The sequence below is a fragment of the Tyto alba genome, unplaced genomic scaffold (assembly GCF_018691265.1).
Source record: "Tyto alba isolate M040663 unplaced genomic scaffold, T.alba_DEE_v4.0 Super-Scaffold_18, whole genome shotgun sequence".
NCBI classification, from domain to species: Eukaryota; Metazoa; Chordata; class Aves; order Strigiformes; family Tytonidae; genus Tyto; species Tyto alba.
Window position 1 is genome coordinate 27,208,346 of NW_024881280.1, and position 72,089 is coordinate 27,280,434.

The 72,089-nt window shown below is 36.1% G+C and overlaps 1 long non-coding RNA gene across 2 annotated transcripts; it reads right to left on the reverse strand.

Annotated features, from left to right (window-relative positions):
* Window positions 1-21,649: 21,649 nt before the first annotated feature.
* LOC116965778 lies at window positions 21,650-58,112 on the reverse strand. Of its 2 annotated transcripts, XR_004409644.1 has the most exons (5): window positions 58,026-58,112; window positions 57,622-57,755; window positions 35,265-35,332; window positions 30,382-30,439; window positions 21,650-21,816 (listed from the first exon to the last, which is right to left on the reverse strand). It is a non-coding gene; the product is annotated as an uncharacterized LOC116965778 (long non-coding RNA). The 2 variants fall into 2 exon arrangements; XR_004409645.1 differs by lacking the exon at window positions 35,265-35,332.
* Window positions 58,113-72,089: the final 13,977 nt, after the last annotated feature.

A 72,089-nucleotide genomic window follows, 5' to 3' on the forward strand; every position in this document is an offset into this window, starting at 1 on the left:
ACAGTCCTTGAAGAAGATTATGATTTTTCTAGTCTCATAGGAGACAAGTTTCCATGAGAGTAAAAAAAGAAGTGAACGGGATGAAAAACTAAGTTTCATAGATTATCTCTGAGGTATGAAAATAGAAGCATTCATATAAATGCTTAAAGTATCTTCCAAGGTCTTGAATGCACATGTGCACATGTATGCATATATAAATCGGCATATATTGTATATACAAAGACTAAGAAAGAGATCTAGAAAAAGTTACTAAAGTATACCTATACCCCTAACAAAGGAATTCTGTCTGTGTCCTTCACTTTCAAGCATTTTATAGAACTCAGCTTCACCAGAGCAGAATCTCCAGAAGGAGAATGAATTTAGGGGCATTGTAAGAACAAATTTGTCTGCAATTAGGCTCTATTCATCCCAGAACCATAGGTGCAGACTGTCTTACCAGTAGAGAAGAGAAACATTGCATTTACCTCCTGCGCTATAACTGACAGCTCTTTTCCCTCCTGGTGTTGCAATCTGTCCTCCTGTCTCTGAGTGGAGTCATTCTCATTAAATGAAGCGCCTTCTTGCTTGATCCTGGGATGAATCAAAAGCATTTGACAATGTAACTTCCCTAGTTTTGTTTTGTTATATCACCAGTTGATATTCATTAAATGAATGAACAAAGAACATTTTTAAAATAAACAAATTATAAAAATAATATAAATTAAGCAAATAAAGACTTAAATAATGAAAAATCACATAGGAAAGTCAACAGATATGTTCAGAGCTATGGTCAAAGTGATATGTGAATCTTCAATGGATTAACTTTATTTATATAATTTAAAGTGATACTTTACAATTACCAAGGGCATATTGCTTGTCTGTATATTAACTATCTATTCATATGTTATCAAGAGGGAAGAGCAAATTCTAGATAAACTTGTCCCAGAGAAGAGCACAGATTATTTACAAAGGTAATGACTACTGCATAGGAACCCTAAAGTGAATGACTACACTGCATCATATACCTTTGGCACCAGAAAAGCCAGTAGAGCTCTTCTGAGAAACAGAGCTGAAAATACCTTGAGGAGTGTCATATGCATATCAGAAAACCTGAAATCTCTGATGGGCAATCCTCCCTCTAGAAGGGATTAACTGGTCCCCAGTGTGATCTCAGTGTTTAACTATGGAGCTGTGTTTTTCCTGTTTCTTCTTTGTTTTGACCATATGAATATGACATTTTAGAACTGTGACACATTCATTAAATTGCCCTTGCTACATCCTTGTGCTAATATCCAATCTAATTCCACAGTATTACAGCATTCTCAATGGATTAGTCACACAGTTACTTTTTAGGAACCAATATTTAAATATAATAGAGAGTTGCACACAAACAAGAAATTTCTCAATATTCTGGAAAGATAAAGAATGTCATATAAATAAGCAAAAAAACCCTGACAGTAACACAACAGGCAGGGTGTTTTAGATAGCAGAGCACTGACTGACTGGACTTGATTCTTTTCTACCTCCACTCAGATCAATATAGTTACACTGCTGTAAATTTTTTTTGGCACAAACTGAGTTCAGTCTTCTGTTTTCATTTTAGATTTGGTTGTTGTTGTTTTGTTTTGTTTTAGGTTTTTTTTGACAAAAGAGATTTTTGAAAAAAGTTCCCAAATAAGACTAGTAACAAGAAAAGAGAGGAAAAAGCCCAATGGCACAGTGAACTGTTGATGAGAAGGTACAGTTTTCCCAAGACTTGTAAACACATATGTCCACGTGATATAACATTACCTCAGTAGACAGTACTTACAGACTATGAAACCATTTATGGAACTCACTTCTTCAGGAGGTGTAGTATTTTGCTCAAGAGCATTACAATTTCTTCCAGATAACAGTACTTTTGTGTCTTGTTTGTGGATCAAAGAGTCTCCTGTAGAAAACCAAGTACCTTGGCTTTCAGAGTGTTTGTAATTAGAATCCAAATGGCCTCAAGTCCTATAGTGGAATTCTTAGTAAGCAAAGAAGGGCCAGTGATCAGACTAAAGCCCTCACACACAGCCGTGCATACTGCCTAATCACTGCCTACACAGATTCCCTAGGATGGTTTTGGCTTGTGTCAACTATTATCCTCATGGTCCGCGACCAGGTTCACTTCATGGGATAGTGTGTGTCAATCACTACTCCTACTGTGCAGTTTGAATATGGCCACCCAGTTCTGGGAGTGGAAAATGTAGATAAGTGGTTGGGACCCTAGCCATGTCACATGGCCTCAGGATTTGGGAACAGTCCTTGGGTTGTTTTATTTCATTGGGTAAATGAAGCCACTGAAAGCTCTCAGAGGCTTTGGAAATAAAATTCAGAAGTATAAAAATCGACTTTGAGTGTTCTCATAGGACACAACACTCTAATACTCATTTGTCTGCTCTTTTAACTTATAGTTTACATGAAGACATTCAGAGGGCTATGTGAATAAATATTTTCATGTCTTATCCCGTATGTCAGGATGCAATACTGAGTCATGAGGGTCTCACAGCTGTGAGGAGATGGTAAGTCAAAGAACTGTGATGTGATGATGGTGGAGCAGCAGGTCTAAATGAGTCTTGGGCATATGAGATAAAACCTGAGAAGCTCTGTAGGCAAGCCTGCAAATAAGCAAACTCTCAGATCTGAATTACTGCTCAGTCCAACTTTGTACATACTGGCATGTTGATCTCTTTTTCTATGGAGCATGTTTCCAGTTTTGTTTATCTAAACTGATGATTATTGCTGTCAAATCAAAATCTGATGCCAATTCTGCTGTGCAAAACAATGGTATATGCTTTTAGAAAAGAGCATTTATGTATTCATCAACTAGCATATTATGCAAATAAGTATTTAACAATAAAACTCTTCTTGTTTCCATTTAGATGTTGATGTAAGCATACTAGGGTATCCCTACCACCCTACCACATAACTGGTCATCTATGAACCCCAGTGTGGAATTCTGAGACTTGAATGAAAAATATCTCTTGTAACTAATAACTCTGGATAATTCCATTCTTCCTGTTTCACACAAGAAAAAAAAAATATAAATATATACATTTCTGAGTCCTTGTGATACTAGGAGTATTCTTTCTTTGTTAAAAGAGGACAAAGAAGACTTTTAAGGTCCTGGGTCTGCTTATCTCCTGCTGTTTCACTTTGACTTTCCTGGCTTCTCCCTGGAGACATTTGGTGGCTCAGTGAGTCCTACAAGCACAGCTGAATATACTGTTGAGATATTAAACAACCCATCTGAGTTGCAAATGATTTCCAAAGCCACACAAAAGAACAGAACTCGGGGATAAAAACCTGGTCATTCTGTGTGCAACTCTGAATGCTGTTAAAATAGAACAGTCACAACACACAAAAATAAAAGAAGACAAGAAGATATAGTAATGGATTTCAGGCCACTAGAAAAGAATCATTCATGTCAGGCTTCCTCTGATGAGCATTAGATCCCTATGAGGGTGTGAGCAATAGAAGGATGCTGGGCTGCCCATGACGGACTGGGAAAGATGAAGACATCCTTCAGTCTTCAGTAATGTGGTGGAGTAACATGGAAAAGAGGAGAATTAACTCAGAATGTCAGCATTTATCAATAGGGACTGAAGTACAGCAGGAACTCTTTCTCCAATTTCAGATGAATGAGATTTACTTTAATTCAGTTGGCTTGTGTGGGCATGTAAAGTCTTGGAGTGTTACTTTTCAGAGTTGTGTTAAATATTATTTCAGCAATAGACACTGCTGGGGGACAATATGGATATTTGTGAATAATGCTGGATATCAAAAAAGTAATTTGATATTTTTGTGAATATTGGATACGGCTTGAATTTAACATTATTATTTTTTTCTGGCCTCTTAAATATAACTGTGGTGGGTTGACCCCTGCAAGCAGCTAAGCGCTACACAGATGCTTGCTTACTTCCCACCAAGTGGTATGTGTGGGTGAATAGGAAAAGCAAAAGTGAGAAATCTCATGGATCAAGGTAAGTGAAGGAAAGAAGAGGGGGAAAAAAAAGTGATGCAAAGAAAATCACTTGCTACCTCTCACAAGGAAACTGATGCCCAACAAGTCTCTGAGCAGTGGAGACCTGCCAAACAACTGCCCCTTATCCCCACACCATTTTTTATTGCTGAGCATTACATTACATGGCATAGAATATCCCTTTGGTCAGTTTGGGTCAGCTGCCAGAGCTGTGTTCTCTCCCAGCTTTTTCCCACCCCTTGCCTGCTTGCTTCAAGGGTAGCAGGGTGAGAAAAAGAGGACTCCTGAGAGCAAGCACTGCTCTGCAATAGTCAAAACACTGGTGTGTGTTATCACCATTGTTTTAGTCAAATCCAAAACACAGCACCATACAGGCTGCTATGAATCAAATTAACTCCATCCCAGCCAGACCCAGCAATTTTAGCCAAGCTCCTCTGGTTGTTGTTGTATCCCCAGTTACAGAAAACTCTAAATCATTGAGACTCTTTAGTGGGGTCCTGAGCAGTGAATGAATCGAAGTGTGTGTATGCAGTACTAACTAATTCAACTCATACTTATTTCCTCAGATTTTCTGGGAAGAGTCTTTTTAATAGCTGTTAATAAGTTCTGTGCTGGGATCTGGGCTTTCCTAGGAACTTTATAGCCACACCTGCAATTTAGACAGATGAGGACAATCAACATCAACAACAACAGAAGCAGAAGGTAATCAGTGTAATAGCACCGAATACCTGAAAACAAGGTCTTTTGGCTTCAAACTATGGAGCAGATTGTATTGTGTACCTGAGGTACAATTGATTTTTTCACACTAAAAAAATGTAAGTACATTATCTCCTCATGAACATATGATTTTTAATGATCATAGTCATGTGACGGGAGGAGAGGGATTTTTACTGCCAGAAGGACACATATAATTGATAATATATAGAAAGAAAATGTTTTTGAAAAAAGAACAGAAAACTCATTCTATGAATAGAAGAATAAAATATTTAATGGTAGCACGGGGAGAGAAGATGAGGGTGTAATCAGGGTTAGAATAGACCCCGAGTGTTGCAGAGCTGTAGAAGGCATAATTGGAGAGGCCTGAAAAGCAATGTTTTGCCTTTTTGTGAAGTTCTGAGCTGCTGCCAACCAATATGAGCTCTGGTGGGCCTTGCATAACAATGCCAACCTTTAAATGTTCCAAGTTTTTGAATCTATCCATTACAAACCAAAGACTCTTGCTCTAGACCTTGGTTTCCTCCGGTCATACTGGTTGCATATATGTTTGGTTTTTTTCTAAGTGCATTTTGCTTTTTTATTTTCAAGGTGTTTTTTCTTTGTTGTTTTTTTTTTTTTTTTTGTCTGCAGAAGTGAAGACTGGATATATTTTTTGAAGGTAGGGAGATGAAGACAGAAATCTATTTCACTAAAATGCAAGTAGCGAAAGCTTTCAGAACACTGAATAGCATGAGATTTACAATTAACTCATGGTAATTTGTGACATTATGAATGGTTTAATGTGGGGGAAAATTAGATCAATTATTAGAATATGATTTGACATTTGAATCAGTAGGACTTGGTTCCTGTTTTAGAGTCTATAAAATGGATTTGAGACATCTTAGGCAAATTTTATAAAAATGGATTCACCAAAAAAATTAGACCATAGTTCAGTATGACAAAGTATTCATCAGCAATGATGTCTGTTCATTCTTTGCTTCCGACTTATATCAAAACAACTCTTTGAAGGGCAATGTAATGAAAAAGAATGGGGAATTCATCTGCTTTACGGAAAAGTATAGCTTGTTTGATTTTTTTTTTTTTTTTTTTTTTTTAATGAGAGAGCCATATAAGCTTCTCTCCCCGATTCACAGTGAAGTCTCTTAAAAAACTGTGTCAGCTCAGCTGACAAGATGGTGAACTTTAACATGAGAGCAGTAGAGCCTTAAGCCTGTACTGTCACAAACCACTTCGTATTATGAAAACATCACTTTACTTAACTAATTTAAGTTTTTGGAACCCTTTTCAACTTTTTCTTTATTTCACTTCATTAATGAACTATAAAGTCTTGACAATAACTTGACCGTTTATCATATAAGCACTCAAAATATTAATGAATTGTACATTCCTAATCTAGGAGACATTATATAAGCATATGCAGAGTAAAAACAAAGTAATAAAAAAAAAGCACCTCTGAACCTGCATTTAGACCGAGGTTCAACTACGTTCTTTTGTAAAAGATTTCTGGATACTCAATACTATCGTTCCACAGAAGAGCAGGATAATTCTAAAATGGGCTTAATTGGTCTCCCCTGATGAAGCTGCTCCTACTTGTAAAGATTAATTACACTTGTATTTTCCTGGATAACAGAGAAAGTTGGAATGATTCAATAATCCAGTGGGTTGGCCTTGTAGCAAGAAGAGGTAATAGTTGTGGCCTAATGTATCCATCACAGAACGCAGAAGAATTTTATAAGAAGAAATAACATCAATCATCTCTGCTTGCTGTTCCTGAGGTGGGAGGAGCAGGAAATTCTGTATGTGACAAAGCATTGTCTTGATTTAAGTTCTTAATGCCAGGAAAACTCAATAACCTAATAAAAACCTAATAACCTAAGGCCCAGGCTGTCATCTCCTTTAAGCTCAAAGTAGACTCTATAGAGTGATATGAGGATTACCTAGGAAATACAAAAGATTAAAAAATACTTCACCAGTAACATTCAAAATATATTTCAGCATGAAAAGACTCCCAAAGGAACTCTGTCCAAAACACTCAAACACTCCTAGTGAGACTGACTCAATTACCAGCTGTAATAGCATCAGGTGACAGACTTTGGCAAGCAAAGTGTTGCACAGCGAGAAAATTCTATTAGCAAACACCAATTTACACATCTGAATTGCTGTGAATATTTGTTAACATCTCCTGTATGCTTTGTAGCCATTAACTGATTAATGAAATCCTAAAGAGAAGCAAATACACAGTATGTGGTGAGCAGGTATTACCTCTCCCTTTTTGCAGGTGATGGGGAAACTGAGGATAGACTTGCTGATGACTTGAGACCAGGCTGCTCAGCTGGTGGAAATGTTCCTACAGGATACTGCATGTTGTGACAGCTGGAAATCCTGCAATAGCTGGTGAGGTGCCTGTCCTACCCCAAGATACCAGTCCTTGTCCCATAGTTCTGCTTGCATAATTCATTCATGTATGAAGTCCCCTTAAAGTAGTCAAAAACGTCTTGACTATGTTAAATATTTTAGGAAGAAGGGGGTTTTCTAAGTCTTTTCTAACTATAAAACTTTTCTAACAGTAATTCAGTTTAGTAGGCACTGTTCACAAACACTTTAAGTTGCCTTGGGCCTGTGTTACCAAAAGAAGCTGTCCCACACTCTCTTTCCCTATTAGTTTCTCACTTCTTTCCAAAGAGATAGTGTTTCTTTCAGTGGCAGAGTGTGTTTGAAGACTCATTACTATATGCAAGTTAATATGATTTTGCTCAGAAAAAAGAGAAAGTGAGAATGATTCCCATAATACAGCAGGTAGATGACACTGCATTTGAAAATCTACTTAAAATACCAGAGAAATAGTACATTGTGATACATAGAATTAAACTGAGAAACATCTACATTTTTCCATGTGTATCATCATCACACAGCTAAGGTTTTCCAATTGTTCTTTTTTTCCTCATTTCCTCCTTTAAAACTTTGGAAATTGCTGTTTCTGTGAATCAGTCTTGTAAATCTGACAGACTCTTGCAGAAATTCCCTTAAGTCTCTTACTACCTCTATGCCTAGATCCTCACTAAGATGCTTGTGGGTGGTAGACTGACCCATTACTTTGCCTGAGTTACTCTTAACAAAGAGGAATAATGAGATGGATTGGATGTGCTTTTGCTGTTATTGCAGACATTACAAGTTGTCCTTTCCCAAGGGTTTTGTATACAGTAAAAGTTAATACATTGACATTAATACAGATTTCTGCATAGCAAATAGCTCTGTGCAGTAGCACAGGGTTTGCTCTCATCTGCTTACTGCCATAAAATCAACCAAAGATAGATGATCAATTCAAAATGTTGCAAACAAATGAACAATACTTTCCAAAGACAGCTGCCCTGGGATTAGATGTTATCCTGCATAGCTCACGTATATACAGTGGTTTGCTTCTCTTATTTATGGTTGTCTCTATCACATTGTTCCCACTCTTTTTGCTGAGTGTCTGTTTGGGATCTTTGTCTCAGATCAAACTTTGTGATTTTTATCTTCATCAATTAAAGCAGTTATGTGTTCTTAATCCTATTTTGTTAAGTTGTAAAATTCCATAGTGTACTGGTGAAATTATTAATTGTGAAGGAAGTTGTTGATACTGAAGCTTAAAATGTAAGAACTAGGTTACAGGTTCTTCTGATCCTTTGCACGTGCTTTCTGTCTTTTGGCAAGACACTGTAGTACTTTGTGCTTTGGTTTGTCCAACTGCATAATGAAAAGATATATATAAATATATATCAGAAATTGAAGGAGTCTTGTGAGGCTATTTGTTGAGAACCCATCAAATGTTCTTTTCTAGGCAGTATGGGAGTTATCAACTTGGTATCCAATACTTTTGAAAAGCTTTAAGAAAAATGTTATTGAATGTATAATTGCTTTATGTACTTCTGTCAGGTGAAGAAGATAGGTGACAAGTGGGTAAAAAAGGGAAAATTCCTGTCTTGAATAACAGTGATGTCTCTCATCTGAAGGGAGGTTCAGTTGCCCTAAGCTCAGAATCAAAAATATTTCGAAATGGATTTAGCCGGGATTCTTCCTCTTAGAAGCAAAACCCCAAATAAAATACACCTCTTTCTAGAGGACAAGAATGTACATATTATTAGGCCAGCATTATACCAAATATAAAACTATCTAGAAACCTTGCAATAGCCAATTTGCTGGATGCCACAGTCATCCATATGTGGGAGAGCAGCAGCAGATCTGTGATCCTGAAAGTTTCTTCCTTCAAAAGCCTCGGCTGTATATACTAAGGTAGAAAGTTTGACTGCATAATCTATATCCGTTTGAATTTAGTTTTCTCTGACATGGCACACTGACATTTTTCCTGTTCTAAACTCCATATGTTTCTAGATGTAGATATAGCCTGTATTGTTAGTGCTGTGGGTGGGTGTACATTTAGTTTCCAGATCAGAATTGTTGTGATCAGGCAGCTCCCTATGCAGGCAGAGGACCCCAGTTCCGTCTGTATCCAGGTCTGTAAACTTACCTAACAGACCCTGTCACTTTATGGTTCAGTAGGGGGATTTGTGGAAATGGGGCCTAATTGTGATGACAACTTGTGGGATCCAGTGTCATATAATACTAAGCAACTATGCCTTGTTCTGTCTTTGTTGAAGAGTGGAAAGGAATTTGGCAGCTGAAGAAGAGCTCTGGGAAACCTATGACACTGAAATAATAGATGGCCACTTACTGCACACACAAGGTTGCAATTCTCTCACCAGGACTTGTTTGATGACAGTCCTCAGTTCAGAAATGGCTGTGATCAGCCCTGAGAGTGAATTACAATTGTGTACGGACTCTGTGAGTGAGTACTACCAGGTGTTATCCTGACTAAAAAGGCTATTTTTCTTCTGTAAGTTGCATCAGTGGAACATTTCTGTACTTGAAGGGATTTTGTATTGGCATCATGGGCTTTTAACTCATGCCAGCAGACCTAGCTAGGCTAGACGAAATGGTTACCAACTTTGCTGTCTGCCTCAAACCTCAACCATATCTTACCAACTCCTCTGAAGAGGCAAATCAATTTGACATAGGTGCTTCTAAATGACACAGGTCTGGATGATTTCAGATAATGCCAGTATCTGGCATCCTAAAATGTTAGTTGAATTGCTCTGTGGACCCTCCTGCAGTGCTAGTAAATGTTGGCAAAAAGTCTGGGACAGATGACAGAGGCCAGTAACCATCTCAGCCAGTCCAGTATGATCTGCTTGCATGTATGAGCCACTTCCCATGGCAGAACAAGGGGGAAAGAAGCAGAAAGTAATACCTTAAGTCTTGTTTTGGGCACAGAAATGAGGTCTTTTAAAATTACTTCCTTGTTTCATTAAATGTAAAAACACTTAACAATGTACTGAAATTAAAGGGACAGATATTTAAAAATGTCTTAACCTTCTGAAACAACTTAGGCAATCTACCATTCGCAAAGGAAAGAGAACACTCATACCATTTCTTTTACTGGTAGCACCAGTTTATGTTGCTGTAGTCCCACTCCAGCCACTTTTTCCTACCTTCATGTCATTCCTTTCATTTTGTCTAGAAACTGCATGGGTAATTGGACCACAGAACTGACTGGGACCTAAAAAACTTCCTGTTGCTAAAAGAAATGCCCTCAGTGACAGTGGTATTTAATAGCAGTAGAAGGCAAAGCAATATATCTTCCACAAATTCTTCTGAAGTCCAGCCTCCTCTTTTACAGGTCCCAAGGGTGACAAAATACTTTAAGGAAAAATGAAAACTCATGTCTTGGTTAGAATTGGCCAAAGAACAAATATTTCGCAAATACAGCAAACAACCAACAACAAAACCCAACCAACCAACCAAAAATAGCAGTGCGTGTTTGTGCCTGTGCGAGAAAGAGAATCTCTCTGGATGTGATAGAGTACTCTTCACAGAGCATGTGGTTTTTAAGTGCTCAGAGAGCCCTACGAGGAGCACCTCTAAATATCTCAATAAACAGAATTAGATACACCTCTCACTGAAATGCTCTTATGGCAGGTCTCACTATGAAAATTGAAGTCCTGCTATCTCAAACGTGCCAATGTGTGTACGTTGCTGTTGAATAATAATAGCACCACCACTAAAAAATGTAATTAATAATAATAGAATATTCTTTACAATTGCTAATGAAGGAGATTGTTAATCTCCTGCTGGTAGCAGGAGAGTTCTTTGTCTCTGCTGCCAGAAACATATTACAACTTATAATTAATTAAGAAGCATGCTGGGTGGGCTGGCAACACACATTATGAGTAACGTAATAATAAGAAATAAAGGTTTTGTCAGTGGAAAGGTGACAGAAGATACTGTAAGATACTGCCAAAAATATCTGTTAGATGATGATTACATCTACATAAACATGGCAGGTTTTCTAACCAGTGTGGAGCAGTGTGAGTAAAGAATTTTACTTGATTTTATCAGTATTGACTACAAAATATGTATGTGTCCTCTCCCCACATCCTCAAAGTTTCTTTTCTCCCAGAGGCAATTGTCTGATGGAGGAAATGGAGATTAGTGGTTAAAATAGAGGAATTGGAATTTGCTATTTTGAGATGTGCCACTAAATAATTTCCTGACCTTGGCAAAGTCAATCACAGTAGCTATGCATCATTTTCCAGCTGTAATATTGGAACAATCACAATTACCTCCTAAAAATGTGGTGTTGCTTCAGGAGTAAAGGTTTATAAAACATGTATTATTCACAAAAGGAAAACATCTTGGCAATGATGCACTTTTATGACTGAACCCTTGGAAACAGGTCTGGGTGGAAATTCAAAGATAGCACTTGTCCTAACTGTTTTTGGAAAGTATTTACAGTTGTTGTTGCCCAGTGCCTGTAAGTCAGAGGGAACTGCAAAACTTGCACCCACAAAATTAACCTGCATTTCTACTGTCTTGGAAACATGTTTCATCATCCTGATCTAGCTGTGAGGCTGGGAGCTCTGCGGTGCTGACTGTTCACATTCCCATCCAAAGTGACTGCTTCTGACCATAGAGGGAGAAATGGCAGCTAGGGAGAGACATGAAGTGTACTGGTAAACTTAGTTCAGTGCTTCGTGAGGAAACAGATTCACCATTGCGTTTTACCTAACTTCAGTTCCAGCTGCCATCTGTACTTGCAGTATTGGGTTAACTGAACAGACAGGGAGACAGGTTTCTTCTTAGCTGGAATAATAATTTCAGAAATGGATGGATCCTGGTTTAGATCACCACAAGTTTTGGTGCATTCTACTCTGCATGCAGCACTTTTTGGAAGACTGGTCTGATCTACAATTAAGAATGGGATGCTTGCTATAAATGGTACAATACTGGCTGGCTCACTGCTGTCTTCAGACATTTTGAGTTCTCTGTCTAAAGTCACTTTGACAAACACTGTGTTTCATATGTCTTTAGAAGTTCCCAATACATTGCACATTGTTGTCTCCTGGCCAAAGGCAGCCTCTCATTGGCAGCATGAGACAGATTAGCATCACAGTCCTTCTGCCTGTGAGAGATTTCACCTATTTTCATCAAGCCCTTGAGGAAGCGATGGGTTCAGCTGCTGAAGAGCAAGTTAGTTCCTAATATTGGTGTCATGCAGCACAATAAGGGTAGATGCTGAAGGTCACCTATTTACTTTTGCTTGAAATTTGGAGATGCCAGAGAAGTCTGCAGCTGCTTATGTTTTACATTAATAATTAATTTTGTATTACTATACAAATATTATTATTATTATTTTCTTGATTTATCAATATTTAGGGGTGGCTTTTTTTTCTTCCTGTGTACCAATGGAAATTTCTAAATGTTTTATGAATAAATCTGTACATATATAGGCACAGAGACTGCTTTTGTAAAGGTCAAAACCAAATTGTTAACAAATAGAGGAACAGTCCTTCTCCCCAAATACCAGAAGATTCTTCAAGTAAATAATATTGATAATACCATTGAAGTACATGTTTATTTTAACAAGAAGGTCAAAATGTACATGTACTGGAACGATGAAGCTATTAAACATTAATTTCACTCAGGATTAATCAATGATGAGGAAATAAGTGAGACTCTCTTCTTTTTAGCCAGAGAGAAACTGCTACCTTGATCTATAGCTCAGTCAATAAGCTGAAATTGTGAATAACTGTGGAACGTGTTGATAGTTAACCTTTTGATCTCAGCTTGAATGCAATAATTGTAATAAAACCCCCAGACCTAATATTATTATTGATACCACCCCTTCTAGTTGTTGATTAGGTCTGATTGCACTACCTTTATAAAGACCAAAAAGACAGTGTGCTGTATGCAAATTACAAATGATCCATTCAGAAAAATTAAATTATATAGAACATTATAATGTGTTTAGTAGAGAGGTATTACAAATGTAGCTGAATCACTCTGTAATTGTTTATTGCAAATTTTATAAAGCACTAATTACACTCTTATTTTGAAATTGCACTGTGGTTCCAAACTAACTAGTGTTATCAAAAAACTGTTTGCCTGCTGTGTTTAAGAACTGCTCTGGTCAGCTATCCAGCGAAGCCTGGACATGTTTGTGCATGTAAATGTCTCAGCATTTACTGTGGACTAAAATCATTCAAAATCAGAAGAGTGCTCTTTTATCTGTAGGTAGAGGAGGCAACTTTCAATAACAGTTACTGGAATGATGCGTGTGCATCAAGGGACTTGCATACTATATCTCTTTGTTTATTAAATTACTGTAATACATATCTTTAACATTATCATACAAATTATAGATGAGGAAGTAATTTTGTTATTTTTAATCTCCTTCTAGTTGTTGTGGAATGCCCTATAATGTATATTTAATATTTTAGGCTAAGGGTAAAGCTTTTTGAAAAGTGTAAGGGACTTAGGGAATTTTAGGCAATTTTTTAGAAAGGATATAAATGTTTAGGATTTTAATTGGCTTTGACTGGCACCATAGTTTTAGCAGTGAGAGTGGGCAAATCAGTTGTTTGTTAGTTTATGAATCCCGTGCTTTGGTCATTTTTCCACCATTAACCATGTAAATACAGTATTGAGCCCTTGGTGATTCAGCCTGTCTTGTGGATCAGTCTGATATAATGATGTCAATAAAGAGAACTAAGAAAATATACTGCAAAAGATACAGCTTCTAGATATTCACCACCAAAATTTGGAACACAATGAAGATTTCCTTACTCCAAATAAGATTTTAAGGAGTGGAATGATTATAAACATTAGAAACACTAACATACAGAGTCTCATACTGATGTGAAATGGATAGACCTCATTTAAGTCTGGAATGTAAATGCAACCTGGTATGTAATATCATGCATGTTATCTCATTCACTCCAATGACTAAGTGCACTTTCAATTAAACTACTGGATTTTTAATGCACACCCTTATCTGGCTTTTTACAGGTCTGACAGCTGTGACCAAACTAATTTTTAATCAGATTTGTAAGGATTTGCTGCATACATGCAAGGTTAAAGCAGAGCAGCTGGCTGACAGCTAGGAAAATGAGCTAGAATTAAAGCAAAGCCTTCCTGTAGCAGACATAGCATATATTTGTCCCAAAATGAAATTATTGAGTTGCTCTGCCCTTGTCAATAAATATTTCCTGAGCTAGGGAGACAGTTCTCTGGGTAAAATCTAGGAAATGCCTCTGCATGATTCTTCATAATTTGACTTTTAGCCTATGTATACCCACAATATTTTCTATATGTATCAAAGTGTTGCACTTAGAAAATTCTGACAGAGGAAATTTAAATAAGAATGTAAGGATAAAGGGGAGAATTGATTTTGTTCCTACAAAAAAATAAAAAAGTATCTATTGTTTAATGGAAATGGATCATAATATATTTAAAGGGGGGGAAGTTTGGCAAATCAGAAATTCAATTAAAAGATTGGCTTCACATTTGAGCATGCTACTGTAGCTAAGGGCTATAAAAGAATTTATAATAATAAGACTTTAGTAGATCTTAGAGTTTAACAAATCTTAAAACACCCATTCAAACTATTGGTTAATTCTGGAAATGCTTCACTGTAAAAATCTGTGAATATATATTAAGAAACACAGGTTTAGAACACCCAGCTCAAGATAGAAGGAGAGGGGAATGAATCTCCCTTTCAGGTGAAGACATTAATTCTAGCCAAGTTTATATAAAAAGAGGTATCATTGCTACTGGTTTAAAACAGAACCACCTCCAAAAACCTCCTTCATTCATGACAACCAGTTTTAAAGCAGTTCAGGCTGCTGTGAGTGCCAAGTGTCCTTGGACACGTGTCCAAACTTTTTTTTTTTTTTTTAATAGGAACTGTTCTAGGCCCTATGAAATCTAGAGGTAGGAATGTTGGACTTCCAAGCCTTAAATGGTTTAAATGTGAATTTAGTACAAAGCTTATTAGCTCCTTAGAAAGGAACATGTTAGGGTCCATAAAGATATATAAAAGTGATAAAGGAAGCATAAATTTAAACACTTCTGGTATCTCAAAGTCAGAAGCAAGGTGAGTATTGAGTTGCAGCTAGGATTTATACAGTAAACTTTCACATGTAAATATCTCAGCCCTTTTAAGGCTTCCTTAGACCCCTTAATTTATTGCATATATTGACTCACCTTTATCCATGAAACATTTAACTTAACAGGAAAACATTCAAAAATGGTTAGAAAGAAATACTCAGTGAGAAGGGTTGAAGGAGGGGAAGTGGTTTTGAATAGCTTTGTGAAAGTGTCCACTTATGGCATAAAAAACTTCAATTTGCCCTCAGAGCTAGTTCACATCAAGGTTGTTTCAAGGAACGGAAGGACACAGCATGTTAACTTAGCCATTTAAATTCTAGAAGTGTCTCTAACTAGCAGTCAACTAGGAAATACACAAGATTCCCATTGAGTAGGAAAGACAGTACAGGACTCAGTGAGAGACGCTTGTGCCTGGTGAGACTATTAATGAGAACTACTGAAATGTATTACCTCATGAGACTGAGTGATGGGTACTCTAGGATAAGTAGCAGTTCATTTTATTGAACCAAAACTTCCAGTTTCTGTAATTATTATAATTTAAAATGCATCTATTAGACGAGAAAACAAGAGTTATGCTGGAGAAAGATGAATGCTTTAAATTACTTTATTTATGATTTACAGGAATTCATAATTAGAAAAGATTCTTTGTTTTTATGTCAGATAATCAATGAGAAAATCACGAACCTGGCCTATAGCCTTTGTAGTTCATAGGGGACCTCGTAGTCCGGTGCTCTGTGAGTAGAACTGATGGCATCATCTTCTTACCAGGTTCCTAAGCCTTTCCAGATCAGAACAGTGGGCAGGCACTGTCAGCAGAGACAGCACCTTTATTTCTTCTTATGCAGTAGTCTTACTGTTGCATCACTTGTGTGGATAATCAATACCTGGATTCATTTCACTCTTTGCCTGATTCCAAACTCATGCCATCCAGACAGACTTATGCTCAATAGAAACAGAAGGATCTCAGTCTTTCCTGCTGTTGTTTCAGATTGCTTTTCAAGGGAGCTTATTGCATTATATTTGAAGAAGGGGAAAGTATAGGTTGTAGCTGCTTGACTGTTGTGTTGGTAGGCTTGTCCAGAGGGAGGGATTGAGGTATTTTGGAAATTTTAAAATTACAATGAGCCCTGGCTGAGGGCTTTGAGAATATTTGTTTTGTGTTTAAACTGCTATGTAATTTGTGGCTCTGCCTTAAGGGACTTGCAAAAGGTCAGATGGAGCTCAAATGGCAAAACATGGAACAAAAGCCAGATTTCAGCAGAGCACGCTCTCCCAGAGATATTTGGTTCCAGGACTTTTTCATACTCTGGCAGTATATGATCTAATGTGCTATATTGCATAAAACTCATAATAACCTGCAAGGAAGCAAACTACAGAGACAGTGTTCCTTGGATGCTGAGATCCTCTTGAAACTAAAATCCTGAAACATTAGCCTTATAATGTATAATTATCATAGCATTAGAAAAAAATATTTACTGTATATTGTCAGTCTTTTAAAGGGCATAACTATGCAGCATGGTTACCTGTTATTTTTTGTCATTGTGGAACAATTCTGAGGTCTTTCTTATGCTGCTTCTTATATCCTGATGGGAAGCATGTTGGCAAAAGACCAGTCAAGCCATTTCACAAAGTCATTTTCATAGCTCTGAACAAATTTTCCCAACAAATGCGGATACATCCTCATCTAGGTTATTAAATTAGTCTCCCCAAAAGGATCAATAAAAAGAAATACAAGTCCATAATCAGAATTTATGAAATTTATAATCCTTTTAACTGCAATAACAATCTTTCAGAAACCACATCTATTCAAGACTGTTGGGAGAGTAGGGCAGGCGTGGTGTATGTGTGTGTATGATGGCTTCAGTTTCTTTTCTGGGAGACTTTCCAGTACACTGAAAACAAAATACTATTAGTTTTAGGATATTGGGCAACCTGTGGAGATAAAAATTGCAAAAGCTACTTATCCTTTAATTACTTATCTAACTTATATTTTCAGTCTCCAGACAGTTGCCATTATAACATCCCTTGGAATTTAAATTATAACCATTTTACAGAGTTGCAGGGACATCACTGAAAGTAGAGAGGTTTAACTTAGATAGCTGCCTAAATTCAAAGTTTATATCCGTCAAATTTTTGCTTGTGTAACTTGAGGATGTCTAATAATAGAGGATATTTATATTTCTGAAAATACAACTTTTATGATAACAAATGTCTCTTTTCTGGTACGTACCGCAGTCTTGATGGTGTCACTGAGAACAAAACATACAGATAAATCCAACCCACTGGAGACACTTGTCTAAGGTATTTTTCAGAAACCTGGTTTCTCTTGCTGATTTTACCAGTAGCAGCTCTCAACAGAAGAGGATTGAGTGCGTGACTTGTGATCTGACGTTGCCTGAAAGAAAGATCTTACATGGGATCATTCCTTGTGAGCTGAATTATCCACCTCCCCCTTCCATTCATTCTCTTCTACTTCACATTTAGGAGCTAGCTGACTGAAAAATTCCAATACTTTGATTAAAACATAGTGAAATAACTAAGATAATAAACCCAAATAAAAATAAAGAATAATACTTTTTTTCCTTGACATACTGGATCAAAGATGTTAAATAAAAGCATGCTAATAAATCACAGCTAAGAAACAGAAATGCAGAGGAGTCAGAGGCTGAACAATTTCAGAGGCTGGACTTTGAGACAATACTGATCTTTCACAGTCCACATCACAGGACACTTTCAATACATTAACTGCTTCATTAGATTCTCATTTTCACTATAAATTTATCTGATTAGACTACTTGCTTTTATTCCTGCACACATGATTTCAGTTGAGAAATATATTTGAATAATTTTAGAATTACCTTAGATAAAAATTAAATTTCTTGAGAATCTAAGGAAAAAAACCAACAGATTGCAGCAATTTTAAAAATAATCTGATATAATGATTTTGTACTCTGCCACAAGGATTATTTTAAAAATAAGATACTTTTTAATATAGTAAAGTAAATAGCTCCTACAACTGCACAGATATAAGGATGTAAAGAGGCAACCAGGATAGGGAGTTGATTATTTGCATGTTGCACAGCAACCCCAATTTGATGTGCAACAAAACCTTCTCTAGATCCTGTGAATCCAGCTCAGTGAGCTGATATTCTACAGGAAAAAAAAAAAAAAAAGAACACACCTTACTTTGTCAGTGAACTCCAGAACCTGGACTAGCCATCACAAAGGCAAACATGGTGAACAAAATGATTGGAAAAGTTTTTAGCACTATGTATGTCTCTATTTTGTTCCTGTCATTGAGAACAGATCTGATAGGTACCAGCTCCTTTCTAAGAAGTTACGTCAGGTCAGATGACAGCTAGAATCAAATACTTTTATGACATATATAAGTCTTATAAAAGAAACAGACATCCACAAAACCAACAAAAAAGTAATTTTCACCATCTAAGCATGTGCATCTTCAGATAAATGGAGTGTATATTGTTGGTCACAAAAATGCTACCTGCTAATACTCTTTTTCAATCATATGTATTCACACAGGAAAAACTATACTTTTCTTGAAGTTTATTGTTAAAGCTAAGTATCACTTTTCCTTAGGCATGTATTCTAGATATTATTCCTTTCCTAAATATCTAGAATATATTAACAAGTATTAATAACAAATACTTCTAGGCTGAATCTCATTGTAGTCAATGCCAGTGACATAATAATGGACAATATATTTTTGTTTCTTTGTACATTCTTGAAAATTTTAGGTTCACTTACATTAAAGTTCTATGCATTACATTTTTTCAGTAATCTAAAAAGTGCTGTGTTTTGATGTGTAATTAGAATCAGTCACTTCCTGTTAATTGAACGGGAGATTTCACTTACACTGATATATTCATATATTTTCTTCTGTCCCAAATGTCATCTCTTGACATTAATTATACTGTCAGAGAATACCTCAGTGTTGTTTTAGTGACCTGTTCTGCTTTAAGTGTTTCTGCTGCTGTAACTGTACTGATGACATTTGACTTGAATTGTTGGTTTGTTCAAAGTAAAAACAAAATGACGAGTGCTAGGTTTCTGCTCGGGTGACTTCGTGCTTATTCCTTAAGGTTTATAAAAGAAGACTTCCATGGAAGTAAACATTATTATCACTACACTTTTTTTTTTTTTTGTTTGATCTTATCTGGCAGTAACTGATGCATTTGAAAAGTGAGAATTAACAATACAGTGTTGACACCTTTTCCATGAGATATATTTCAAGTGTCTTCCAGCTTGCCATAACAAAAAGAAAAAAAAATGTATGGGCGATATGTTTTTTTTTTTTCTCTGAGCTTCAGTATAAAAGCAACAGAAATAATAATTAAATTTATTCATTAATAATAGAGTAGTCATTATGTGAATTAAGTTGTACAACTGTAATTTGAGTAAAGCAACTATTAGGAGAAGGTAAAACATATTGAATAGGATTAAACATTATTTTTAATGTATCATAAGGATACATTTACAGCACTCTAAAAATTTATAACATCTGTCCATCTTGAATGTAAAGAGAATTGGACAGAGTCTCTTCATATCTGTTGACAGTGATGATGAATTCTTTACGAAAAGTAGTACAAAAGCAGCCATAAAATCTGAGATTAAATATTTTAAAATAGCTTCACCTCATTAAAAAAAAATCCTGATAATTTATCCATATAATTGATATTAATTTTATAAAAAGTTTGGAAAATTGGAGACATTGCAAAGCCTAGGAAGAAATTCAATTCTTTGTCAGAATTAAAAACATGAAAGGAGATAACTAGACTCATTATAGTTTGGTTTGCTTGAAATTTAAGCTGGGCAGCTAATGAGTAGGCTGGTACTCGCTTCAAGTCTAATAGCTGGAGTTGAGCTACAGCTATTTTCTTTTAGAAGGAATATGTAGCATTTGTTATAAAAAAGTATTCAAAGCAACAAAATTCACTATAAAACTTTCATATTGTATTGGTGATTCACTTTTCTTCTTCCTACATATTAAACTAATGTCTCATCTGCATTTGTCTGGTTATAACTTCCACCTTTTGGATATTTTTACATTTGTCTAATAGTTTGAAAAAAAAATATTTTCAACATTAATTTCCTAACTGTTAAACTTTCTTTGCAGAAATGAAATCTCAAGCATTGTCTTTCATGTTAAGGTACATTTTTTTTTTCCTCTCCTGATTTTCTTCTATGAAACATCTCTAATTTTTCCATATAGTCTCTAAGGGAAGATAGCACAGCTAATCAAAACAACTAGCTGTGGTGGGGGTGTTTTTGCATGTGTATTATGGAATCTGCCACCTTTGAATTACTTTTTGGCCTTGCCTGGTTTTCAGATATAAAAAGTGCTTATCTCATTTCATAATTTTTCAGACTCCTTGCTTGCAAGGATGGGACTTTCTGTCCTGTGTACTTAGGTCATGTTCTTCATTCCTACATCCTGACCTTACATTTCCTACATCAAAATAGTTGTTGTCTGTACAGTTTTCCATTAAATCAGAATCAATCCATCTATTTTCTTTTTCAAACACTTCTCATTTTTATTGTTATTTTTTTGAAAAAAACAAAAAAAATTCAGACCAGTGAATTACTTCAGCTGTTTCCTACCTCATGACAATCAGTGAGCTACAAATGAAACATTTCTCATGGAAAAATAACTAAATATTTTACAATTTAGATCTAGGTGTTTTCCTCCAGGGCAGACAGGTTATAACAAACCTGATTCATAGCAGGAAAAGATGCGAAAAAGCTGTGAAGATAGCCATGTTCTCACTGAATCCAATACAGGAATCAGGAGTTTGTTTTATTTTGGTATTTAATAGGGTTGTTTGCCTTTGTAAAAATGTTACAGAAAAGACTTTGCAAACATTTGTCCATAACAAAATCAATTCAGTATTTGCATACTTTCACCTTATGTGAAATTATTGAATAACTTATGATCAAGTTTTGCACTTATTTTGATGGCCAACCATACAGCGATGCAGGTATGTGTGTGCCCAAACAGTGTTTTTGTTTTAAAAAGTCTATCAGAGCACCTTGCTTAGGATCCACATAACTATTGTCTGTGCTCCAGCATTACAATTTAAATGGAGACAAAGCTGCCTATTGACAGATGTTAGCTCCTCCAGTGAGGAAAGTGGAAGGTATTCTGAATGAACAGCACTAGGAGAAACCAAATCTTACAAAACACAGTATAATTCTGGGCAGAGAAAGCTAAGTAATACCCATGGAATGGCTTGTATCCAGGCATTCATTCATCAGTTTAATGGAAAAAATGCAATATATGACCTCATGAGCTACCCATCCATCCTTTTTCCCTCATCATCTGGGGCTGAGGTTGCTGCCAACTGGATCATATGAGATGGAGTTATCATGTCTCCCTACACCATTCTGTCTTTCAGACCCAAAGGACTGGCCAGTAGAAATAATAAAAATGTCTTTGTGCAAATACAAGTGCAATAACATTTCAGTTTATTTATGTGACTGACAGCAAACAGATATTGTCAGGCTGAGTGCTCCTGCTGGTACTATGTAGTTGATGCTTGTTCATTGCCAGGTTCATGTCAGCCTGTTAATTTCTTCCACACGTTTCCATTTTCTGTTTCTCAAAACCTTTCCTGTATAACAAAGAGAGTCTTGTTATGAGGTGTCACTGAAATAAAAGACAGAAAATAAACAGGCATACTTGTGTTGAGTGGTCTTCTCAGTCACTCTTATGTGTGAGATACATATATACACAATTAATCACTTATAATATTTTTTAAAGGTCAGACTAAATTTAAAAAATCCTGACTGCTTTAAAATGGGCTGTAATGACAACTGATGATGCACATACATAGAAATATTTATAGCCAAAGAATTTTATCTGACAAACCAAGCCTATTATGATGACTGTGATCTCATCCCTCCACTAGAAATATATCTCCCATGGGTAAAAAATAAGAGTGGTTTAGTAGGACACAGCAGTATGCCACAACAATTGACTACTAAATGAATGGAAGTATTGTATACAATGATATTGAAGAGGAAATCTTAATGAAACAAATTAGAATCTGACCAGGAAAATGGAAACTAACAACTTCGCTATTAAAAAAAAAAAAAAAAAAAAAAGTTGTCAGTCATTTTAATATTTAAGAAGAAAATAAAAATAATGTCAGTTTGTTATCATAAGGTCTCAAAGGATGTGAATGAGTAGTTCTGTTACACTCAATGCATTTGAAATGAGATGTGTGCCCAGATGATTTGCACCATTAGGTCTACAGATCCATATCACTGAGTCTTAACTGTGGCAGGACAGCCGTCTCACTGCTGATGGCAGTATGTGTGTCATGTAGGAACCTCATTTGCTGTTGGACTCCAGTAGATAGACAGAAGGTAGAGTGCCTGTTTCTCTGTTGCAAAAATTTAGAGTTTTCTTTCATAATGGCTAGTGGCTGCAGGATATGTAGATTTTGCATCTGTGGTTTTTCTGATAATTGTGGCTGTTGTCAAAACACTGGTTCAGTTCAAATGGGGGAATTGTCTGCAATTCTCCCAAACATTTTAAGCAACTCTCTGTGTTAGCTATGTCCATCACCTTTTCTCAAAAACCCTGCAGGCCAATTTCTCACCTCTCTAAAAACTGTTGATATAATTCTTTCTGGAGATTCTTCTTGTAAATGCAAAATTTCTTCAATGATTTAATTGTCTCTTCTTTAGCACTTGCTCCTTTCCAGAACTTTTTAATTACAGGATTTATGTACTGTCAAAGATTGTCATCTAATTAATACTACCTTGAGCCTGCCTATAGTTTTCAATGTCTACCTTATTTTTTAATTTAGCTAAAAATTTTATTTTAAATTGAAGCTTTGTTTTGTTTTCCATTCCCTAACAATAACACATGTTGAAAATTAATTACATTTTTAAGATCTTTGCAAAATAAAAACAATTCCTCTCCTTCCTATAAGCTCTATGCCCAGTAAAACAAAATTAGCTGTGTTAATTTTGCTATGAAGAAGTGAGACATTACCTGAAATGGCACAGTTTAAATAACAGAGGACCTTCCAAACTCTATTAGAGGCCAACATACTTTTTAAAATAATAACATTATGCTGTTATTAAATTACATATGTTATTAAATTACACATTATAAGTGTCACAGTTAAAGACTACTCCTGTCCTTCTGCTGCAAACTTGGAGCCTCAATGCATGTGTAAAGATAGAAGATTGTATGTAATGAAAAGGGCAGTTCTGAAACTTCCAGTGAAATCCTGGCTCTTGTGTTGTACCACTGGTAGATCCTCCAAGCAAAATAAGGAAGATAAGTTTGAAGGAATGACAGAAGGTAAAATTAAAAAATTATTTCAATTGTCCAGAAATGCTTGTTAGGAATGGAATAATTTGTATTTCTCTTAAAAGATAAAAGTGTGTGAAGTATCCACAATTTTGAAGACTGAAAAAGGAGAGGTGGAAAACATTATTTTATCAAAATTGTTGAGCTTTTCTGATCATTGCTCCCACTTCATGGCTAGAAAGGTCTGTGTTCTCTATATGATACTCAAACCAGGACAGAGAGCAAGGAGTTTGACATCTTTATTTCTATGAAACCAGAAAATTTCTGTGTATTTTTGTTGCCTGTAGCTGATGTTTTATAACACCAACAAGCAAGTTATCAACAAACAGGGAAAGTATTTGTTCCTTCTTGGGGCTGCATCATCATTGCTAAAACCAAATGTAGCTTCTTGGAATCTAGAAGGTAGTCCTACCTCTTTAGTATAACCTCACTGGATTCCTTGGTTTCCCTAGGTTTAGTTTTCAGAACCAGAGCTGATTCTGTTGGCCTCTGAATCCAACTGGGTCTGACAACTCTTGTCCTATAGCATGACTTGCTTCAGTGTGGCTTTGCTTAAGAAACAGTACAGAGCCATCACTTGGATCCTTTGGTTCACTCACATGTGCTTGTGTGACAAAGGAACACAGCTGTTCGGGAGATGCTGTGGCACTTGCCTCAAGAGTTTCTTAGCTGTGTGCAGTTCCTGCTCACAGTAATGTCTATTTGATGTAGGATCTTCCTGCAAAGTGAATTTACCTGGAGAAATTTAATAGAGTTGTGATGACCACTCTCTGTGAAATTGACATTGGAAAGATTAACAGGATAATTCTTAGACATCATTACTGACAGGAACATGGTATTAGGCAAGTTAAAGCGAAGCCCCTGGTGTTTAAAGTTCCAGGAAGCACAGATGTACAGAGAGGATTTCTTGCACTGGGGCAGCTTAAATGTCTCAATTATGCTTGTGTTTCTATTACAGCAACTCTCTCACAAATGTAATTCCCAGACATTTGCCTACACTTATGAGGACATCTTTATCTTGGCAGCTAGAAAACATCTGAAATGTCCATTTTGATATACTGAGTAAAGATGCATTTCTAATGAGATGCAGTACTTATTTCACATGAGGAAAAAAAAATATCTCTTGAGAGGTTTGATGTGACTTTTTGTAATTAGTATTAACAGCAAGACAAAGAGAAATAGAGAGGTTCTTATTTTACATGATTCTAAATCCATTGCAAATATTTTACTTGATTTGGGAACATTTTTTGGAATGTTTCACAAAACTCCCAGTGAATAGCAAGGGCACAGTTAATCACATAAGAAAATAATGTGCTTTTCCTCACTTCTTTTCAACATGTATTTAATTGCCAATTGCTTTTCCTTTTCTCAACTGTTCAGATTTCCCAAAATATCTACTAATTTCTAGTCTTCCTGTTTCTGTCTTCTGAGTCTTCTTTTCACTTTGTTTGCTCAGGTTGAAAGAGACCAAATCCACCAGTTACAGATTTGCACCTACTTACCTCAGGTTTTAATTTGGCACCAATGGTGACCCCATATTGGCCTGTGTCACAGTTCAGGGCAGACCTGGGCTGAAATGGAACCCCGAGGTGGGAAGGAAGGAAGCTGTTGTGGTTTAGGCCTGGTTGGCAGCCAACCACAATGCAGCAGGTCTCTCTCCCATCCCCTCCGGCAATGAGAAGGGACAGAGAGCCAGGCTTGGGGTTCGAGATAGGACTGGGATGGGGAAAAATTCCCCTTTATGATCACGAGCAAAAGGCAGACTCGTTAGGGGAAGAAAAAAAGAACATACATTTATTACAGACACTAACAACACATAACAGAGTAGGACAGTGAGAAGCATTGCCACACCTTGAGAACACCTTCCCCCCACCCCTCCCTTCTTCCCGGGCTCAGCTCTGCTCCTGATATCTCTACCTCCTCCCCCAGTGGCACAGGGGCAGGGAATGGGGGGTACAGTCAGTGCTGCCACTTCCTTCATCTTCGGTGAGGGGAGTGTCTGAAACTTGTTCCTCCTGCTCCATCGTGGTCCCCCTCTCACAGCAGACAGTCCTCCACAAACTTTCTCTGACATGAGTTCCTCCCATGGGCCGCAGCGTTCCTCACACTGCTCTGTCATGGGTCACTAACTTTCTCCGACTGGATTCCCTCCCACAGCTGCAGCCCTTCCCGAGCTACTCTGGCATGGGACTTCCCCGCATGCTGCAATCCTCCCAGCACTGAATTACAGCAGCGGGGATACCTTTTCCCATGAGACCCCGGCCTTCTTCGGGCACAGAACCTTGATCATGCAAGCAGAAGCCACAGGCCATAAATCAATGTCTGCTCCACCGTAGATCTTCACGGGTGGCAGGGGGGGGCCGCCCTGCCGTCTCACCACAGGATACAGGGGGGTCTCTTCTCCGGCACACCTCCCCCCTCCTTTCTTCCTCTGTTCCTCCACTGACCTTGGTGTTCATGCAGCTGCAGCAACTCCTCCTCACAAGTCCTACTGCCCGTCACCACGTCCCTTCTTAAATACATGATCGCAGAGGCGCAGCTGTTGGGCTCAATTTCCCAAACAGAAGTGGAGCTGACTTGGAGCTGGGGGAGCTTTGAGAAGCTTCTCACAGGGGGCCGCCCCGATAGCCCCCTCCCCTGCCACCAAAAAAACCTCCAATATTCTCAACCCAGGACAGGTGGGCAGGACCAAGATGGGGTGGCTGAGACATCACTGTGGGGTCCTGACATGCACTGTGAGAACCCCCCACCGTGTGAGGTGAGCAAAAGTATGTGAGCTGGGAGAAGTGCAAAATACATACTACATACATAGATATAGGGAAGTGCCTGACTCTTCTTGCAGCTTCCCTTTCCCATGCATCAAACATAACACCTCCAATGTCAATGTCAATGTAAACTGTGGAACTACCATTACATTCAATAAGAATTAAGAGGACATCACTTTTTGAATTTTGCTTAATACTGTATTACATGCAACTTTTCAGCTAGAATGCCTTGCTGACAACTTTAGCCATTGAAGAGCTAGATATCAGTTTAACTTAGCTTTTAAGATTACTCTAAGACCTTGATACTGACATTTGTTTTAGGATAGGAAAAATTTTCCTCTGGGCCTACAGGAATCTGCCTTCTCAGGGCCAGTAGCCTAGAGAGCTGTACAAGTGAAAACATCTAACATTTAAATACTTCCTTCTAGTCATTCCTTTAGTGAGAAAAAGAAATAAATATTTCCTCCAAGACTAAGTTTCCTTCTTCAGGACGTGTTTGAGGTGAAGTCAGTGGGAGTTTCATCATGAACTCAATGGATAATGACTCAGACCCTGAATGAGTGTTTAATCCTCATTTTGCTTCTAAATGGAGATTAAGGAAGTTGATAGAACTATCCTGAAAGATTATAATGGTATTTAGAAATATTGCCTGATGGGTTGGGTTGACCTCAGGTAGCAGCTAAGCACTGCACAGCTGCTCACTTACCTCTCTCCCCATCCCCCCACCCCCCCCCCAGCGGGATGGTGGAAAGAATAGGAAGAGTGTCGTGGTTTAACCCCAGGTGGCAATTAAGCACCACACAGCCACTCACACACTACCTCCCCAGTGGGGTGTGGGAGAGAATCAAGAAAAAAAGAATTGGTTACCACACACTGACTGATGCTCAGCCAATACCTGAGCTGCAGTGCCCCACAGCCAACTCCCCCCAGTTTATATACTGGGCATGATATCATATGGTATGGAATACCTCTTTGGACAGCTTGAGTCAGCTGTCCTGGCTGTGTGCCCTCCCAGCTTCTCGTGCCCCTCAGCCTCCACTGGCAGGGCAGTTTGAGAAGTAGAAAGGTCCTTGATTTAGCATAAACACTGCTTAGCAACAACTAAAACATCAGTGTGTTATCAACATTATTCTCATCCTATATGTGGAACACAACATTATACCAGCTAATAGGAAAAAACATATAATACAAACCAGTGGCCTGATTCTGCACCATGTGAATTCAGTTGAAACTGTTCTTCTGTATGCAGCCTTAATGAAAGTGAATTTCCCTGATATATAAGGAATGTATTGCTCTGAGATTTATAAAGCAAACTTAATTTACTATTATACAAAAATAAATAATATATTTCAAATAGATACAATTTCTATTAAAATATGATTAATCAGTCTTTTATACAGAGTTCTCACTGCAAAAAAAAATAGAGGTATGCTCACATTTTTTTTTTTCTGAAATCTTTCACATGCAAACAATGAACAGAAGTCATTTATAACATTGTTTTACTACACTTTCCTTTAAAGAATAAGTTGTTTCCATTTAATTTTAATGAATATTTCAATGATGGAATTTTAATGTAGATTCCTGTTATGACACTCAACACAAAGCCTGGAGTCACAGAATATTTTTTGGAAAACTAAAAGTTTCCGTATCAGCACATAAAACTTAGGTTGCAAAGATAACATTGTTCCTCTATGCAAAGGATAATGGCCATTACATTTACCAAAGATATATCATCTTGTCACTAATTTTTAATCATCCCTAAGCACCTGTGCTATGGTTTGAGCCTGGTTGGCAGCCAAACACCATGCAGCCACTCACTCATCCCTTCTCTTCGAGCAATGAGAAGGGACAAATGAACCAGGCTTGGGATTTGAGATAGGACTGTGAGGGACAGATCACCCATTATGGTCACAGGCAAAAGGCAGATGCGTTAGGGGGAGAAAGAAAGAACATACATTTATTACAGACACTAAGAGCACCACTTAACAGAGTAAGACAGTGAGAAGCATTGCCACATCTTGAGAACAGCTTCCCCCACCCCTCCCTTCATCCCAGGCTCAATAAAAAAATCTGCAGAAGGATTACAAGGATCTAGTTTAAAAATCATATATGCAGAAGATTCTTCATTTTGCAGCTATCAGAATCCCTATATGTGAATATTTAGACTTTACAAGTGATGGCTATCTATTATCACACTGCACTAAATCGTAGCGCGCTAAAGTTCTTTTAATTTTATGTGTCTTCCTCAAGACACATGATTGTCACAAACTTTTATTGTCTTAATTTCTTAATGGCAAAGTTGATATTATCTTTAATGGTCACTATGATGGGAATATTTGCTAGGAAGTGAATTTTTAGGTGAGTGAATTCTCTGGCACTGCATATGAATCAGCTGCAGGAGCCATGGCAGAACCCAAACATTCAGTGAATTTCAACTATCAATCATAAAAGAACAATTTTTTGTTTTCCTCTAGCTAACTTCTTCATTGATACCTCTCTTCTGAAGTTAGAACAAAAGAGGCAATAGTCCAAAAGACAGCAGCCTCATTAAGCAGTCAAGATAATTAGAATAAGAACATTATGGACCTGCAGAGAAGTGGGGGTTTTATCAAGACATACAATAATGGCTTCTACATAACCTTAAGCATCACACTGCTGGGTCATGAACTGGGTTAAGTGGGTGGTAGATTGACAGAACCAGAGGTTAAAATATGGCAACTGAAAACAGTCATTCTAGCCTCTAATTCCAAGTATAAAACCTGTTGGCTGGCATATAGTGCCAGTTTTTAAAGTAACCTCTAATCATTCTTAAATGAATTAATGCATGCACCTTAATTAAAATTATCTTAAAAATCAGAGTTAATGCCATGTACGAATTTTGACGTATCCATCTATATTACCACTTGAGACTTGTATTTTAATATGATATATTAGCAACATGCTATGTTCTCCCCCAACTCCCTGAAAATTATTCAAAATTGACACACTTCTATTAGTTTTCTCTTGTGAATGACCTTTGTCATAAGCTTTTAATCTATTTCTACCTCAAAGACATTTTGTTACAGTGTTTCAGAGAGATTAAAAAACCAAATTACTTCACCCTCCCCAAAACCAAAGCCAAAGCATTTTCACCATGTAGCATTTTATTTTAGGGATCCATATGAATAGCCTGATTTGCACAAGTGCTGCACACTCAGCATTATCTATCTGTGGGAACTGGGTACTTGATGCTTTTTAGAAATCACAAGAGGATCTATTGAGAAGTAATACTTAAGAGGAAGAAAGCACAGGATATTTCTATGTGAATATCATGCCCTTGTGATAAGCTTATCTACAATTTGTCAGCTCTGATGTGCTAAATAACACTTTCTTCCATTTGCCATGCAAAAAAGATTCGATTAAAGGCACATGAATTAGTTTAAATAGTGTTAATTTGAACATCTGAATCTAAAAGAAGGAGCATTATTTCCTTTAGAAATTGTTAACTGAAATAGTGCTGTATTATGCTATTACGTTAGTTTGTTTGAAACTGAAGACTATGTCATAACTGTATAAATTTGAAATATACCCTAAAACCTCCAAAGTTTGATATTTAAAACAATCAAACTGTTTTCTTTGTGTTCTAAGAAAAAAAATCTCTTCAACATTGGAAAAAGGGATTGATATATCTTTCAGTTATTTCTTTCCTAGGGTGTCTTTTACAGTCACATGGAATAAATGCCATGAATTTTCCCTGTTTACCCTTAATGACAAATGACACCACTGCTGAAATACTGTTCAGTTCAGCGTTTTACCTATGAGCCCCTTCCCATTCTTGGATTGAAATAATTCACACTTAAAGATGTTTGGTTGAAAGCCTTTACAAAGAGGGTTATAAAGAGCCAATGATGATGCTGTGTAGAGAGCTGTGAGATGACTGAAGACAGAGATTCAAAAGTTTATTTCCAAATATTTGGTTCTTTTAGTATTGTTATGTGAAGGGCATTAAGAGTCTGTTATACAGATCTTGCTATAGTTGAAATTGTCTATCATATAGCCAGAAAAATAAACTAAGATCAGGGATTGGATTCTGACCCAATGCTCACCAGCAAGAATTCGGAGAAAGTCCGGGGCAGTCAGTGGATTTCCATTAGATTTATAGCACTGTAAGAGAAAAAAAAACGTGTTGGTCAAGGTCTTTCAGTGCACTGTGACAGAATGCAAAGTTCAGTTACTTTTTTCAAGAATTTGTTTTCTTCCAGACTGTCCCTTCATCCCATGGCATTTGCATTTCTGATTCTTACCCTGCTCCTCAGAGGACACGAAAATATGTATCTGCTCATTTCCTTGTTCAGTTTTTACAGATTACTTTGATGTTCAAAATAAATCTCATTATGCTACAGATCAAAGAGGGCAATTCCTTTCACCAAAGCAGTACAATAAGCCAATTAGCTTTTTTTTTTTTTTTTTTTTTTTTTTTTTTTTATAATTTAATGCAGAGAACATCACCCTAATGTGTCTGTTGTGACTGGATAAATATGCAGTGAAACTCTACACAGCAGAGTCAGAATTTGATTTTACAGCTTCAGCTGTAGTTCAGCTGAACAAAAAATTTAGATAGAGGCATATCAATGACAATAAAAAGCCAGAGAGAATGGAATATAGAAAATGAAAAGTTTTCTTTAACTTAGCAGAACAACATCAATGTTCAAAAGGCTCTCAAACATTTGTTCTCAAATTAAATGTTTTATTTCTATATTTATTCTCCCCTTTTTAAATTAAACTGACCTAAATTGAGTCTTAAATGCAATTTCCTAGTTAATAATTGAACCATTATGTTCTGAACACTTTGAAAGCAAACGTATTGGGTTTTGCAATTTTTCTTTGGGTAAGGGTGGCAAAATTTTAACAAATTAACCCAGATTCTGTAGTCATTCCTTAGACTGTGGTTGAACTAGGTTTTGGTTATGATTATTATTTAGTGAATAAAGTTTTTATTTTAAAATGTATCACAGATGTCAAAAGCTATTGTCTTACCTTAAAAAGTTACGATACAGAATATGTCGTGTTATTCTAGAAAACATATACCTCATTCATTGATTAGATCACCTCTTTTTACAGTTTCTCTATTATCTGCTTTTACGTTTTGTTTTCAGGTTTTATTAGCAAATCAGTTAGTTCACACTGAAGTACAGAAATACATTTTAGACCAACACCTCACTTCCCACGAGCAACCACAAGTATTGCTCAATCCCAGTTTATGTTGGAATAATGATATGAAAAGAAAAGCACCACTTTAATTAAACTGATAGCAAAGGATATAAATCAGGAAAACATTTCTCCTCACTTTCATAACATGTTAAGTATTAAACATTTTTTGAAAGCAAGCCAACTCAGGGACATAAACTGTAAAGAGAGAATATTTAACATTTATTTAACTTTTCGCTATTGAATGATTCTTGGAATTTTTCTATCCTTGCCAGATCAGAGTATGTTGGTTCATATATTAATTGCATATTTTAGGAATAAAGTGTTTTTTCAGGTATTTGTTTTTAAATGATATTTCATTTTTAAATGGGCTTGAATACAAGGATGGATATAAATCTATAGGTCTATAAAGTACCAGAAAATATACCAGACTTAATAAAATTCATGCCTGAGTTGCTATTGCAGCTGTATATCTAAAGCAAAATTAATAGTTTGACTACTTCACCCTAGAATAAAAACTGTTGGCTACCATATCAAAGAAGCCTGATGCTTGAAAGGAGATGGATGATGTAATTGACACTATTACCAGCAAAGTATGACTTGATATGTCTGATTTTTCAAAACCCAAATAACCTGGGTACTTCTCAGCTAGAGCTGAGTAATAGTCTAACAATTCTTCTGAGTTTGTTGTTATTGATAAATAAATTTTCTTTTAGATATATTCTCACAAGTTTAGTATGAGATTATTAATAATCCTATCCTGGTTTTGGCTGGGATAGAGTTAATTGTCTTCCTAGTAGCTGGTACAGTGTTGTGGTTTTGATTTAGTATGAGAATAATGTTTCTAACACATTGATATTTTAGTCGTTGTTAAGTAGTGTTTATACTAAGTCAAGGATTTTTCAGCTTCTCATGCCCTGCCAGTGGAAGGCTGGAGGGGCACAAGAAGCTGGGAGGGGACACAGCCAGGACAGCTGACCCAAACTGGCTAAAGAGGTATTCCATATCATACGACATCAAACCCAGTATATAAACTGGTGGGAGTTGGTCAGGCGGGGCAGATCCCTGCTCAGGAACTGTCTGAGCATCAGTCAACGGGTGGTGTATCACTTGTCTTTCTTGGGTTTCATTTCACTCTCTTTTTGTTATCTTCCTTTTCATCACTGTTGATTGCAATTCAAAATTTGACTATCAGATGTTTGCAGTGAACAATCTGTGTACCAATAATTACTGATAGAAGTGATGTGATGATTCATCTCTATATAAAAATTTCATTTCAGACAATAGTAACCTGTTTACAGTCAATCAGAACTGTAGGTCCTCCTCAATGGAGTTGTGTGCAGAATGGAAAATCTGGTTTAAGAACTTTTACAGATGTTAAAATTTACAAAATAAAAAAATAAATCCTGGCAAATAAAATTCCAAATTAAGTGGTTTCATATTAATCACAGGGAAAACTAAAAAAATTCCTCTGCAAATTGTAAAGAAAGACAATGTATTTTATATGAAGTTATATATTTTATTCTGGCATATATTACTGATGTATCAAGATTTTGTTGCATGGGTAGACTCCGAGGGTTGTTTTTTCTTGTCTGATAAGGGTGGCTGTTCATCTATTTCTTCCTAGTAATACAGAGTAATGATATTTCTGGAGTTACCTAGAGCATGAAATATGCAGGATCTAATCTATTTTATTTTAAAAATATGTATTTATAGGAAATACCATTTATATATTAAATTTATATAAAATAGGTAAGTTATCCTTTGGGATAACAACTGAATGGTCATAAGGGTATCTTGCCTCCTCTGAACCCACAGATTCACAGATCAAAATGACCAACACAGATTTTGAAATGTTGATATGTACTTACAATTATGGTGTGGTAACGTGCTTCCTGCCATCAAGGATTTTCAGGTTTTTATTACATGCCATGCTGAGTTCCTTTGATACATTAAGCCTACAACAGAGCCTTCCAAACCAAACGTATAGACCCTTTCTGTTAAGTGATAATCTTCAATAGCTCTTAACACTTTTGAGTTAATTATAAATAGTTTAACAATTTCTGTCAGCTCAGAGGAGAAAAGTGAGGTGCAGCCGTTAAGAGCTATTTCTCTCATCGTTACCACCTGGTCAGTGTTCTCCTCATCTATACATCTCTGAATTAATATGTAGTCCTCTTACAGTTGTGCAGGAAGAGTTTCTGTCTGTATTTTTGCCACTTTCTGAACTATGATTCATGACTATTGGTTGCTGAACTAATAATGACAAGGCATGTGAATCTTGCAAAATCTCTTCTGAAATTTATGTAAGTGAATATGCAGAGTGGGATCAAGATTCTGTTGTAGCAGTGGAAGTGTATATATGACCTCCCTGTGATGTACTACTGGACCTTCAGCTGTGAAGAGCTGACTTGACATTGCTATGGACTCAACATGAATTCATGATGTCAACAGAAGCAGAGCAGAGTTTAAGAGATGTTGTGACAAATTGAAATGACTCATGTAGAATATTTTTTTTTTTTTTTTTGCCTTAGAGGGAATAAACTTGGCATTTAGTCTGCTTTCTTCCAAGATCATGTTCTTTGGAAATGTTCAGGCCTCTCTTGTTTTTGTTCCAGTCTGGTTCCCTGCTGCAGGCACAAGGCATATTGTTTCTTATGGGACAGAAATAAGAAAGAGGGATGAAAATACAGAAATACAGTCAAATATATCAGCCCTAACTGGCATTGTTAAGTATTGATTGAGTAAGTATCTGGGTGGACTCTGGAGGCCACTTGTGCTTTTAAAGACAGTGGCAAAATTTGTACTAGAACATAACTATGTCAAGACAGGAAAAGCCAGCTACTTTTTGAAAAGCCAGCTACTAAATACAGAGTCTTCAGCTAGAAATTACTGTGGCTATTAAAACAGTTTAAAGTTGGTAGAGATTTTAATATCTACTGACATGAATATATTGCTGTGTATAGATATGTATATATGCACACACTTCCTGTGATTGTGTACATTAAGATAATGCCATGTGGAACTTCAAGTAAAAGTCAACTTTTCCATTTGAAATGGCAATATCTGCTTTAATTTTTCACTACAAACAAAAGATAATTTATTTTTTTTGACATGATTGGTACAAAGCTTCACTAATTGTGTACTTATCAGTTATCTTGTTCACTTTCTGCAGCTTTATCTACATCTTGTCATCCAAATGTAGTGGATGATGTTTGATACTATTTGCTTGGATATAAATCCATTGGGAAAAGGTCAGGATAAATTCTGGAAGCAAAATATTTTTCTTTATTACAAACAAAATCGGGCCTTTACATGAACTTGGTTTTATATACAGTACCTTCTGTTAACAGTACTGTAGTAGATAAAATACTTTTTTTTTTTTTTTCATATTTAATAAAAACAGACTCCTGTGTGAAGTTTGTCCTTTCATCTGCTCTATCAGGTTTCTAGGTTCTAGCCTTTTTCTAGCTGATTATTCTCCCAGCCAAAAATGGAGACTTTGATGGTTTAAAATGGCAGAGCCAAACCCTGTATGGGTGTTGTTCTTGCTCTGAAGAGAGATCAGACATCTCTCCTCAAGACAGATACAAGACCCTACCAATTTAGTGGGTTCATCCCAGCCTCTCATTTTAATACATTTTCTTAGAAGCTACATTTAGATGTTGAAATTTGAACAGCCCCTCTGTTGTTTTAACTGCTATTTGGACTAGCAAATGGACCATAAAATCAGAAATCTATAAACATAATCAAACCCACCTATTGCACTGTCATGACTCACCTTTCCATCCTCCTGCTTCCTCCCTCCAAAAATTTATTTGTATTGAGAAGGACCCATCTGTTTTATGGCTAGGACAGTAAACAGATTAGAATAGGCATTTTCATTAGCATCTCAATTCCCATAACCGAACAGAAATAAGAATTAAAGAAATCTCATGAGTTTACAATTGGGAGAAAGATAACCACATTTTCAAGCTGAATCCAGGTTCAGGAGTAAATCTGAGTGTAGCTGATGACACTGACTGAGAATTAAATGCCATGCAGCTATTGGCAAAAAGTGCTTCATAGCAATTTGGAAGTTTGAACCACCACTGAAGATTACAGTTTATTTCCATTCAGCTCAGACATCAGCCACACATACTTATTCTGCCAGGTTTTTTTAAGTACTTAAGTGTAAACTCAGAACCCTTTGAAAGTTTGACCACCACCATTTTCTGATGGGAAAAGCTCTCAAATATGATGCATCCTAAGTTTTCATGTGTCTTTATGCAGGAGTTCAGAAATTCTCTTTTGCATTTGTTCTCTGGTCCTATTGTTAAAAAAGTAATCTAATTGTCTCTTTTTGCCAATAACTGATAGCATATGAGCACTTCTTTTTTTTTTTTTGGTATCAAGAACTGGTTTAGATATTATCTTACTGAAATTTATTTTAGAATAGCTGTTATTAAAAAAGCTGTGATTAGACATTGAATTACTTTTAATAGGTTTCCATATTCCTTTTTATTGTTGTGCTCCTTTTAGTAATTTTGAAGATGTTCAACTATTTTACAATTCTGTGCATTTATATACAGACTTAAGAGACTATTTCAACAAAAAACAACAGATTTTGTCAGAGACCATACATATGTGGGATGGATCTGAAATGTGAGAGCATGATCCAAATTTTTATTTCTGCTCTTTTAAAGAGAGGTGGCAGAAAATTTGTTACTTGACCTGTTTTGGAGGTCATATCAACCAGATACACATTTTCTAGGTAGTTCTCTGAAATTGAAGGCCTTTGATATTACCTTTTTTTTTTTTTTTTTTTTTTTTTTTTTTAATTATTATTATTTTTTCCAGAAACCCCTCACATTAGAGAAGGGAGGGGTGAATGAAGGAAGTGTGAAGTTTGTTCAAGTTACCCCCTTCACCATGTTTTTGATGTGGCTGAGCTATCTTCCACTTGAGATTCCCAGGCCATGGGAACTCCCAGAGCTCCACAGTGGCTCCAACCCTGCTCAATGCTCTTCCAACCTTCTGTACTTCCACAGAGTCCGTAAGAATATGGTTGGACCCAAATACATGCAGATTTCCAGAAGTGTTTATTTTTTTTTTCAGAGGGCACCAAAAACACCATCAGGGGTTAAAATCCCTAAAACTATGCTTTGCTAGAATGTAAGTTAGAACAAAACACCTTCTGAAACAGAGAAATCAAAAAATTCTGGGTAAGGTAGGCTAGGGGATTTTAAATATTTTCTTCTTTTTACATTTAAAGATGTCCATTCACTGCCATTAACCTATTTTTTTTCTGTCTCAAAATGAATGGTAAAACAATTTCAATATTTTCTTAGGAATGCATAGCACTTCTCATCTGCCATTTAGGCTCCTGCCTCTATTAGAGAATACTACCTGGGTTTTGTCAAGTGAAGTTAATTTCACTCTTTCATGTTTCTATTGACTTCATATTTATTTACAGATCATAATTTACAGAGAACCAGAAATATAAAAACAAAATTTACAGCTAATCATGATTAGCTGAAAGCAGCTTCCTAAAAGTTCTGTGAGATAAGGTTTTCTATTTTTTTTTAATTTTTTTTTTTTTTAACAACAGCCCTCCCATTCCATCCACCAAAATTAACTAATTTATCTTACTGTTATAAATCTGAATTTTGGGGCAGCTGTTACTGTAGACACAGAATTGCATTAGATACTTTTCCAAAATAAATGGTAGCAACTGACGAGTAACTCTGTTAAAGGCTTATGGTTAAGTTGATAGATGTGCTGTTGCCCCTAAGAAATTCCTTGGTGATCTGAAACATTTAGCTTTATCTATATAGACAGCAACAGACTGATAACATTGGACACGGAGACACAATATTACCCCAAGCTTCCCAAACACTGATATCTTCTGCTCCTGAAAACAGGCCAAAGTATTGTAGTGTTTGTTAGGCACAGCAAGAAGAAAATCAAAATGAAAGTCTCTGAATAGCTTGTAAATTGTAGTCATAAAAGTATGACTGTTAAAATGAAATTGATAGATTAAGCAAATAGCTTCTTCTCTGTATTATACCATAGGGAAAAGAAACCAGTGTCATAATGGCAACCTGCTGATTGAGCAAGGAACCTGGCTCGTGGCCAGAACACCATAAAGTATTTACAAAGGCAGTAATTACAATTAATGAATGAAATGTTGAATAATCTTGACATAGTGAAGCAATTAGAATGGAGACTGAGATTCTTTTCATACTCACTGGTAAAATAGGATTCAAAGAAAACTCATTCCCATTAGAGCTAAGAGCAGTGATTATTGTGAAGTATATTTCAAGTTTTATTAATGTTTGTTTAATTTCATAATGTTACAGGTTTTGCCTCTAAGTTCTAAGTGAAGGTAGATGAGATATCAGCAACATCAATCCAACTATTCCTGGAAGCATTGAAAAAACTATACTGTTTAGGCTGACTTCAGAAAATAACTCAGTGGTTTTCATTGTTTTCTAATGCTTTATGAAGTTTTCTAGCACATGCAGGATTGCACATGGAGTTCTGCAGAAAAACAGTTTCTAAGATGTGTTCCAATTTCCCAGATAGCACCAAGACATTCAAGGACAAATGAGATGAACACTGAAAATAGGGGAAAAAAAGGAAAAGTTAAAGGTTGCAGGGGGTTGGAACAGCTGCTGATAGGAAAATAGAAATTTTGATCAGAATCTTTGAGAGCTAAGGACCGAGTTTCCTTTATATCTGGGGTAAGTTGTCTCTTGCTCTTTTCCTGATCTTCTTTGACCATTATTACTATTCTAATAGTTACTGTAAATAAAGAGAATTCATGTGTTTTCCAGAGGTGGTTGTCTTTGTCATCACATATCCCTGATCCTCCAACATACTTTAGGATTCAATTCATGGTAAAATAAACTCAGCTCAGCCTGATTCTACCCTCAAGCTCTGGGCACATGATCCTGACATGTCCTTGACCAAAAGTTTGAACACATCTGCCTCTCAGATGATTCCAGAATACATCCTCAGAAAGAGGGGAAAGTGAGACTGTGGTAGTAACAAACTTAAGTAGTGGTAGGTTTAAACCGCAATGAAATGAAGCCTTCAATCAGCCTGTTGCTGAGGAGTCATACTCAGATCATTTACTGTTCAGAAATCTTTTAAGTTAACAGTTCATTAGAAAGTCTTTCCCTGAGCTCCTCTTCTCTCAAGCACATTAAATGTGACATATAGCCAAAAGAGAGCTGATGTAAAGATGGGGTTTTCACCCTTTGTTTAAATAGAGAATTCTTTCTCACAGTTTGCATCTATACAGTGCTAAAAATGAAACCATCTCTGGAAGCAGAATCTAATCACCTAAAATTAAACTTTCCTTTATTCAAACAACACTTTGAAAAGTGCAATGAAACCTTGAATTATCAGGCAGGGGAAAGCAATATACTTTCTCCTGTGATAGGCAGAGTTTCCAGGAGTACCATTTGTACATTGCTAAGACTAATTTCTTAAAAAGAACACTCTATATAATGCATAATTCAAACATTTTTCTGCAAGATTAAATATTTCAAATTCTTGATTTGTTATAATGCAAATAAATAATAACTAATGCCATATGTATATCTATCAAAACTTCTATGTGCTGGGGTCAGCCAGGAAGGATTAATGAACAATATTTCAATGATACCTGTGCTTAGCCTGTTCCTTTTATTTATTCTAAAATATGGGTTTTGAAGACCATTTCCAGTGAGGCAACACAGGACTGCTGAACAAGATGAAAATAACTGTCTTGTAAAACTTGTGGAAAAAGGAAGGAAATTATGTCAAATAATTATAGAATTTTACAGAGCATGAACTGGACTGTTAATTAAAAGAAGCCTGTTCATAAATGAGTGGTTACTTAGCAACGTGCGATTTGGTGATTGTTATACAAGACCAATCAGTTGCCATGTCAAAACTGTAGACTGACCACAGCTGCAAGAAATCTAAGAATTTATACTCTTTGTGAAGACATAACCTATGTCTACAGGAAGCACTTGCTCTTTCTCATCAGAATGGAAGATATCTACTCCCTCAAGTAAAGTAAGAACTAAGGCTAAAAGATTTTTATTTTAATTTAGAATCCAATCAGTCATATTGATATAACAAATTTACATCTGTCAGAAACAAAACACATTTTAATTTTTGTTCCTGGTAAAAGGTTTTAATGCTATTTTTTTTCCCAATTATGTTTTCAGAAAATGCACTTTTTATTTCTTAAAGCATATTATTCCTTAAATACTACTTCTCCTAGCTAAACAAAGTATCCCTCCAAACTATGTTGCATACTCACATTTTAGACACTATAAATGTTGCTGTTGTGGAACGATAATTACCAAAGGCTCACATTTATTAATTACACTGAACTTATTAATTTTCCACATATCTTTATGGAACATTACACTCCTTAGTCTTTTTAAATTCAGTTGAACCCTGACACTAAAGATCAAGAGGCACATTTTAACTTAAGATAAACTGGGATAGATCCGCTAAATCATTATTAGAAGAATTTGCTCCACATTTATGGCTGTGTGTAGTTATAAGAAGAATCTTGCCCATGGGAGTAGTCCTTTATCTTAATGAGACCAGTTAAGGCATCCATAATGTTTAAAGTCATTTCCTCAAAGTCAATGCACAAAGGTGGGATGGTAGTTAATGTGCCACAGGCTTGCACAGTGGCAGGCTTATAACAAGGTCTGATGTGGTAGCTGCTTACGCAAGACTCAACCAGTCAGTACTGAAGTCAACAAAAAATTTTTGAGTGACTTGAATTGGACTTAAAAGTTTGGGTTAAATCTTATATAGACTAGCTTCAGGTATAATTATATTAATATTACCTTTCAGGTCAATACTATAAAATGTACTTGACAGCAGAATTTAGCTGTTGAATTTGGTAGTTCCTGTCAGTCTTTTATTTTCAAAGATTGACTTTATTCCTTTTGAAAGGAGACTGCTGGAGCATCCAGGTGTGTTCAAATTTATGGTGACATAAAATTATAAATGGCTTAATAACAAGAAAAAAATTCACACTGACAATCTATGAATATTCTTTGCAATAATATAAATTTTGTCAAATTGCTTATAATCAAACTTTTTCCACTGCATGGTAGAAAGCAGAATTTAGAAGCAAGACTGTAATAAGAATGTGGCCCTCAGATAAAGGAAGGTTTTTAAATTTTATTTTAATTAAAGGAATTAATGTCACTTCATGTTCTGAGTTGTAATAGTACAACGTATTTTATAGAAAGAGAGTGGAGAAATTGGCAGAATAATTTTTTCGTGGCCACGTTCTTGCTTGCTTGGTGCTGAGTAGTCACTGAAGTCAAAAAGAGCAAAGGCTAATCAGAATTTTATAAGATATATCTTTTATATTCTCAACTATGCATAATATGAATTTTCTTTTTTCTCTCTGTCTTCCTGAATAGCTCTCACAACAGGATTAGGTGCATCTGTTTACATGCCCAATAAATAATCAGCAACTGCTGAATACATTGATACATAAGCAAAGTTTATGTCTTTTCTCTTTGCATTTGATCTTTATAATGTGAGCAGCCTGATATCCAATTAATCTTATGAAAGATATTCAGCACAAAGAAGGCTTAGTTTTAATTTACTAGGTTATAAGTAGCTGTAGTCTCTCTGCTACGTGTAGCATTTTGCAGCCATAAATTATTTGGTAGCAATTATTCCTTAAAATGTAACAAATGCTTGTTTTCTGTGTCCTGAATTCAGAACAATTGTAAAACTGAGAGCAAAGGTATTTGAACAGTTTAGTGCTCTGTGGATCTTTTCTCATAGGAAAATTACATTTGTGTATTTTGATTAAATATTCAAAACCATAAATATATATTTCTTGTATGAAAGTAGCATAATTAAAGGAGATAAAAGATGCATATTTTCCTCCTTAAATTGTCCATAGGCCCTAGTCAAGCTCATTTAAATAGATTGGAAGATTAGGATTGCTACCATTATTATTATAATTATTACTAGTGTAATTTATTATTATTTGTAGACTCCAAGGGTGATTTTCCAGTTGATAAGCCAAATAAGATAGTAATGATGAAAACTGAACTAGGCAATAACTTATCTGTTAGAAATAGGACCACTGGCATCAAAATACACAAAGATTTTGGGGAAAAATAAAGTATTCATGTTTTGGATGTAATTTGTTTTTTATATTTTTCACAACATTTTGATATATCTCTGAGATATACTACAAAAATTCTGGGAATTTTGGCTTTGAAAAAGAATTTTAAAGAAGAAGAAAATCACAAGTGAATACTAGAAAATTTTTTATCATATTCTGAGTAATTTTGGGCTGAGTGGTCATATTGCAGTTCTAAAATGTCTCAATAATCCAGACTGGGACTTTGCAGTAGCTCTTTCCTGACCCGTATGCCCAGTCTCCGTCATACAACAGACAGAATATAGTACATGTTGGGGTGTTACTTTAATGGGGAATTAGGACACTTCAGAGGAACATACGTGGCTTCTTGAGACTGGAAGAGCTCTCAAATCTGCTGCCTAGTTGCAATAAGTAACTCTTTGAGGCATTAAATAAACTAGTCAAACATACACAACTACAAAAAAATCTTGTCTTAACACTTGAGGTACTTCTAGCCTTATAGAATTCAGATAAGTATTATCTGAGAAATTTGGACATAAATCTGAACCAGTCATTTTTGGATTTGTGCATAGTAATCCATGTTATGATCTGTCACTCCAGAAGCAATTATGGATCATTAGTTTTAATAGGGAAAAATTAGTTGACACTGTGAACAAATAGCATCACCTACACAGATGGCTTTGGTGATCTGGAAAGCATTCTTTTTTTATCCATCTGTGCTTGGACTACAGGCCTGGTCTCCCCTGAAATTAATTGTAGTTTTGAAATTTTCTTCAATGTGGATAAGATTTCATGCCTCACTTCCTACACTTTGCATTTCCAATGTTTTCTGTTGCCTTGCAGGTATATATGCACTTGTTCCATGATTATTCAATCCTCAATATACATGCCATGCTTTATGTGTACTGTGTTAACTCACTTTATTCATAACAACACCTTTAGGGTATATTTTGGAACCCATTTGGTGGCAGTGTTGGTAATATATAATTATTGCTAAGTATTCACAAAACACATTTTCCAAGCATTAGATATTCATTGCACATTTAACAGCAACATACCAAGTCACAGACCTTTCCTGTAGAGAGAAATCTTAGACATAATTAAAGGACAGTAAGAATGAAAACTGTGGATAAAACTGTGAATGCAGAGAGGGATTTCTGCCCACAGAAATCTTGTCTGACAGCAGAGAATAAAGGTAATTTGCCACTTATGCTTCTTGTTTGTATATGTATATATTATTTTTAAAAGACTGCAAAATAATTAATATAATTATTTTTAATTAAAATGGATCTGATTTTAAACTGGCTGCATTTTTTTTTCCAGAAAATGTGTTATAACTGAAATTTAAGTAATACAAGGGAGAAAAATATTATTATGTCCCATGAAACATCAACGTGTAGTAAACTTAGTATTGTAGAATTTGTGGCTTACTTTGTACCTACCCACAAGACTTACCCACCAGGTAAGAACCTTTTAGAGGGAAACTTATTTAACTAATCAAACCAGATGGAAAAGTCGGAGCAATGAATGTTAAAGTAGAATTCAGAGTCTGAAACATGAGATGAGTGGACATATGTGCACTTTCTCCAATAGGGAATAGAAAAGTATGTACTGAAAGAAGATTCCACATGGTATACTGAGTTAAAGAATTGGAGCCAAGACTGTAAGACATGCTGTTGGTTGCATCATATGAAACATTTTCCCAGTTTTGTTTCCCTACTTATAATATGGAATTTGATATTCCAACAAAGATTTTGAGACTTCAGTAACATTGTAACATAACCTGGAAGTTACTCACTGTCAGAAGCATCTATTATTATTCATTATTTATGGTTTCACAGTGCTTGAGATCTTTAGTTGAATGGATAGGGTGCTCTCTGAACTTGTCAATCAAAATAAAAAATAGGAAAGGATAATGGGAAAAGAATGTACAGGTAAATATTCTCCAGAGATTTTAGGACTATGAGTCCCAAAAGATCAACTTAATATTTTTTGATGATTATTTAGAATAATGACACCCAGCTTTACCAGATGTTCAAGCATAGTCAATTATTTCTGTGTTAAAGGATATCCTTATACAACTACTTTCTGTCACGTGATGAGACTCACTGTTCATATTCAGGACAACCAGACTGGTTGTATGCAGCTTGAGTATGGACAGCTGGCTGAACAGTACGTGGAAGTGCTAGATTTGTTCCACTTACTCAAATGAACGCACAGCATTTTCTCACGTTAGAGCTCACAACTGCCTTCTTATTTGGGCCTGTGGAGTAAAAAGGAGAGATGACATACAGGTCTGAACTGTAATCACCCTGATGCTCTGCAAATCCCATTTCCCACAGTTCTCAAAAAATAAGCAGTAAGTATCTAGAAGTCTTCAGTACACTTCCACTCATCATCTTTTCTAAGACTTCATACACCTTCATCCTTTTATGTGAAGGTGCCTATAAGAAGACGGAAGAGGAGCTGTGAATTTTCAGGAGGAAGGAAGCAAAGGGTGACATGGAGTCATAAAAATTGTACTTTTAGGTGTCAATCTCTGAATTTAGTGGTAGAACAAACTGGATTAATGCTTCTCACAAAGCGGAATGTAATGAGCTTAAAATGTGAAGGACTGTTATCCCAATGTGGGCATTCTCGCTTTGGTGTCCAAGATACAATCATGCTGAGGCTTCCCAAGAGCTGGCAAAGTACCAGGAAGTGAGAATAATACAGGTGACTCTTCTATAAAAGAAATTGTGGCAAATGTGGCTTATCATTTTCTCGAGATCTTATAAAACAACAGAGATAAAGTGTAGGAACAAACAAACAGAAAAAGATTTGCCATTAATTGCCTAAAGGGGAACTTGAAGACAGCCATCACCTTCTCTCTCCCTCATTTTTTTTTTTTTTTTAGGTGATGTTTGCTCACATAGCACTTCTAGGAAGTATGACTGGTGGGATTTCTAGTCTAGAGATACGAGGTGGCTTTCATGATCCTACCTTTTGTTTTTAAGTTGGCCATAAACAACAGCCTTTCTGTGTTTTGGAAATTTCTGGGGTTGTGATTATGTTTATTAGCAGAAGATTTTTAAAGTCTTGTAGTAAAAAAGGCTTGTAACTAATAATATTCATAATAATTTTATTTACATAACACTCCCCATTCCCCATCTAATGTGCTTAAGGCATGGCTAAGGAATTGTAAGCAAAATCAGAATAAAACAGAAATAAAAACCCTATTTCCTTGCTCACTGAAGATGAGTAAATTTCAAAAACTGTACCTGAGTAGTTCAATCACATGTTTATCTAGGGCTTATTAAAAGCTACTGAGACGTTTCTAACACTTTCCACTCTGGTCAAGTTGGATGTTATATGAAAGACACCTGTAAGTGTGGATAAATCTACTTTTCCGGGGGTTTATAGCACTTATGATTCTACTCCAAGCCAAACTTTCCAGTGCAGAAGCAGAAACTAAAAATAGAAGGCAAAAACTGTATGGGAAATAAACCCACCATCCTTATTGTTGAGGTCTAGCCAAAGGAATTTGATGGAGAAATCAGAATATGTATCCATTTCCAAAGCTCACAATGAAAGCTTAGCTCTAGACTTATAGAATAACAGTGGTTATTCTGAAGACTGTAACAGTCAAAACCAAGATTTAAAGTCTGTTGACATCTCTCCTGTTTCCTCAGCAAACTTCCTCTCCCATTTCAGAAGTCTTTTGTCAAAATGAGGTTTTAGAGGCTGATAGAGATGTATGTAATACATCTGCACTTGCCTATTAATATTTTGACATCTTCTTCAATTAATTTTAGCTCTCTACAACACTGGTGTTTAAATAATTAATTGCAAGGTGAGCAAAAATCTCAAACAAAAGTTCAGAGTTTAGCTTGTTTCTCCTTCCTGCTCAAACCAAACCTGTACATGATGCACTGAATAGACTTCAGTTAGGATGTATGAGGTAAGTCTTTCATTGCCAAATCATTCAGTTATATATGAGTTGATCATTATGTTTGAGATCAAGCCTAAATCAAGATAATCATGATTGCAGTTGCTGGTCTAGGCTTCTGAATGAGTATAGAAATTCTCGTATTTCCAGTACATAATGGAACATATTCTAAATTTTCTCCTGAACTAAAGAAAAAAAAATAAATAGAAAGAGTGAATTCTAGATTCAAGATAGAAGGGATGAAATAGGAATATTATTTGATCTTTAACTTCAGTGAGTTGCCAGCAACCTTCTCTGAAATAAGCGTAAGACAACAGAGCAAACAATACTGCTGAAGACCACTGAGAGCACAAAACACAGAGCATTCTAAGTCTCAAACCATTACTTTTCTGAGATAATAAACCTCTGATAATGCAAACAAAATCTAGTTGGCAAATAATTCCCTTTCATGTTAATGATGTATCAAGAAATCAAATAATGTAACCACAAAACAGTCAACAACATTAATCTGCAGGATTCCAGGTGTGAATTATAGGAAAAATTGCAGGAAGCACAATACAAGTGGGCTTGAGGTAGAGTATTAAGCCACAAATATTTAAAGTTTTAAAAAAATGGATTTGTGAGCTACTGCCATTTACATCCTACTCAGCCTGGGAATTAGATCTTGATGATATATGGTAGCTATTAAATTGTGGATAGTAAGGTTATGCTCTGATCCCAACAGAGCCACTAATTGAGTTGTTCCCATATTAATGGATAAATGTTGGAGACAGCTATGGAGACTGAAAAAGATCTACAGTTCTGTAGATGATGGGACAAACACAGACTCAGGGCAAATTTAGCATTCATTCAGCCTCTTATGGTCCTCATCCTCTGGTAGCATTTCAGCTGCTTTACTAAATTATGACAAATGCTTGAAGCCAAGATATATGGAGAATTAAATTATTTTTTCAAAGTTAATTCCTCCAAAGAATCACTACCTTAAAGATTGCCATCTAAACCAACTGCACTGAATTTTTCTACATACTGAGGGAGGAGAAAATATGTGTGCGAAAGAAATATGTGATAGATTTTTAATGTGATTTTTTCTTATTCATAGGTACACTGAGCTTGACAATTTGCAGTGGGGGGGTGTTGTGCTTTGCTAAATACAACTGCGAATATAGTAATTATTTTAATTATCTTTGCTGCATTTATCTCATTATTTTTATATATGCAGTTATTTTAATGTCCTTTTTCAGAGATAAGAGTTCAAATTTGATGTTACAGAATTATTATTACAGAAAAACATTGTGTGTAAAGAAAACTAAAGAGGTCATCTAATTAAACCTGTTCAAAGCAAGGTTATTTCTGAAGGTATACTGTGTTCTTCAGGGTCTTATCCAGTCAAATCTACTCCAAAGATTGAGATTTCACAATCTCCTTGGGAGTCTGGAATGTGATTGACTGGTCTCATGGTGCAAATTTCTTTTCCTGATGTCCAGTGGAATTTTCTATGTTACAACATGCAACCATTTCCTCTTGTCCTTTCCCTGTGCATCACTGAAAAAGCTCTTTGTGCTTTCGTCCTAATCACTCCAATGCATGCTACTGACTCATGTTCAAGTTGTTGTCTACCAGGACCCTGTGTCCTTTTCTAAAGATCCTAGCCTAGCCAGTCAGGCCCGAGCCTGTGATACTTCATGGGGCTGTTCCATAAAACACCCTAATTTTTTTAACTTTGCTTTCGATTCTACACTAATACTTTGTTGGAATGAAATAGAATAGAAAACACCAACTAAACATATTTTTAAATTCTTCAAAACATGGTGAGACTGAGTTGTGGATTCTCATTGAATCTCAGTCAAACAGTATGAAACTCATTATTTGTTTTCATTATCTATAGGAAAAAAAAAAACATAAGGACGTGACTTTATTTTAAGAGGGATGTAGTCTTTGTGCTGGCTTTCTGCTTATGTAGTATCCATATTTTAAATTATTTTCTTAACTATACAGATATAAGTGACTGAATTTCTTTAGTGATATAATTCCATAATTATGCAAACACTTTTTATAGAATTGGATTGGAAAATTGAATTGGGCCCAGTGTGACATGTCAATAACATTCATCTAACTAAATGTTGATATGTGCAACCTTTATATGTCTATCACAGTTACACACATCACTGCTGAGCTAATCATAATAGAGGCTTCTTTATTCACATGGCACAGTTATTCTTTCTTCTGTAGTATATTGCTCTTGTCAAGGTTCCTTTCCTTGCCCAATCAGTTTTAGACAAAAAAGTAAAAGTAAACTTGAAAAACCAACTTTAAGAATGAAATGTCATCAAATTATCCCGAGGTTGTCATAATGTAAAATGTTTATGAATGCCTTTATATTATTCTGTTTCCAGCATGATTATGAGTCTAGAGATTGTCAAGATAAAACATTAACAAATATTTCCATATATTCTGTGATTCATTTTTGTTATTCAGCTAAATTTAACATCCTTTCATATTCTTGATATTTATACTCTGCTCATGTTGCAGGCTGCTTTCTTCCTCTTCTTCCTCATCATCATCTTCATCATCGTCATTGTCTTAATCATTGTCTTCTTCCTTCTTCTGTCTGCCACTACGTTGTTATTTTTAGAAAGACAGACTTTATGTTAACTACTCTGTAACAAGTTTTCATATCTCTTATTTTGTTTGGAATCTCCTGATGGAAACCCACACTCTTTCTGTGTGAAAGGGCTTACTTTGGATTGAAGGCACAACATTTAAGCTCTAAATCTATCCCTTTGTGTGCAGTTTTTGTTGTTTTTTTTTTTTTTTTTTTTTTTATGAAAGGCAAAACACTTAGAATGAACAGCTTGGTTTTTTTAGTAACTAGTGAGTGTACTAACAGATTTGACTCCATTTTTTATGTTTTTTTCTGTGGAAAACAATGTTATAGATTGCTGTCTTCTCACAAATACTTTGCAGATATCACCTTCCAAGACAATTTTAAGTCACAGTCACAGCCCAATTATTTATTTTAGCTCTGGAGTGATTCCACAGATATTCATTAACCCCAATGCAGCTCAATAGACCTAGTGATGAACACATCTCTAAAGGACTCTGAGAATAAAAAGTGGCTAATTCTAGAACATCTACAACTTTCGTCCTTTGAAATGAGGAAAACACTGACCCAAATACAAACCTTTTGGCTTCCGTCAGTAGCAAAATAGCCAGGTGTCACATTCCAAAATTTAGAAAAATCTGAAAATTTATGAATGTCCAATGATGGATAGAAAATACCACAGTTGCACACTCAGTATATATCAGTTCTGTCTCAATTAAAAGCACTGGAAAAAACTAGAACAAAACTACTAGAGAAAACTACTTCTGGAGACATAAATAATAAATGCTATATTCTTCAGTCTCATTGCACTTTTCCAATACTACCATTTTTAGTCCTATGTCTTTGGGTAATGATCCAGTGCCAGGCATCTGTGTGCACAGCAGTTTAGACTTCCAGATGTCCAGAAAGCCCAGTGCTACTATTCATGCACAGCATACGTAAGTCTAGGACACATTAAACTCCTGTGGATGCAACAGAGAGGCATTCCTGCTTATCTGACAGATGAATTGCGTTGGATCTGCCACCACTTTGAGGTGTGCTAGACAGATGCCGTCCAACTTTCCTTTCACAAGTTTATGAAGCAGATCAGACAGGTACAACAAGAGAGAAGGGTTACACAAATCAATTCTGCCTGTCCACTTTCCTCATTTGCAAAGCAGTTCTTTCAGAATGATTGTCCCTGTGCTGTTGTCAGTTCTTTGCAAGGCGTGGTATGATTCAGAATTATCTTCTCTGTATGGAAATGTCAGGGTTACAGTCTTAGAACAGAGGACCTAGTCTGCTCATTCCAGACAGCAAGAATCAAATCACTAAAAAACCATAAGCAGCTCTAGTTGCCAAAGGAGTCTCTGATCTTCTGTTTTCTACTTTTACTACCAAATTCGATGGTTATCAAAGGCCTGTTTCCATTAATGATACAGAGATGCTCTGAGAGAATTTATGTTCAAATTAAGCAATTTTACTTTTCCCTCCTTGACAGCCAATGTTTTTCTTAAATTCACTTAAATGCTATTTTCAGAAAGAGGTAGTATAAACTCTGTCTATCCATCCAGCTCCTTGGTATTACTGTACTACCTCAATCTGAATCTACCGACAAGAAAACTCAAATACTGTATTTATGGAGAAAACAAATAGTTGCACTTTTTATCAAAATGAGATTAACTAAGATTCCCATCCAATCCCTGTTCTCCCACAGAAATTGCCCAAAGAGTGCAAATCCATACAAATTGTTGGAACTTTGGGATAGAAATGGGTCTTCTTTTGGACTGCTAGGAGAAGTGGGACAAAGTGTGGCAAAGAAAGCTAATGACATCCTGGGCTTCATTAGTAGGGGCATTGCCCACAGGTTGAGGGAGGTGACCCTTCCCCTGTGCTCAGCACTAGTGGGTCCACACCTGGAGTACTGTGTCCAGTTCTGGGCTCCCCAGTACAGGGTAGACATGAAGTTACTGTAGAGGGCCACTAAGATGATGAGGGGATTGGAGTATCTCTCCCATGAGGAAAGGCTGAGACAGCTGGGACTGTTCAGCCTGGAGAAGAGAAGGCTCAGGGTGGGATCTTATCAATGTACCTGAATACCTGAAGAAAGGGTGTAAAGAAGAAAGAGACAGGTTCTTTTCAGTGGTGCACGGTGACAAGAGGCAATGGGCACAAGCTGAAACGCAGGAAGCTCTTTCTGACCGTAATGAACACTGTCAGATGTTGTCTAGAGAGGTTGTGGAGTCTTCCTCCTTGGGATATTCAAAAGCTGTCTGGAAGCGGTCCTGGACAACCTGGCCTAGGTGACACTGCTTGAGTGAGGGCTGTTGGGCCAGATGACCTCCAGAGGTTCCTTCCAACCTCAACCATCCTGTGATTTTGTGACATGAAACTCTAAGGAAGCTGTGAGTTCAGATCCAATTTATATCAGATTTCCACTGATATGAAGGTGAAAGGCTCAAACATTCCTCATCATTCATACATAACTGTTACAGTCAGGTTTCACTCAGACATCTTTTTCAAACAAGAAAGGTGTCTTGGTCCATGCTATTGTTCAAGATATATTTTGATTTTTTTGTACTTTTAACATGCTAGATAAATGTAAAATTGTGCATTCATTTAAACTGAAAAAAAAAAAAAAATCAGCCAAAAAAATTTCAGGATAGGTTTCAATATACTGAGGTAATATCTGCAGCATGGAATATCACCAATAAACACGTTGTCTGAAATGCACTCTGATAAATTGAAAATAGCCTAGCCTTGACAAATGTTCATACTACAGAGAAAGGAGCTTTCAAATCCAGAGAGCAGGTACTCTCCCCAGTACTCATTTGTATTTACAACATTTTCTTTGATATTTTGGAGACAAAACAACTGAAGTGAAGAAATTGTAACTCCATCTATCTGGTGGAAAACTTAAGAAATTTTTGCTGTGACCTCTTGACCCCCTTTCCTGGTAGATCCCCTTTCTAAATCATGTTCCTTTGCTAATCCATATGGAGGATCAGAATTTCTCCTATAGGTCAAGCATCCAGAACAATCAGTGCTATCCTAGCTCCTTTATCTTCTGTGAGTGTCCCTGCTTTAACTGCTCTGCTTTCACTCAGGAGAATTAGATGGACATTGAAGATACTTAGAATAAAAGAGGGTTAGTTTAAGTTGCCAATATGTAAGTCATTATTGATAAGCAGTCTTGAGATATTACCAAAACTAATACAGACATAGAATCATAGAATGATTTCAGTTGGAAGCGACCTTAAAGATCATCTAGTTCCAACCCCCCTGCCATGGACAGGGACATCTTCCACTAGACCAGGTTCAGGTCAAAGAACCATCCAACCTGGCTTTGCACAATTCTAGGGATGGAGGTTCCTACACCGTCTCTGAGTAACATGTTCCAGTGCCTCACCACCCTCACAGTAAAGAACTTCTTCCTTACATCTAATGTAAATCTACCCTCTTTCAGTTTAAAAACATAACCCCTCATCCTGTAACTACATACCTTTGTAAAAAGTCCCTCTCCAGCTTCCTTGTAGGCCCCTTTAGGTACTGGAAGGCTGCCATAAGGTCTCCTTGAAGCCTTCTCTTCTCTAGGTTGAACAACTTCAGCTGTCTCCGCTTGTCCTCATAAGAAATTTGCTCCAGCCCCATGATCATCTCTGTGTCTCTCCTCTGGACCTGCTCCGAGAGGTCCATGTCCTTCTTATGATGGGGGGCCCCAGAGCTGGACACAGTACTCCAGGTGAGGTCTTAAAGAGAAGGGTAGATGGGGAACATCACCTCCCTTGGCCTGCTGGCCACACTTCTCTTGATGCAGCCCAGGATATGGTTGGTTTTCTGGGATTCAGGCACACATTGCTGGCTCATATTCAGATTTTCATCTACTAATAACCCCAAGTCCTTCTGTGAAGGGCTGCTCTCAATCTACTCATCACCCAGCCTGTATTTGTGTTGAGATTACCTCAACCCATGTGCAGGACCTTGCACTTGGCCTTGTTGAACCTCATGAGGTTTGCACAGGCCCATCTCTCAAGCTTGTCAAGGTCCCTCTGGATGGCATCCCTTCCCTCCAGCATGTTGACCACACCACACAGTTTGGTGTCATTGACAAACTTGCTGAGGGTGTACTCAGTCCCACTGTCCTTGTCTCCAACAAAAATGTTAAACAACATTGGTTTCAATACCGAGTGTCTTTGAGGAAAGCCACTCAATGACAGCCAATGACATAATTAAAAAAGGGCCCTGAAAGTGTTTCTATATTTAGCTAGATAAGAGTGAAATAGTAATTGCAGGAATTTCACAGTGAATCGAATACTTCAACCAAGTGCTAGCCACAGGGACAAAATGAGATGCTTATATAGGTCATGGCAATTTCAAAAGGAAATGCTTCTTAAAGAGAAGAAAAGCATCATGGGTAACAATGCAAATTACCATGTCAGTAACCCTAATTAAATTTAGCTGAACTTACAGTGTGGGATAGTTGCTTCAGGAAAGAAGTTAATTTATTTTGCCCATCTCTTACAAAACGTGCCACATTCATACTTTCTCCCTTGCCTTGGATTTGTTATTAGAGAGCTTAAGATGCCTTCCATGCTAAGGGGAATTCAAATCTGAGTAAAAACATTGAATTAAAGATTTTCAAACAAAAGGACAAATCTAGCATAGCATTTCTTTAGCTACATAATCTTCAGAACTAGTTGGCAAATTTAGTACCGACACAGGAATTTCATCTTGGTGTCTATCACTAATGCTGATGAAGGGTTTTATTGTTGCTCATGCTTCCTGATAAAGAAAAAAAAGAACTATAAAGCTATCAAAGGTATCAAAAACGTAAAACAGATAGAGGCATCTCAGATGCATAATCAAGAATAATCATTAGAAAAAGCTTCTTTTCACAAAAACTAACTTTTTTCTTTTTTTTTTTTTTTTAATTTATACTCACAAGAGTGATGGATGTTTTAATTTCTTCAAGTTAAAACTTAAATCAAAACAATATCTTCTGAAAACACAGCCTACTCAAAATGATACATAATAGGAAGTCCAGATTAACAAAGGCTTACAATTACAACATTACCCAGGATGCTCTAGAGAAAGATAAAAATTCAAATTCCTGTTTTGCAAGCACCAGTTAAGGGATTTAGTCTGGATTTTCTCCAGAAGTATCTTTAAACTAGGTTGAAAAAAGGTATGATGTGGAAACAGTTCTACATCATAAAAAGATAAAGCATTCACGAGGCCAAACTGCCTTTCACTCTGAGTGCTTAAGACTGTCACCTCATCTAAGTAGATGTTAGGTAACAAATTATTAGTCTCTAGTACAAATCAGGTTATAGAGACACTTAAACCTGTGGTCATATGAGAGTGTTGATCTCAAGATAGGCTGTTCTCTCAGTCAACCACTGAGAAAACCATTCCATGTCATGACTGAAGTCCCTTTCTGATTATTTTAAAACTAGTTTTCTTCTTGTAAAATATTTCAGTTTCAATGAATCAACATTTTCTCATGGAGAAAAAGAATGTCCCATCAAACATCTTCCAGTCATCTCCATTTTGATGATTTCAAGTTGTTGGAAAGCAAAGCAAAGCACAGTATATCTCTGGGGATTTGCTTAAATAGAAGAAAATAATCCAGCAAAACTTTTTATAAAGAATAGATATTAATTCCTGTTTGTGGACCAGTACTCCCTCTCCGGAGAAATAAATTCTAATATCAACAGAGTGATGATGGTATTGCTCAGCACATTTATATTTGTTACTGACCAAATAATATCTAAATCACTCTTTCATAGTTGGACATGTTGGATCTAAATTAACAGTATCTCTATTGTAAACAATGGATGACTTAGAAAGCCTGCTGTGATTTGCTGAAAAACAGCCATATTTTCTATATTGGAAATGAGTCCTGTAATGTGGAAATGAACTGGAAAATACAGAATGTGATTAAAGGAGGCCTAATCAGTTGGAATCAGTATGTATCCAAGAGCAGAACCTTTCACAGTCTGTAGTTACTCAAATGCGTCTGTTACTATATCAATATTTTCCAAGGTGTGTTTCTTTGCATCCATTTCCCAAATGAATTCCACTATTCACAGTTGTCTTCCTAATCAACCTTTTTCAATTTAGGGTGATACAACTATCCTGCTTCAGGTAAGGAGAACTCTGCACAGCTCCTAGCAACTCACATAGGCACAAAGTAGTTGATCCCACATGATTGAGTTATGCCTAGAATCAAAACATCTCTTCTTTTGCTTTTCAAAGGTAGAGTTTGACAGTACAGGTTTCCTGTTGAAAGGTACTACCTGTTTGCTAACACTGGCCCACTTCACTGTTGTGAAGTGGGAGCTCTGTTGTGAAGTCCCTTCTGCAGGAAAATGTTAACTTACTCCTTAGGCTACCTTCCAGAAACAGCAACAAAAATACCTAACTCTGATGACTTCTGCTTTTATTAACGACACCTTGAAAAATACTGGGAAGCTTGAAGAAAGGTCAGTGATGAAAGGAAAATGTGAAATATAATTATGAAGGAAAAATTTCTCTTAAGGTGACTTTAACTCACCAGATCTTACTTTTATGCATTCAAGCATTCTGTTTTCCGCACTTTTTGATGCTAGTTTACACGTGTAAAATTTCTTGCAGGCATCATATAACCATAAAAAGAACAGTTTTTAATTTCTAGGAGTGTATAATTGAAAATTTATATTGGCTCAAGACCTTGCAGAACCCAGATCAATCAGATTATTTATTGCAGGTGTTCATGGTGATCAATGTTTCTCCACTTATAAGCTAGGAGTTAAAAGGTTTAAAAATAAACAGAATGTTACTGAGGAAATGCAACAAAACATCAACCTTGGAAAACTGAATAAAATATCAGCAAGAGGTATGATTACCACAGCCAGTGTAGTTTGACAGCATTCCCAAACTCAGTCACTTTGCTGATTTACCCATGAGGCTGATGGGATACTAGCTTCTGCCTTCTCCACTTTTTTACTCCCTCTTCATTGTGCAGTTGAATATACCAATAACTTACAGGTGTGTTTTTGTGTTTAGGGAGGAACTATTCTACTGTGTTAACTATTTGAAGTGGTCTCTTGCTAGAGGGAAGGCCATACAGTAATACGACGTACAGGTTTCAGTTTTTCTTATTTTTTTTCCAAGAAGTATTGTTCCCCAGACTCAGTCACATGCATAACTCACTTTACATTTCCCACCAAGCTCTGCTGACTGTCTTGAGGGAACCTTTTACACAGAGAAAAAATCATCATCATTCACTAATTCAAATTACTCCACATTACAGAAGAACTCTGTTAAATATGGACATGCTCCCTTTCTACATTGCCTTAATCAACACTTAACTCCACAGGACCTCTTAACTCCAGTGAACTTTAACTAGGGTGTAACACAAGGCACACCAAACACTGGTCTCTCACCATATCTACCCCAGACATGAAAAACAGTCATCCTGAGATCATTGAACTTCTGTGGTCTAAGAAACCTCAGATTTGACAGCTTCTCCCTTGATGACCTGTTTCAACATGGGAGTGTGAGACATCTATAGAGAATCTGGCTATGCTTATGTCACAGTAACTTGGGGCCGTGTCTTCAGAAGACATACTGTCCATGTAGTCAAATGCCTGCTCCAGAATTAAAACTCAAAGTATTTTAACAGAACTGGCATGCTTTGGTAAACCATGAGACCTGTCCAACATAGCAATTCTGCTTGTTAACTTACAGGTGCTTGAGATACCTTCTCTCTAACAGGCACACTCTCAGAAAAAATAGGTTACTCATCTTATTAAACAATAGGGAGCTCTAAAGTGACCTCCCTTCTCCTTCAGCTCTCCAGGTTATATTTTTTACAGTTATTAGAAATATTTATTATTTTTAAGGGACTTATTCAGATCTCCCTTCCTTAGTATTGAAGAATGATTATACATTTACACAAAGTCTGGTGTTATCTCCTTTAAAAAATTACAAATGTGTAACTCCTTGTAAGCCACTGTTGTCTGTAGGCTAAAAGGAAAGAAAAAGGAAAAAAAAAAATGAAAAAGGATTCTCCATCTTACATTAGTCCTAAGAAACTGGAGGGACTGAATCACAGTTTGGGAACTTCTACACACTCTCTTAGGCATTGTGATATCAGCAGCAGCAGACAGAAGCACTGGGATGCTTACAGGTGGAGGAGGCGGCTTTCTTCAGTTTCATTTTTTCATCTCAAAAATATAGAGTGGTAGTTCACTGTCTAATAAGCCAGGCACAGAAGGAGGTAGTCAACGGCTATTTCATGATACCTGCACAACTACTGTCTGACTCAAGTCTAGTGGTGTAACTCTTTTAAGACTGTTTCTACCCTGAGGTTGGTTGCAGCATGCTGATCTACATTATCAAAGGCCAAAACAGTGCCTGGCTGAAAAGATATAGTATCCATCCTTCAGTTCTACACTGAAGCCACAGCACTTCCATCCTCACAGTTTCTCCTTTAAGAATTAATCCAGATGCCTCTAGCATTAGATAAGGTCAAGGAGACCTAACTCAATGAACTTCCCTTTTTTGCAGTTTTGAGTCGCTGAGGCTGAAAAGTGTTCACTGACTCATAGCTGTAAATTCCATAGCTATTGGTCTTGGGGAGTGTTCAAAGCAGCTTCCTGATGACATCACAGCATCATTAAGAAAGAAGCTAAGCACTCCAAATCATTTGGGAATTCAATAAGTCTGGCCAGTGCTGGTTTATGACTGAGATAACCATTCACTGTGCTAACTTGAATGAAAGGTGCTGATTGATTGCAGAATTGTTTTCTCCTCCACACTAACAAAATTCTTTCTGTCTATGTGAGACTATAGCATATACTGATATATGTGTCCTACTTTTAGAGAGCACAAATGAAGCTGGAACTGAGGCACTTGCTCAAACCTCTGCAGGTGCCAGTTCAGCTCTTGCTTGAGCCCCAAATTTCACTGGGCAAGTCATGCTCCCTCTGCGTTTCAGCTCCCACCCTTAAAATAAAGATCATAACAACACTCACTTCATACATTTTGTCTGTCTTGATTACAAGGACAGGATGGGGATGGTGTGTGATTATATCTGTGCAGTGCTGTAGAGCTTAGCTCAGTCAGGGCCCATAAATGCTACTGTAGTAAAGAAACTCTTGCAGTCCTTTCTGCAGCTTTCAGCACTCCAGTAACAGGTTTTATTTCTCCTGTTATTTTCTTGCCAGGATTCAGTTTCAAGATACCATATTTCTATTCTGGCAGTTCATAATGCCACAAATACTCATATATGAGGAGATTCATGTTTTCCCTATGGTGATAGGAAAAACATCACAAGTTGCTACCATGGGGCTGATCTCTGAATCCAAGTCTTACGGTCCGAGCAAAATGGAGACCTCTCTCCCACCACATTTTTAATGTTTGTTATTGCATTACTATTCTTTACAGTAATTTCTGAGAAGAAACAAAAAAAAAAATCTATTTATTTGGAAATAACCATTTGTGATACTCACTTTTTTATCTGGCCAGTTTGTCTCTTTCTGCTTTCACCTGGAAGTTGTTTATTTTTTTCTTCTCTACTACAAAAAACTCCTCTTGATTTTTTTTTCCTTATGCTTCATGCAGTGCTAAGGAGACAGCCCAGCTCCTATACATAACAGAAAACACAGACCAGAATCTTAACAGAAGGCTTATCACTGAAGCTACAGCAAAGCTGGAATTACTGGATGTCATCCTTTGAGCCTACTCTGCAGCTAAAAGCCACTTAGTCGCTCACCTACCCTCCCCCCACTTGGGAATGGGGAGGAAATCGGAGGGGCAAAGGGAGACTCGAGGGTTGAAATAAAAACAGTTCAATAACAGTAACAGAATGATACAGTGACAGTATAAACAGGCAATGTACAATACAGTTACTCACCACCCACTGCTGACCAACACCTGCCTGCTCCCAGCTAGAGATCCCAAACACAAGGACACCACAGCAACACTCCACCCCACTCCTGCCTTTATATGGTGAGCACAGTGTCACATGACATGGACTATCGGCCAATCCGGGCCCATCCCTCCAGCTGTGCTCCCCCCGCCCCCGCACACAGGTGAGGGCACTGGGCCCTGGGGAGCCCCTGGGGTCTCAGGGGGCTGCAGCTCCTCCCGCTGCCAAAACAACGGGAACTCTAGCCCAGGACACTGGGGTGTCACTGGTCTGTGTGCTCTAGAAAGTCTTACCATGTCCATGAGAAACCAGCTGAAACAACATTTCAGCTCAAAACTGAAGGGTATGATGGTGCTCTGCTCACCTCGCCCCGCTGCCCATTAATACAGGATTATATATATATAATACAATTATATATTATATACTATATAATATATAATATATATAATATTATATATATGATTACATTGTATTATAAATATAATATTATTACATATATACATATAAAAGGAACAAAGAGAAGAGAACAGATTTCTCCTATTCTCCTCATTAACTAATAAACACTGATTGAAAAGTCCCCTCTTAAAAAATGGCCATTTACCTTTGGCTAAACAAAATGGGATCACTGAGATAAGGTTAAACTTTAGAACAAAATTAATGATGCTTATTTTAACTCTTGCTGTTCTTTAATTATTGATGTCACTATATTGCTGGCCTTAAAGATTCAGGCGTTTATAAACACATCCCTGTAGGTACGGCTGCAAACCTCCCTGGGCTTTAGCCAGCTATCTGAAATTTCTAATACAACAAAAATACAAGCAAACAAAAAAATATCATTTATTTATACATTTGTATAAGAAAGTCATGTTTAGAAAAGAGAAAATAAAATACATCTCTTCCTAAAAAAGGGTGATTTTAAAGCAGTCCCAGTGAAATTCCTCTCTATTGACCCACAACTCAGAAAAAGGAATATTCATTCCAATAAGCAGGTACAGTGTGAACGGAGACAATCATCTAATAAGACTGAGAGGACAAGTCATGTTCCATCATACAGTTAATCTTATGAAATAGATGGTATGATGGTTTTGAAGAATTCCTATGGACCGTGGTATCATATTTTTCTATCGTAGCAACAGTGATTTTCAGTTACATTAAACTGTTCAAATTAAGCTGGATGAAACCCTGAAGAGGCAAATATTTCAGTAAAGAATTTCCCCACTTATTTTCAGATCTTACTGTTCTTTACCAACCAGAACATTTAATGTTAGAGTCCTCTAAGTAACACAGATTTGATATTGTGTTGGTGTTTTTGACATTGACTTGACAGAAGCAGAATGTAAATATACTATCGTCATATATCTTGTATGCATATATTATCATTCAGTAGATTAAGTAAAGTCATGAATCAGTGGAAAATTTGATAGTTATTTTTTATCTTATTGAACTTCTGCACAGTTCCTCATCCATAGCTTTTAAATTACCTTTAAGACATGAAAACCATAATTCTCTTCTGCATGTGGAGATACTAGTGCACAGAGAGGAACAATTAATTCCAAACTCTCACAAAACATCAGTATGACAGACCTTCTAGATGCTAGCCATATTACTGTTCAATAAAGGTAGAACAACTTAACATTAAAGTTAATTTATTTTTCATTGACACTTGAACTGCACACACAAACTTTGGAGGATCAGCTGAGTAAAGAGACTTGTATATCCAAAGTGGTCATCAATATCTGCAAACATCAGTTAAGATATGCAGTTCCATATGTGATAGTATGAACAAATAATTCGTAATGTAATGATTAACAATTAAATGTTTTGTTTCATGTGTCAGCATGAAAAAATTATTAACCCTTTTTCCAAGCCTCTCTGAGAGGCATAACAAAGATTGGTTATAAACGTGTATATATTAAAACAACAAAACAAGTACTGCTCAGACATCTATTTCTTCTATGTGGTATTCTTCCAATCTATTGCTGACATACACTAATTTTGATATCTGGAACAAAAGTATGCAACATTCACTTTATGGCTATGTCATCAGTCAAAATATATGTCCCATTCCATATATAACTACCTCTGGAAATCACTATTATGTTTCATAGTTGTTATAAATTTATAACCTTTAATTTCCCTATATGGCTCAGAACACTGTATTAATTTATATGGTTCTTTTTTAGTGTGTTTCCATTAATTTATGGAATTGTACTTTCATAAGTGCCTTGAAATTGCTTGTTTAATGGAAAATGTAAGTCCTGAAATAAGAGCTTGCATAATTTTTTTTTTTTTCTCTGTAAGAATAGGTGGTTCACCTTTTATTATTTTTTCCCAATTACTTAAACATGTGAGTTACTTCTATGGCCCAAGGTCCAGGTAATAAGTAACACACTAAAAAAAAAAAAAAAAAAAAAGTGAATTATTATTATTATGCCTGCTGACTACCCTCAAAATTGCATTTAATACATATATAAAATAGCTAAAAGTTGAATTTGTTAGGATAACCTTCTCAAGGCTTTTCTTAATTTCAGATATTTAAAGTGCTTAAGTCTCCTTTATGTTTTTGGAATGCTGTAGTAATTTTAGTTTAGAGACAACACAGAGGGGTTCAAACATAGAAAAATGTTCATATGATTTTGCTGTTAGTTTAGTGCCAAAGATTTGAAGCCCTGAGTTGAAAGTTTCAGGGAGGAAGAGAAGGAAAAATAGCAACCAATAAAATATCTCAAACATTGGGAGATTTTTGTAAAAGAGAAGAACAGAAATAGTAGAGTGAATGTGATGAAAAACAGAAAGGCAAACCAAAATGAAGTTCCTGGGATATACTCATGTGCTTTACTTTGAACTATTGTGTAGATTTGAATTTCCACTGTCCTGCACTGGGTGTCATCATTTATTCTGTGCAAGGTGAGTGTTAAGTATAACAAAAATGCTCTTATTTTGATTTGGCCACTTTGCAGTAACTCTGAGAGGCAGTTAATGACCAGTGATAGTGAAGGGCAATGAAACAATTAGACACTTCTATTTAAATAATTCATCTGCATTCTGAAAAATGATCTGTCATCAACTTTACAAGCTCAAGATGAAAGTCAAGAGACAATTGTGATTTTGTTCTGTGCATTTTAAAATACTTCAGTGTTAGCTGACATGCATATTCGGAGTTCTGTGTGGAGAGAGGGAGGAAGGAGAAGGGAGAGGGAAGACGAGAAGTTTTGCAAGGAAAAAAGGACTAGAAATAACACATTTTTTTTCTGGGAGAGCAGATATTTCTTTATGCTTAAGGACAGAAGGAGAAGAATTAATCAGTCACGCAAAACCATTAGGCTCTGCTGGTTCATTACTTTAGAAACATGTAGCTACGCTGAAATTAAAATTTTAATAAATGGGTTTGAATGAATTGTCAGTGCTATTGCAAATAGCAATAACAAGGAAGATACATAAAGCATATGGTTTGGAAATATTTCTTGTAGGACTTTTTACAAACCCTTGACACTCCCATCTGAAAAGCACTAATGTAAAACAGTAAATGAGGATTCCCTTTGCCTATCTGTGTAGGGAACACGTTTGGGACATGTGAGAAAAGTGGGAGTGAAACATGCCATGTTTCAACAAGGAACAGCCAGTCTAATGGACCCTGGAACACTGTTAGTACTCATGTGCATTGGGATAGAAGCAGTTTTAGTGTGTGCAGGGATTGAATGGGGACCAGGAAATGGAAAGGGTACATAAAAGCAGCTCAGAGGTAGGTTGTATCTGGCTTATACAACACTGCTGTCTTCCATATGCTGTTTTTCTGGATTTTGCTGTTATTTAAAGGGGTGCACTCAACAGGCTGGCAAGAACTTAAATCTCTGAGTTTATATATCCTGGGTTTTATTTACACCTTGATATGTCTGAATATTTGATACTTCAGATCCTTTGGATCCTGACAGAAGTCACATGACAGCTGATGAGTGGTGACTGTGACGGCAACTGTAACAGCTCTGGAAAAGACCTGTTGGGACATAATACTGATCTCTCCTTTTTTCTTGCACTGCTGCTTGGTACTTTTTACATGCCATGATGCATCAAGAATGAAGTTGCATATTTTAGGCCATTCCACCATGTAGTGTATTGATTGGGTAAAGCTTACAGTATTCTAGAAGGTGGAAAATTACTACAGTTGGATTAATGATTCTTCATGTACAAGGAACAGAACAGATTTTCTTTTTTTTTTTTTTCTTACCTCCTTCTTTCTTTCTAGTGAAGTATACTTGGATAGTTTGTGAATCTCTCAAATTTTTATTATTCAGGAGGATAATTGTATTAAGCAGCTAGAATGAATTAGAATGAGTTCTTTGTATAACAGCAAATTTTATTGAAGCATACCGGATTTGAGGTGGTGGAAATGAAAGACTTCATTCAACAAATTGCTAAACATTATCTTCTGACAGAAAATCCTAATGAACCCCAAAGAAGTTGCAGTTGCCACCTCCCAAAGTTGGGGTCTCTTGACGTAGTGTAGGAATGAGACCCCAGAAAATACTTCTAGGAAAATGGTTTCTTGATTTATTTAGGCTTTTATTTATTTTACATTTTCTTGAATAGTTTTCACTTTTCTTTTGGATCATCCCCATATTAAGCAGATGTTGTGAAAAGGAATGATGAAACATGGAAGGATATTATAGCATGTGACAAAGGAAGACATGGAATGGTTGAATGGCAGTGGAGCCAGAAATATAATGCTGCAAGTGATCTAGAGAAGAGGTGAGCAAAGCAGAACTTTGTAAATTTGTATCAGCAATAGGACAAGCTAAAGAGTTTAATCTCTGTTTCAGATTAGTGGTATTAACATATTGAACAACGTGCTACTCTGTTATTGTCAGAAACAAATGTAAACTAGAATATTACTGGAGAAACAACATCTTGTTGAATATCACTGATACAGAAATGACAGATGGGTCTCCACCGAAGGTCAATCAGAGTTTGTCTTACCACTGAGGTGCAGAGACATAGGCGTCTGATCCTTTGCTGCAACTAGCATGGCTTCCTAGCTGGGTCTGTTTTATGTCTGGTCACACTGGACCCTGGGTGCACAGTCTGCACCCACCAGTGTTGTCATGGGATGGATATTGCTTCTGGTGCCAGCTACCATCTCTAGTGCCAAGTCATTCATAGTAAGTGTTTTATATAAGCTTATAAGAAACTTGGAAAGTATCTAATAGGTTAAGCACCATGGTCCAATGTTTACAGCAGGAGCTTAACATATATGGAGCTTGAAAACATTTTGTATCTTATTGCTGTTTGACTTTCATCATAAAACTCTCTGTAGCTCAACTTCCTCATTTGTAAAATGATGATAATCATTCCTGTCTTTTAAATATAAGAAAAAGCTTTATTTTTTATAGAAAAAAATACCATTAATTGTTCTAAAATATTTATTTCACTCAAAAGTTACTGTCTTTTTTTTTTTTTTTTTTTTTTTTTTTTTTTTTTTTTATCTTGAGATCCAGGGAAGTATAGAGCTACAGCATTCCATAGATGGGGAATTGGGGGTTTTGCTCAGAGGTTGTCTGTCTATCAGAGCTTCTAATAAGTTCAACATCTTCTTTATCATGTGGCAGCTGAGTCCTGAGAAGATCTTAATGATTCTCACAAAATTTCTTCTATTATATGAAAGAAAGTACATGAATAAGTCTCTAGGAACTGACATGCTAACAAACTGTAGTACAATTGCAAATTATTTAGATAACGAGATTGATTAAGGTCAGATGCCAAAGTGAAGATGAGAGAAAAAAAAATACATTGTAAGAGTAAATGCTGCTTCTATTTAACAGTTTAGACAAATATTTTTGAAGATTTCATTCTACTTGAGAAATAAGTTCAGAGTCAATGGGTTTTAAACTTGTATTCTTTAGCTCTGGTGAATAGAATTTAATGGTTATATTTTAACTCTGGAAGGCAGCTGTTTACTTCTAACACAGATGCGTCAGGTTTGCCAGGCAAGTTTGCTTGTTAACACATGATTTTTAAAAAATCTGATGATATACTATTGAAAAAAAAAATTACCTTCAGATTCCCTTTTAAATAACTGTCATTCTACAGTATGATCATTATTTAGAGTGCAAGGAAAGAAGACTTCTGATTAGCACTGCTATGACTTTTACAGGTTATATCAGAAAACTCCACCAAATCTATGTAATAGTTTTTGCCTTGCCACTGTCATAGAATCTACACAGGATATAGGTATTTGGGTCCAAATTAAACTCCAAAGACGTTGTATTCTGGTAGCTCAGTCATTGCCAAAATGTTCTATGTAAAAATATTAGAGTTTATTAAACCTGAGTAAAATTAGGTTGCTTGTTTTTTTGACTGAAAAGTTCTTATTACTTGGGAATAAGAAGTAGGACCAATAGTATCAGTGGCTGATTTCTAGTAAATTAATTTGGATTTAGTTAGTAGTATCAAGAAAGTGTCAAGACTAGGACCTTGATCTTCTATTATCTCTGTCATTGCTAGCTTCTTATGACATTATGTAGGGCAGATCTGGCTTTCCACAAAAGAAACATCTGAGATAAACTGATGAGCTACCTACAGAACAGGCAACGCTATATAAAAAAAAGCTAAAGGACTTAATTGTGCAATGCAATCTGCATTAAAATGCTGTAAGAGCTCTCAGTTCACACACAGTCTCTCCACAAATTGATCTCTTATAAATGTGATTTAGGAGATTTATTGTAGAGTTTTGGGGTGTATTCAACAGTTACATAGATCCACCTAAGGTTAAAAAGAAATCTAATAAATTCTCTTATTTAATTCCCAAATTTTCAGTATATTTAACCTTGAGCGAACCTTATGATTTGTGTCACTTCTCTTTGCCTACATTTATTACAATGATGAAATTGTAATAGCATCCACTAATATTACTACTTCTGCTTTTGTTATTTTTAAAACAAGGTATTCTCATGAAGAATAGTAGATTCAATATTTATTACTGAACATTTTTTTTGTTGGAAGACCTTATGAATGTCTTCCTTTTTAATCTTATCTAATGTCTAATTTAAATATTTTTAGCTCAGATTTTAAGTCACCCAATAAAACAAAAGATAGTGATCAGGACACATGCATTTGGATATTTTATTTCCAATTTCTGTCACATTCTCTTGTTAGTGTTTTCTGAATTAGGGATGAGCTTGAGTCATTAGTGTGAACACTCTGAAATATTAGGATGTTTGAGATTTGGTCAAATTTATGCCCATCACTTAATGCCAAGAATGGTACTGCTTATAATTTGCTGTGTTGAAATTTCTTCTCATAAAACTTTCCCCTTTTGTCTTTCTAAAATATGCCCAACATCATTTGAACAGCAGAAGGGAGCCAATTTAAAAAAACAGACACAAGCCATCTTGGTCCAAAGAAGTTTTCCATCATACTTTAAAATTAAGTGACTCAAATTGAGTTTTAATTTACATGTTAGATTTAATATCACACTCATTGCATATTAATTAAATAGCAATGGATCATTTGCCAGTCCATTTAATGAGGTGTAGCGGCTGCATATAAAATATCCAGACACTATTATTACACTGTCCTTAAACCTCAGTAAATCTGCTTGCATAATTACTAGTGCTTCAGCAATATACAGTAGCCAATGCACCTCTACATAGATTCATGGTGTAATTGATACAAACAAGTACCAAGTAACTTCCAAGAGCCTCTGTTCCTGTTCTTCTTCATAATCACTGACAGCATCCTAAGGTTGCTCCTTTTTATTTAAAAATATCTTTAAATTGTGTCAGCACCAAACAAGGAATAAAAATGGCATGAATAAAAATCTAAAGGTAGGTATATTAACCTTATTTGGAGTTCACCTCACAAGACTGAATAACTGGTGTAATTTTACTGTGTATTGATCGCTTCTCTACTTATGATTATGGTCAAATTATTTGTAATAGTAAGTGTTGTACAGTCAACATTAAAATTCTATCAGTCTGGAGGTGTCATGGATACAGAGTAACACTAAAAACATTGCATGAAACTGGTTTTTATTAAGTCTTGACTAGAGGTACCAGTAAAATGGTTTCTCTCTTCCTTCGATTTCCACTGACAAAGGTCTGGGCAGTTACACAGAGAAACTGATATCTTGATTGGTGGCTATTTCTCACTTTGTAAGGACAAGGGGCTGTCTCATGGCCGTACTGTAAATACCTTTCCTGCCAAGTGAAGATTGGATTTAAAAAATTAATCTTTTACCAGATGTTTGTGGCTTGAATTTGGGGGCTCTCTCTTACACGCCATTTAATAGTAACTACTGTCATGGTTAAAAGATTGCTTTATGTAAACCTCATTCTGAAAACACCATAGGTTTCCTGGTGATGCCCAGATATTTTATCAGTATCACCTTAGCCAAGAAACAATCTAGTGACTTAAGAGTTGATTCTCAGACAGGGCTCAGAAACAGGACAATCAGGCATGATCTAATTAAGAGCAACTGACCTACTTTCAAAACTTGAAAATCAGTATGAACAGAAGGAAAGAATTTTTGTCATATGTAGGCTGGAGCTCTGTAGAGAAAAATAGGATGGAATAGATTTAAGGTGTTAATCTGCTGTTTCAGACTTCTGGTGTAATTCAATGGTTATATAGTCTAGCACTCACAAAATTTTACAAATATTTGGGTATTTGAAATACTTGGCTTACTCTATTAATTACAGTCAAGGATCTGGAAAATGTCCTCATCTCGATTGATGAAAATCTCTTTTGTGTGTTTAAGTACAGATATTTTTTCTGCTCTTTTCAAACTTGATTATTTCTAGTGAATGGACATTCTGGCTATCTTGCATAGTTAGATCTTCTCCAGTTTGCAATATCTTTAATTATTCAAAGTTTATAGAACTTGTGGCCTTAATTTTCCCAGATCATTTATTGCAATGGGAAAGAGGAGGAAATTTTTTTACCTCTGTCCTCATTCTGTGAGAGATCCCAAATAAAATAAAATACCCCATTTAGTTGAAATGAAGATATAACTTGCACTTACATCAGAGTCTTTGAGGTGCTTTAACATTATTAATATTTATGTTTAATTCTTCTTAGTACAGAAGGTTACCTTATTTTTTCCATTTTACAGATAAGAAACAGGGAGAGGGGAGAGATGTTGAGGATGTTCAAAGTGTTATGAGAGATCAATAGGTCAGTTACGTCCAAGCTTCTAAATATTTATTTATATGTTAATTTGTCTTCATGCTCATAGTTGTATACCATAATATAGCTTTGTTGTGCACTGCAATTAATATCAACATACTTGACTAAAGATTTGAATCAAAATAGAACAAGAGGTTTCCTTCCAGCAGCAAATCAGTGGAGAAAATGGCCAGGAGGCCAAATTCGTGTCTAATTTATATCCTGTCCAACACCACAGAGTTCAGTGTTGTTGTTTGATTAATGATTTCTATATTTAATGGAGCTGTACTACTGTAATGAATAGAAAAAATACGGTCCATTGACTTTCATGGAGCGACACTGATCATGTACTAGTTCAAGTCTAGGACCTTATCTTGTGTAAGCTGACCAGGATTTTCAAGACTATGCGATTTATTATATTTCAGTATAAACCATGTCAAGACAGAAGGCTATAGAAACCAGTGTCTTACCTCCAACAGCAGCTAGTCCCAGATATTTAGAGAAAGAAGCAAACCTCAGAAAAACTGATTAAATATTCCAAAATATTATTACAGGTTATAATGGTGTTTCCCTTTAGTCTCAGTTTTTATGCCTGCATCCACATATAGGTTTGTGTCTCATACATTTTTATTCAATATAACAGCTTACATTCATACCATTCCTCACATAATCATTCCATGTCTTTTTTTTTTTAACTTTTTTTTTTTTGCACAAAGTCCAAACAAGCTCTGAGTATTTGATTGAAACACATAAATCCCAAACAATTTGGAGGCAACAAGTTATTTTAATTAGAGGTGTCTGACATTCCTGTAATCCTTGGGTCCCACTAGGAATGACCTTTCAATTTACAACTTTCTTTTGGCCTTTTCATTTTGGAAAGCCATTATACATGATCTACTTTCTCTCAGCTTCACAGGTAAACACTGCCTACATAAATTGTCTGAGGGAAGCTGGTACTTTGTCACTTTTTGACAGGCTTGGACTTCCTAACTATGACTTACTTGGCATAGCAAATGGACTAGCCAGCACAAAATGACAGTCCCAAAGTCATGTCTCAGTATCATAACACGAGAAGTCTCCTCACTGTTGTGTCCAAAAATATGACATTTGTTAGGCTACAGGTAAACTGATACATCTGCTTATGAGGCTGATCAGCCTTGACTCATCTTTCAACTCTGTTGTCTGTCTGCATCTGTTGTTGTTTGTTTGTTTTGTACATTGATGATAAAGACTTAGGAGCTGGGGCTGTCTATGTATAAAACCTAGCATGATGGGTCTTTAGCTTATGATGCACATTTTTTTAATTAAAAAAGAATAAATTAATTTAAAAACTTAAATTAATTCAAAAAATTAATTAAAAAAAAATTAAACCAAACAAAACCAAACAATCCCCAAAATTATCAACCAACCAAACCAACCTGGAGGGGGTTGAATTATTTAAAATTTTGCCCAACATTTCAAGGTTTACTTTTGAACCTTAGCTTGGGTCAAATGACTGTAGAACACCACAATTCAAATCATTCAGAGATCCAAAGTCAGAAAAACTGAACTCGGTCACAAACTGAGTTTTAGCTACAGTATTTGCCTTTGTCTGTGCTGGACTGCTCTTGGAAAATAGAACCATTTCACATATGAGAGTTAACTGAAAGCATTAGGGTGAAGCTATATGAGGGAAACTACCTGATTTTTCATTTACAATAATATCTTTTCATTTTATATTTTGATACTAAAGCTTGAGTATTTTACAAACCGTTTCTATTGTGTAGCTTCCAAGACTACTATATTTGATTTGCTTGTACAGGTGAGGAATAATTTGTGGTAGTTCTGTGTTGATGGTTGGCATATATTGATATTTACCATTTAAATGTGATCTAATACAAATATGATCTAATTATCTATATTCATACACCAATTAAATAGTATATAAATCAGAACATTCTCCAGTATTGTGATAAAAGAGTTTCAGTGTCCTATTATCAGAACTGCCACACACTAAAGAAGGTGACTGGAACTTTAATCATTAAAACCAGAAAGACAACAAGGTCTTGTATTTTTCTGTGTTGGCTAATCCCTCTCTTCAAAATATATTTATATCAAGTGTACCTTAAAAGTTAAAAAATAATAATGATAACTGTAAATTATTAAATATGATCTGAAGATAAACTCGGTAAAATCTTCAGTGATTTACTTTGTTTATCTTCAGTGCTTGCAGAAGAGTAAATAACCTGAATACTTTCTGCCTTGTAGAATATGCCCATGATAGAAATGTTAGGTAAAATTAGGGCTGCAACCTTCTTGTATACACAGAGAAGAGAGATGACTCAAAGAATAGCTCAGAATAAGCTCTTCTGTTAAAATTAGAACCTAAATTGTATTTGCATAACCAAGACAATACTAATAATTTTTGTACAACTATTGTTAGTCTCCTTTACTTCTGAGATTTTCATATTGAGTCATAAGGTGCACAGACTAGGCATAATGACCTGAAATTTATATGTAAATTTTCAGGATATAGCGTGTCAGAGGCATTCTTCAAGCTGGTAGTTTTGTGGACTAAAATGACTTCACTTGTGAAAAGGGAAGGAATTTCTTGCATGTCAGCAATTCAACTGGTCTATTATTAGGTTTCTGAGTTGTCAAGAACCCAACCAGTAAGGAGCAGGGCTGACAGTGCAGAAAATAAGCTGTTATACTGTATACTGTAACTAGTTCTATTGTATTGATGAAAAACAACTCTGTCTGGAGCCATTCATTAAGTGGCCAAATGAGCAATTCTGGTCCCCAAAATTTTCTGTTGTATTCTTATATTCTGAAATAGATCCTTTTATCTTTAATATATACTTGTCACTGACTATTGACATATTTCTGAATATCCACATCTAAAGTCTTATGTTTCCCTATAGTTCAGTACCTATTGTTGCTCTTCTTTCACTTGCATTTCTCCTGATGAAATTATCTTTTAAAAACATAAAAATTCCATTTATAAAAAGACCATAATGACTTATGTATTGTGTTGCAAAAATAAAACTTAACTTTCAAAATATAAACAAACGTGATATGAGATAGTGCAGCCTCTATAAACCCAAAGATTCTCCATTTATCAAACCAAGAATCTCATAGGATCAGACCTTGTCTTAGCAGTGCATCAGTGGTATTTAATGTCTGGGTTACATTTTCAAGAATTTTAAGGGAAAAAGTTTGAAAGTATGACTCAGCACTGTTTCTATTTTCCTCAAAAAAAGAATCTGAATTTATGAGTGCTTGTATAGCTATGCAAATCCCAAATACAACCCAGCACTAAGGATAAGCGTAACATACCACTGAAATGAACAAGACAGTTCAGACTTAGGTTTGAGGACACACAAGGTATATTGATATTACGGGTTTTAAACAGTGTATATCCCCAAAAAACATATTCACCTCTCATTTCCATTGTATATCACATTGGCTGCGAAAAGAGAGAATAATTTTCAGGCAATATTTTCCAGGTTCAATCAAATATGCTTGGACTAAGATAACACTGAAATTGTATCTAAATGAAGAATTCTATATACAGTTAATCCAATTCCTACTTTTTAAAGAATGGTAGTCATGTGGAAGGGTATTCTTTTTATTATTTTGTCTATAATATTAAATTGTTCTTATAAGTTCCTGTTTGTTTTTTTTTTGTTTTTTTTTTTTTTTTTGTTTGTTTGTTTGTTTTTTTTTTTTTTTTTTTTTTTTTGTTTGGTACACAGCAAGTTAATTCTGACAGATTTGGCTTTTCAATGTTGATATATACATGTGGAAAACCATGTACATACTTAATGGTGGAAGAAAGCATATGTGCAGGAGTTGTGATCTGAGTAGAGAAATCTCTCAAGTTTGTTTTTTTTTTTCATAGATGTTGATTTGTCAGCATATGTTTTCAAGTACAGGTAAATAAATGCAGCTTTGTACACATTCATGTGGAAGCCGGTGAAAAACCTGAAGAAACACTTGCTTTATTTATGCTCCATAATAATGTTTTTGCTGCTAGTGGTTGCTCTGCAAGTACTGAATAAAATAAAATAAGAGCAGGAAGATAGAAAAAAGGAGAAGCAGAGGAGGGAAAAATGCAGTGGAGAAAAGATTTCATAGCAGAAATTCAGAAAATGAATGAAGTGTTAGTGAGGCAGGGAAATAGAGAAATGGAATTCCAGATGTCAGAAGCAGGAAAGGAGATAGATCTTTCAAATGATGGCAACCAGATCATGCGAGAGAAAATGACAGAAGTCAGAAATGCGTGGGGGAAGACCATACTAGAGATCGTTACTAAAGTTTTCACAACCACCATCTCTCACTTTGTCATTTCTTTCTATGCAGTATCTGCATTACCAAGGAGAGTGCATCCCACCAGGTGCAGTATCTGAGACATCCGATTTGCAGAACAGTCATCTCTTATGTGTCTCTTTTTCCCTATTAAATTTTGGTTGTATGTTTCACAGCTTAAAAGCTGCAAGGTTGTGAACTAGCCTTCTTGTGTGATCTTGAGACATTCCTTAATCCTAGGTCTAGGGAAATCCTTTCATAAGCTTTGGGGCCTAATTACAGAATTAGAATCTTTAAAAGACCTGCTCAGAGATTGTCTAACTGCATAGTTATACAACATTAGCAGACTCCTCTGTTGTTTCTCTGATAAAGAATATGCATGATAGTTCTTCCTGTGATTTATGACAGTGATGTGCTGGAAGTGCCTGGGTGGGATTTCAGGTTCTGAAGCCTAGGAGATGTTTCCTTGATGCTCAATAGACAGAGATTTTATACTCTGCTTATTTATGCAGTACTTACGCTGCTTAACACTCTGTACTTAACAAATAGCTATGATTCTATGGTAGCAGTTATTATCTGTGGATCTGGATATAAGGCTCC